The sequence below is a fragment of the Emydura macquarii genome, unplaced genomic scaffold, assembly GCF_026122565.2.
Source record: "Emydura macquarii macquarii isolate MOO-44397 ecotype Brisbane River unplaced genomic scaffold, CSIRO-AGI_Emac_v2 contig_2205, whole genome shotgun sequence".
Taxonomy (NCBI): domain Eukaryota; kingdom Metazoa; phylum Chordata; order Testudines; family Chelidae; genus Emydura; species Emydura macquarii.
In genome coordinates, this window is record NW_027132342.1 from 33,751,253 (window position 1) to 33,823,341 (window position 72,089).

General features: G+C 40.8%; 2 long non-coding RNA genes across 2 annotated transcripts in view; both read left to right on the forward strand.

Annotated features, from left to right (window-relative positions):
* The first annotated feature begins 23,085 nt into the window (after nt 1–23,085).
* On the forward strand, nt 23,086–29,740 carry LOC137160550 (uncharacterized). Its single transcript, XR_010921920.1, has 3 exons — nt 23,086–23,183; nt 24,670–24,821; nt 29,531–29,740. It is a non-coding gene; the product is annotated as an uncharacterized lncRNA (long non-coding RNA).
* Nucleotides 29,741–56,396: 26,656 nt separating this feature from the next.
* Nucleotides 56,397–72,089, forward strand: part of LOC137160551 (uncharacterized) — a 93,288-nt gene continuing 77,595 nt past the window's right edge. Inside the window, exon 1 of the long non-coding RNA XR_010921921.1 lies at nt 56,397–56,625. This is a non-coding gene — a long non-coding RNA (uncharacterized lncRNA). The remainder of the gene's footprint in view (nt 56,626–72,089) is intronic.

Sequence of the window (72,089 nt, forward strand, 5' to 3'; positions counted from 1 at the left end):
GTGTGCTGTAGATTCACACCCTGGCTTGCCACAGGAGCCTCTTTGCGTGGTACAAACCCTACTGTGGATGGAGTTATACCAGTAAGAATGGGCTTATATAACTTAGAGAGAGCGTGTGTAGTTTTTTGTTTCGTGTTTTTACAGGTATGCCTAGGGTGACCAGGCAGCAAGTGTGAAATATCAGGTCTAGGGGTGGGGGGTAATAGGCATCCGTATAAGACAAAGCCCTGACTATCGGGACTGTCCCTATAAAGTCGGGACATCTGGTCACTTTAGGTATGCCTCTCTGCTGATCCATAGGTTACATGAGGCCTTGAAGAGCCTTGGCTCTTAGCTCAAGTCATAGCAACTCATGCTTTCAGCTCAGGAGGTCTCTAATTCAATTCCAGTGCCAGTACCAAGATGACAGCCATCACACTTTATCCCACTGTAGTTTACCTAAGGTATACCAAGTCCCCAGGAAGGGGACTAAGGTATACTGGTATAAGGTGCCCTTATAGTAGTATAAATGGATCTGCATAGGGGGTTATACTATTTCATGCTGGTAAGAAATCCCATGCCTTAATTAAAGTAGTTATATTCGTACAAAAACGGTGTGTAGACCACTTTTGTCTCTTAAAACGAGTGGCTGATTCCTATTTAATAATTAGATTTGTCATCTCTGATATTTTTAAATGTGTTCTTAATGATTTCTTTGTGTGTATCTTTGTTGCATTATTATACAGCACAGATATTCTGATTACTTTGTTTCTGTTCAGGATGCGACTTCTTTAGCTCTTACTGAATGTTTCCTTAGCATAAATGTTATGCTGTGGCTATTGCTTCATGTCTTACTCCCTGTCCACACTACAGGCCAGATCATGCCATCCTGTTATGGACAGGAAGACAGCTGAAAATGTGTAAGAATGGTCCCGAATTTATTGATGCAAAGGAAAGTTGAGCCTCAGCATCATAGTTCCTTTTTTTTTTTTTTAACCTCAGGGGAGCTCTACACGTGATCCCTAGGTGTTTGTGGCCTGATGATAAAATGTGGTACATCTCAGTAAGGGTGTGGGAAGGACACAGAACCTGGGGAGAACTGCTTTCTGCAGAATCATCCCATATCCAAACCTGCCAGGGATTTTCCTGCATAAATTAATGGTAATTAAGAGTCAGACTTATTGTATGTCCCATGCTCTCCACTAGAGCTGAGTAAAAAATTTCAGACAAATAGTTTTTGCTGAAAAAATGCAGTTTCAGCGAACCCAGAACTATTTGTGAATTTGACCAAGCAGTTTTGGCCAAAAAATTTTCAGACTAGATTTACAACAGGACTTTGGCACCATTCACAAAGCATCTGGAGAAGGTGGTGGTGGTGGTGGTGCTCCCCCTATAACTTTTACCCAGTGGTAAGGCACTCACTTGGGACATGGGAGATCTGGGTTTAAATCCCTGAACCTTATTTACATGCAGCAGAACAGCTTTAGTAGGGGAGACTGAGACGTACCCATCCCAAAATAGCCAACAGTCCAGTAACTAGGGCACTCACCTAGAAGGAAGACGTGACTTCAGATCCCTGTTCCAGAGCTGGGATTTGAACTTGCATTTGTTACATCTCAGGCAAGTGCTTTAAGCACTGGGTTAAAGGCTATCAGGATGGAAGAAAAGGAAGGTCCTCCGCTAGCCGGTGTGTGTGACTCTATCCCTTTAAAAATGGCTGGAGACAAAACATTATGGGTTGAACTATATATTTGGTTCAGCACAACTGTTTGTTTGGGGAGGTTTTTTGATTCACTGAAAGTATTCAGATTTCAGTTTGAGCCTCTATCTAGAACAGTCAGTGAACAAAACAACAAATTATTAGCCCAGCTCTTCTTTCAACTCCCTTCTCCTATGATGTTTTTGAGTGAAATGTGCTCAGAGAACAACCATACAGTACTGCCAACCCCAAGTTTTCTAAAATAATGAGCTAGGTGCAAAATATATGTACATTTAAAAAAAAAAACATGAACAAAGCTTTTGGGCTTCATTTTATTTGTTTTCTGCTTTTTGAGTCTTTAGTCTGCAGATGCGTCACAATTTCAAACTCTTCTCCACAGCACTGACAGCTAGAAACTTTTTTTTTTTTTAAATAAAAGCTGCAATTCTCACCTTCACGAAACTCCAGGAACTCAGGCTTTGAGAAGAACACCAAATAAAGTGAGACAAATCATTAATGTCAAAACAGCCATGGCTCCCGAAACAGATGGGGCACAGAGAAGTGTCATGAGGCACAGAAAACCCTGGAATAACACAGAGGTACTAGTATTAATGCTGTGTGGCTATCCTGAGAGCTGCAGGACTTCCCTCTGGATCTTGGGATATATGTTGATTAGGAGGGCCAAACTACCAGCCTGGATTGTGGGCCCTGGGTAGCACTGAGATGAGACACAGGAAACTCCAAAGTCTGAAGGTAATGGTGTTTTCTACAATGCTGAACTCTTGTTGCCTTTACAAGTGATCATGTGATTTGGCTCCATTTTCCTGAGGCCACTTTTGACGTTACTGACTTCTAGTCCCAATGCAATTAAGTTCAATACTGGTGGGTTTCCTGACTTAATTGTTATCCTAGTGAAAGGATACTATGTGATTACAGTACTTGAATTGTGTTTTCCTCAAAATATAAACAAAATGCATTTGTTACATCCAACACCAGTCACAATGACTTATTAAGCCAGTCATCTAGCATCTCCAAGGGTATCCCTATTGGAAAGCTGAGTGGGTACATTTTTTTAAAAAAGAACTTAAAATATAATCTGATTTTTCCCCTACTAATGATTTTTTAAAATAGGGTAGATGGTAAAACAGACTTAAGTACTAGTGCCATGATTCTTCAAAGAAAAAGTATATGGCTCTTATCTAACATCCACTGATAACAATGGAAAGACTTTCACTGACTTCAGTGGGACTTGCATTGACTCCATGCTAGCAGGGCAGAACTCTAACAGCCATCAAACTCAAGTGTTACCACTAGAAAATAGGCCAGATCAAAAGCCAGTCAATGGGAAGGATCAGACTCTGAGTTTTAGTAACTAAGGTTAATCTTTTTAAAGGCTTCTTGAGTCACTTGGGAGCTGAAGTCCAAAATCTAGATTCTCAACCTCCTCGCCGCTGTCTAACCCTGTAGGTGCCTAAACTCCCTAAGCATCTAAATTTGCAGGGGTAAAATCCACAGTGCCTAAATTTCTAACACAGCAGTTTCCATTCTGACACCACTGAGCAGCTCAACACCTACCTCAGGCCTCAGCCCCAAGGGGATCCTCAAACTAGGCATTGCCCCAGCTGTCTTCCCTGTAGGGTCTAATCTGGTAAGTGTGCTCAGAGGCTGCCCACCAGAACACAACTGGTAGTGGTGGTGCTGCTGCTCCACCTTAACCTTTAGCCCACTGATTGGAGCACTTCCTCAGGATGTGGGACACTGAGTTGCATTTCCCATTCTGTCTAATATGGAGCAGGAATTTGAACCCATTTCTCCTATCTCTCAGATGCATGCCCAGCCACCAGGCTATGAAATAATCTGATGTGGGAGCTCCCTCAGTCTCTCCTGTTGAAACTGTTCCACTTTGTATAAATAATTAGTCTTTGGAAAATGGACTGGAATGTGGGTGTCCCACATCCCCAGGGAGTGCCCCAACCACTTGGTTATACAGTCACTCTCATTCTCTGGCTCAATTACTATTTATTTTATACAGAGTGGAAGAGCTTCAACAGGAGAGACTGAGAAATCCCCACCCCAGAATACCGTATATCCCTGTGGTTGGGCACTCCCATGAGGTTAGAGACCTAGGTTCAAATCCCTACTCCACATCAGGCAGAGAGAGAGAATGGAGGCTGGGTTTTCTACCACCTGGGTGAGTATTCTATCCACTGGACTAGACATTGTACAGGGGAGGGGATAGAAGCAGCAGCACCATCCATTTATAGGAGACAAGGCGTAGGTGCCTAACTCCAGCAGAGGTCTCATGGATGTGAATCTTGAGCAAAGGAAAGCACTTCTAGTCTACATAGGCTTTTATACTGCCCTCATCACTGTAGTATCTGAATGTCTTCCAGTAGTGCATTAAGCAACATGACTACACATCTGTCATGTGCTATTTGCTCTCCTCTTCTCCCCAGAGGGAGATGCATGTTCAGTGGAATGTCTTGCTGGGATAGTGTCCTTTTCTTTTAACATAAATATACCTGTTGCTCTGCATTTCTGTTAGAAAAGGCAAGGTCAAAGAAATGTGTCTCCTGCCTTGTGAAAGAGAGTCATGAACAACTGGTGCCATTTGTGACTGAAACAGTCAACACCTGATGCAGAGAAGGAATCTTCCCACCTCCCTCTGGCCTGGACATAGGCCTCTCATTCTCTTTGAGGGGTGGGGCTTACATCTAACCCCTTTCCTCAGCATTTCCTGTTAGGCTGTTCAGCTGCTTGCTGGCTTTTATGGATCCCGCTTTAGGCACTTAATTCCACCCATAATTGTACAGGGAACTTGGGCACCTAACTCAGTGCTGTGGATTCTAGTAGGTGGCAACAAGCTGTGGCGAGGTGGGCCTGTTTGGCCCCATGGTTCTGTGCTCCCTTCGGCTATGCCGGTGGTGTGACTGGGTGGGAGCAAGGGGGGAGCCCAGTCCCACCCTCTACCCCAAGCCCCGACCCAGGGACCCTGCAAGGAGTAGCCTCAAACAGCTTAGTCCAGGGGCTACTACCTTCCCTGCTTGTCTGCAGCCCCCCCTGCTTGTGGTCCTCCTTCAGGCTCTTTGGGGCCAGTGTCCCCTGGTCTTGCCTGGACAGGCTCCTTCTTAACTCCCGTGGCTGGGTGCTCTCGCAACACCCACACTAGCTCCAATCTGTGTAGCTGCTCTGCTTTGCTCTGCTCTGCTCCTCCACTGGCTCCATGCCTTGTAGCGGCTCTGCTCTGCTCCGCTCCTCCACTCAACTCCCTCTCAGCTGTCCCTGCCTGCCTGAAACAGAGGCTTTTACCTGCTGTGGCCAGCTCCCTAACTGGCTTCAGGTGCCCCAATTAACCTGGAGTAACCCTGGCTGTGTTACCCAGGGAACAGGGATTTGCTAAGCTTGGGGCTGATATATATGCCTTCCAGCACCCTCCGTTTGTCCCCCTGTATTCAGTTGAGTCCTGGATCCGGTGGCTCCTCCCCTTAGGCTGGGGGAGGGGCCTTTAGTGGTGGGCGGGCGACCCTGGACTCAAATAGTAGCACCCTCTTCTAGCTGTCAGGGCTGGCCCCATCAAAAAGCCTAAACGTTAGTCGCTACATTGCTGAGTCTAGTGTAATTACTGAGGCTGCTCAGTACTGGAGTACTCCACGCTGCTAGCCTGTCAGATGTGCCACAACTTAGAGGCAAGCACTGCAGGCGCTTCAGCAGCTAGATGTTGTAGTGCTAGCTCTACAGGAGAGGTCCCAATAACTGCTCAGACATGGCTAAGTTACAAGATATTTTAGGAGAGCTACCAGGAAAGGGAATGGTTGTAAATACCCTTGATACAGAGGCTTAAATGGACTCAGTTCTTGTTTGAGTCCCTGGGGCAGTCCAGTTGAGAATTAGGGCTCTTCAGGTCTAGTGCTTGAGGAATCCTCTTCACTCTAGTCTTTATTTCAGCAAACAGGTGCTCTGCAGGCTATGCTCAGTTACTGTCTCTCATTAGGGCCCATCTGCACTAGCTCCCAGCCAAGCTGCTGCTATTCCCTCATAAGCCCGACACAGACCTGCATCCAGGTGTAGTGTCCAGTAGTCACAGCCTTTTCCACATGCAGTTCTGTGTTCAGTTTCTGGGGATTATCATGGATACGTAAAAGATTAGGGCTGGAAGGGACCTCAGGAGGTCATCTAGTCCAACCCAACTAAATCATCCCAGCCAGGACTATGTCAAGCCACACCTTAAAAACCTCTAAGGATGAAGAGTCCACCACCTCCATAGGTGACCCATTCCGGTGCTTCATCACCCTCCTAGTAAAAAACTTTTTCCTAATATCTAACCTAGACCTCCCCCACTGCAACTTGAGACCATTGCTCCTAGTTCTGTCATCTGCCACCACTGAGAAGAGCCTAAATCCATTCTCCCTGAAACCCCCTTTCAGGTAGTTAAAGGCTGCTATCAAATCCCCCCTCATTCTTCTCTTCTTCAGACTAAACAAGCCTAGTTCCTTCAGCCTCTCCTCATAGGTCATGTGCTCCAGCCCCCTAATCATTTTTGTTACCCTCCGCTGCACTCGCTTCAATTTGTCCATATCCTTTCTGTGGTGGAGGGCCCAAAACTGGACACAATACTCAAAATGTGGCCTCACCAATGCCAAATAGAGGGGAATAATCACTTCCTTCCCTCTGCTGGCAATGCTCCTACTAATGCAGCCCAATATGCCGTTAGCCTTCTTGGTAATAAGGGCGCACTGTTGACTCATATCCAGCTTCTTGTCCACTGTAACCCCCAGGTCCTTTTCTGCAGAACTGCTGCCTAGCCAGTTGGTCCCCAGTCTGTAGCAGTGCATGGCATTCTTCCGTCCTAAGTGCAGGACTCTGCAATTGTCCTTGTTGAATCTCATCAGATTTTTTTTGGCCCAATCCTCCAATTTATCTAGGTTACTCTGTATCCCTATCCTCCAGTGTATCTACCACTCCCCCAACTCAGTGTCATCTGCAAACTTGCTGATGGTGCAATCTACCCCATCCTCCAGATTGTTAATGAAGATGTTGAACAAAACCGGCCACAGCACCGACCCCGGGGCACTCCACTTGTTACCGGCTGCCAACTAGACATCAAGCCGTTGATTACTACCTGTTGAGCCCGATGCTCTAGCCAGTTCTTTATCCATTTTATAGTCGATTCACCCAACCCATACTGCTTTAGCTTGCTGATAAGTATGCTGTAGGACAGCGGCTCTCAACCTTTTTTTCCCCAGTACCAGTCGGATCAGGTCAAGTACCACTAGTCCTGACCCGAGTGGTACTCGAGAAAAAAAGGGGGGAGCAGTACTCTCCACCAAATCTTGCCCACAGGATTTATACAGCAGGGACATGCGGAGCCGGCCGGGTTGCCTGTATGAACCGACACCCGCCGCCTAAACCCTGACGCGGCAAGGAATTTCGGCGGCAGCGGGGGGGGAATCCGCGGCAGTAGAAAACGCATATTCGGCAGCAGGGGGGAAATTCGGTGGCAGCAGGGGTGCAGACGCCGGTATGATACGCGTCTTCGGCGGGGGGTGGGGGGGTGGGTAGCGGCTAAAGTCAAGATATATCACATCCACTGCTTTCTCCACATCCACAGAGTCAGTTATCTCATCATAGAAGGCAATCAGGTTGGTTAGGCATGATTTGCCCTTGATGAATCCATGTTGACTATTCCTGATCACCTTCCTCTCTTCCAAGTTCCTCAAAATGGATTCCTTGAGGATGTGCTCCATGATTTTTCCAGGGACTAAGTTGAGGCTGACCGGTCTGTAATTCCCCGGTTCCTCCTTCTTCCCTTTTTTGAAGATAGGTACTATGTTGCCTCTTTACAATCATATGGGACCTCCCCCAATTGCCACAAGTTTTCAAAGATAATGACCAATGGCTCTGAAATCACATCAGCCAACTGCCTCAGCACACTCAGATGCATTGCATCCGGCCCCATGGACTTGTGTATGTCCAGGCTTTCTAAATAGTCCTGAACCTGTTCTTTCAGCACTGAGGGTTGCTCACTCCCCTCCTCCCCTCCCCATTCTGTGCTGCCCAGTGCAGTAATCTGGGAGCTGACCTTGTCTGTGAAGGCAGAGGCAAAAAAAACACTGAGTACTTCAGTTTTTTCCACATCATCTGTCACTATGTTGCCTCCCCTATTCTGTAAGGGGCCCACACTTTCTCTAACCTTCTCCTTGTTGCTAACATACCTGTTGAAACCCTTCTTGTTCCCCTTCACATCCCTTGCTAGCTGCAACTCCAATTCTGCTTTGGCCTTCCTGATTTCACTCCTGCAAGCTCGAGCAGTATTTTTATACTCCTCCCTAGTCATCTGTCCAAACTTCCACTTCTTGTAAGCTTCTTTTTTGTGTTTAAGCTCAATAAAGACTTCTTTAAGGCAAGCTGGTCGCCTGCCATATTTGCTATTCTTTGTGCACATCCGGATGGCTTGTTCCTGCACCCTCAATAAGGTTCTTTTAAAATACAGCCGGCTCTCTTGGACTCCTTTCCCCCTCATATTAGCTTCCCAGGGGATTCTGCCCATCAACTCCCTGAGGGAGACAAAGTCTGCTTTTCTGAAGTCCAGAGTCTGTATCCCTCTGTTCTCCTTTCTTCCTTTTGTCAGGATCCTGAACTCTACCATCTCATGGTCACTGCTGCCCAGGTTATCACCACTTCTACTTCCCCTACCAATTCTTCCCTGTTTATGAGCAGCAGGTCAAAAGGAGTATGGTCCCTAGTTGGTTCCTCCAGCACTTGCACCAGGAAACTGTCCACAACACTCTCCAAAAACTTCCTGGATTGTCTGTGCTCTTCTGTGTTGCTCTCCCAGCAGATGTCAGGGTGATTGAAGTCCCCCATGAGAACCAAGTCCTGTGATCTGGAAACTTTCACTAATTCTCTGAAGAAAGATTCCACTCTACACCCACTTTCTCTGCAGATCCTGGGACACAATGTGATTGTTGCTTCCCCAATTCCTAAAAGAGCCCAGCTACTTCTTGGTTAAGGACCTTTACTCTTACCTGGCCAGGGAAAATGGATGTATAGTGGGAAAGGGGCTGATAGGAGCTGTAGCCCCCTGCTTAGGAGATCCATCACACACAGTTGCTTTTGTGGATCCAGCTGTTAGTGTGATTTTTTAAAAGCACCCAGGCACCTAAATTACTTGGGGGTACTTTTAAAAATGTTACCCCAATGCTTTATTATTTGTGTCTCCAAATGCTCTGTTCAGCTCAAGGGAAGGGTGGTGGGTGGGTGTAAAACAAAGATTCATGAGACAGGGGGAGCCATTTGAGGGAGATTTAACCTGAAACAGAGGTAATATATTTCCCACAGGAAAAATATTCAGGAAGCATTAGTTAAGTCAGTCACTATGCCTTGCCTTCAATGCGTTTAGTGCAGTTAAAAGATGTAGACTTTGTAAGATTAGGGCTGTGATTTTTTTTTTAAAGCGTGACACATTTAGAAGTAGGCAATGATTTATCACTTTAGGAAAATAATCAATGCCTGTTTAGCATAATACCACCACAGCTAAATAGGTAATTCAACAAAAGTTGTTTTCTTAGCATTTAAAGAACAGAAAGTTTGATTAAAGCAAGAGATTTTGTATATAAGGGAGAAACGAATTTCAGCCTCATGAAACCTTATGAAGGTTTTAGGTTTTCAGTAAACTGGTGTTTCATGTTTTCTAAATTCCCAGGCTGACTAGTCATTGCTATGATAGTTCTGCCTGGTTACATCATTCAGATGGTCCATGGACATAACGTGTCACAGAGATAAAAACATCAGCCTTAAGAAAGAAAAAATAATAATAATCAGCAGCCTGATGAACCACACTCTGAAAGAGAAAATAAAAATGTTAGACTGGGTGAGGAATCTGGTTTGTCCCTACCTACGCAATCAAAATATTTATTCCATCACATATGGTACCTGATTTTCTCAAAGCATGTTCAGTGGGAACAACAATAGTCATATTTGACTACCCGTACTCCTTTTGACCTCAAGAGCAGCTGTTGGGTGCACAGCACTCTTGAAATATAGGCTGGTCCCTAAATAAAGGTTTGAAAGTCTGAGGTTTGACCACACACACAAAATCACTGCGTTGGTTTAACCAAAGATGTGTTTTTAAATCTATCAGTTTAGTTAGACCAATGCAAACCCCTGTGTGAACCTTCTTAAATCAATTTAAACCTGGCTTATATCAAGTTAGTTTAAATCAGTAAGGAATCAATTTAAACTAAATATACGTAATCCTGGTTTAAGTTGATTTATGAGGGTTCATATAAGAGTTAACTCAATGAAACTTTAAACTGATTTTAACTAAACAGTGCAGCTTGGTGTATAGACACAGCCTAACTTTAGGTTTCTACTTTTGGAAATCTTGGCCTTAGTGTGCTAATTTTGTGTACCTTTTCTCCTTCTTCCTTGCAGGATTAGGTCTTTAAACCAAGCCTTCAATAAACAGGAACTGGTCTACATTTGAAGGTGGTATCAGTAAGTGTAACTATTTTGGATAGTGGTGTGATATTTTTACCAATCTTGTTACACTGACACAGTCCTAATGTGTATGTAGTTATACCAGTATAAAGATTCCCATATAGAAATAAGCTACACTGCTATAAGAACTTTCATAACAATATGACTGGATCCACAATAGATGTGGTTGTACTGGTTTATCTATACTGGTACCATTTACACAGTACAACTTGTGTGTGTATAGACAAGACTTTCTCCAGAAAAGGTGAGAAGTTAAGGAAATAAGATGTGCAAGAGGTACAGTCTGCTACAAACAAAATTAATAGAAATGTGTTTGTTGTAAATCATCCCTTCCCAACTCTCATAGACTTTCTATATTGAGCTAGTTTAATGCACATTTATAAACACAGAACTCTGTTACTTTGTCTCTTATTCAATCTCATTTTCAGTTCTGGCCATAGAGAGTTGCTGTTGTAGGCAAACTGGAAAGAACTTGTTCTTCACATCGCTGCAGAACCTCATGGAATAAGTTGTCAATAACTATTTTCACACACACACACACACACACACACACACACACACACACACACACACACACACACACACACACACACACACACACACACACACACACACACACACACACACACACACACACACACACACACAGATTTTATCTTTATCTCCTACATTAGATGAACACAGGAAATATTTTTATTACTGTATAAATGTTGGCTGACCACTAGAGTTGGTTGAAAACTTTGTCAAAAATGTTTTGACAGAAAATGGTTGTTAGGTGGAGGTGGTCCCAGGTCCAAGCCATGTGACTCAGCACAAACACCAACCTTTCCTTGTGGATGGGGGGCTTAGAGTTAACTCCTGGAACAAGTAGCACATTTACCAAAAGAAAAGCACTTTTATCTAACCCAGGCAAAGCCAGGAACAGACCCCAAGTCAGGATCTCTAGCAGCAGTTCCACAGATTCTCTTGTCCCTCACATAGCATACAACAAAACAGCTGTTCCCTGCCCCCCATGCCTGGCTAGACACACATAGACTCTGTGTAGACTGTGTCTCTTGTCAATGCAATCCCCTCCCACCTCTCTTGGGGGTGTATGGCGGGGGGGAATTAACTCTGAAAATTGGGCGGGTTTGGACAAATGACCAGCCTGGGAAATTCAGAAAACAAAGAAAGAGAAAAGCCTTGAGCTAGGGCGGATAAGGAGGAGAAAACTCTCTCACTAGCTCCATAGGGGGTTTTGATTAAATGGAAATTTTTGCAAAAATTGTTTTGGGTTTTTGGAGGCTCTCTCCTCACAAACTTAAAAAAAAAAAAAAAAAAGTTTGAAAAAGTCATCAACTTTTTGCAGGGAAAAATATCATTTCCTGACTACCTCTAGTGACCAAAAGTCCAAATTTAAGATGACACTTGATGAAGGAACACTGACTTTCTTGGGCCATATTTACTTGGGCTTTTGCCAGCTCAGAACTTGGTAGGACAGAAAGTTTGTTTGGTGGGGGGGGAGAGAGGGGGGCCCGGTGGGCAGGGGCATACAGGGTGTGATGTTTTGGGGACCAACCAGACTGGTAAGGGCCCCCGCCTGCCGTGTAACTTTGGGGGTTTTTGAGCTGTGCAGCTTTGGTTCAGATCCCTGACACAAGTACCCAGCCCACAAGCAAAAGGGTCTCATCCTGGCTGTCACCAGCCTAGTTATTCCTTGCATGATGACACCAACAACTCTTCCAGTTCTGAGTCTCCCTGTAAGTCCTCCCCAAGTTCTTAATTACCAGACCCTCTGACTGTTCCCCTCTAATTTGTCACCCACAAAGACATGAAACCAGTTCTTCAGACACCAGCTTGCTTTGTCACACATGCTCCACACAATATGTGCACCAGAGACCTGCTTGGGATAAAAATAAACAAAAAGTTTATTTAATAGAAAAATCATCAATTCAAAGATGAAATAATAAGGGAAAGCAAACAAGTTACACAGAAAAGAAATGTAAAGATTCAACCACAGGTTTTACGCTTTCATATTAGATGAAGTCCTTTTTCTAATCCAAATTACTTATTGACTTAAAACAGTTTCTCAGCACACTGTACTAGGCATCCAGCATTCACAGACAGCCTCCCACCACAAGGCTGTCCTTCAAAGTTCTGGATAAAACCCCTCAGTTCCAAGCCTGCTTTTAAAAGGCTTTTTCCTTTGTTTTTTTCTCAGTCCATGGTGACTGATTAACCATATTCAGAGTTGGGAAATTCCCTTTTGACTTGAGAGTTGGAATGTTCTTTTCAATTTTGAGTTGTCTCAATGTCTTTCCATTAACTCTAATGGGCTATCATTGTCTTTTCCTGGGCTGGACAAGGGTGGTTACTTGCAATCTTTTTCATGTAAACAATTAGCTTGGGAGGTGCACCTCAGGACATGGTTGTGAGTTGCAGCACAGATCATGGGCACAGTTTTTTATATGTACAAACATATACATTCAGTTTGTATACATATCTCATCATGACCATCAATATCAGAACATTACAATCTTCCATAAAATACTTTAATTAATATATTTTATTGTACATTAACACTGTATGCGATCAGTTGATTTAACTACTTATTTTGCGGGTTTCAACTTTCTGGACTCCAGTTGTTAGAGAGGGACAGCATGGATAAGAGGGGCATAACTAAGACAGATAGGGCATTATAAGAAAAATGTGACTTTGTAAGAAAAAGCCTCTCTGGCTAGCCACACAACTGTGCCCCGTGCCAATTAGGGATGTAACAGTGTAACCGTTTAAATGGTAACCAGCTGTTTAAATGTTTTAAACAGCTGATTACCATTTAAACTGGGGGAAAGGGAGCAGCAGCTGGGCTCAGCTCCCTGCCAGTGAGAGCAGCTGGGTAGCTCTCACTGGCCGGGAGGCATGGAGCCCAATGTGCAGGGAGGGGGTAGTCCCAGCTGGGCTGGCTCAGGGGAGGAGAGGAGACACAGAGCCCAGTATGGGGGAGGGAGGGTAGCCGCAGGTACAGCTGGGCTGGCTCCCCACCGGTGAGAGCAGCTGGGCAGCTCTTGCTGGCAGGGAAACGTGGAGCCTAGTGCCCGGGGTAGTCACAGCTGGGCTTGGCTTCCTGGTGGGGGTGGAAGGCATGGAGCCCAGCGTGGGGACTGGTGAGCCCAGCTGTGACTACCCCACTCCTCTGGGCACCACACTTCCCTGCCAGCAAGAGCGGCCCAGCTGCAGCTAACCCTCCTCCCCCAGTGTTTAACCATTTAATCATTTTATTTTTAGAACGTTTAAACGGCTTTTTAATTGAACTAATTTTTACATCCCTAGTGCCAATGCAATCCCCTCCCCTTGTCACACTGTTAGGCACTGAATAACAATTAAAGGTGGATAGCATATTACATTCCTTAAGTGTGAATCCCTCATCAGATGTTGAAGGGCAGTGCACTTTGTAACTCCTTGCACCAGCAGTACTGAATGTGGTCTCTAGATTTGTGATTAAAATCTCAGTCTAAACCTTGCATTAGAATAGTGTTTCTTTGCACATCAATATATAATCTATGAATTTCAGTAGTAAATGTACTCTGCTATATCATAGAATCATAGAAATATCAGGCTGGAATGGACCTTGAGAGATCATCAAGTCCAACCCCTTGTGCTGCAGAAGGGCCAAGTATATCTAGACCATCCCTGATAGGTTGGACAAACACCTATCTTTAAAAACCTCCAATGATGGGGATTCCACAACCTCTCTGGAAGCCAATTCCAGAACTTAATTACCCTTACAGACATCTCACCTAAATCTCCTTTGTCGCAGATTAAGCCCATTACTTCTTGTCCTGCTTTCCATGAACATGGAGAACAATTCATCACTGTTCTCTGCAACAGGCCTTAACATATTTGAAGACTTATCAGGTCTCCCCTCTGCCTTCTTTTCTCAACACTAAACATGAACTATGGTACATAGAGCACATGATATACCATATGTGTTCCAATGCATGAATTATAGCCATCATGACCCCAAATAGTTAAATTTTACCTAGTTAAATATGTATTTCACTTTGTTTCTGATGCTCTCTAGAAATTTGTAAAGCAAATCTGATTGTTTTAAATACATTTGTATTTTTGACACATTACCACAGGGAATTCACTGGCTCATGGTGTGATGCAATATAACAAAAGGTGACATAACATAATCCTTGGTGACAAAACCAAGATTACATGCACTAAAAGAGGATATTTAATTAATTATCTCAAATGATATATGTTATTTACCAAAGTCTCTCCTAAATCACTTTAAATATGTATTTAGGTTTAACTGATTTTTTTAAACAGTTGCTTTTGCACTTCTGCAATGGTTCTCTTCTCTCAATATATACTTCCCTTACTACTACAAAGAAAACCTTGTTTACATAGTTACAGTATATGCACTGTATATTTTGCACACTAGCAAAGTACATGTAATATAAGAACTGTGTGTATGTGCACACAAAAATATATGAAAGAATACTGAACTACAAATCTTTACAAATCCAGTTAAATATATATATATATATACACACACACACATACGTATATCTGAGATTGTCCCGGCAATAGAGACTGAAACAGCTCTGTCAAATATTTCATTAGTAACTATAACATTGTTAGGCTAATATAAAGGAAGAATGGCTGGCACCAGTTAATTATAATAAAGTATTATCTGTTCATGACTTCCAGATAACTACTGTACCCTTCCAGATAATACTCCTCTGACATGTTATTAAGGTCCTGAATATTTCACCAATCTTAATTAAAGCTAAATCCTTTACCTGTAAATTACACAGAATATTGAACTTGTATGTAAATCACTTTGGCTTTTGAAAGTTCATCAATATTCATTTTAACTTGGTTGGAATGGTTCCTTCAGTTGTTCCTGAAGGCAAGTAAGGCAATTTAGTTATGCATGTGAATCAGACTGTATTAAAATGAAATAATCTCAGAGGCGGCTATTTATGGCTTTTATCACAGTTTATGGGCTTCTTTTTAATCAAGGAGAATAAAAATAAATGGCTATTACTGCTGCCATTATTGTTGTAACATCAGAAGTATTTGAAAGGACTAGCTGAATTTTTATTTCCTTGCTGTGTTACAGCAAAAGACTTACTAGGCCATCTAGGCAGATATAATCAAAAACAAGTCAGAGAATCAATCAGCTGTGATCTATTGAGTGTTAGAAAAGTTCACAAAATAAATGAAGGCAGTTCCAGAAAGACAAATATAACATTCCTCCTAGCTTCCCTGCCCTTTCCATATATACACATATATTTGGCAGTGTCTTTATTACTGGTCTACTTTGATTTGTCGTCTAACGTAGATGAAGGTATGGGGCAAATCCCACAAATCCAGTGCTGCAGCTGGGCTGCTGTAGTAGTTTAAGCATAGACGTACCTTATTTTTAGAAATTACCCAATTAGTCTCTCATAACTCATTCTTTCTACTAATTATATCACATATTAAATATCAGTTATTTACAGATTCTTAGTCCATATAGATATTGGGAATCTATATTGTGTATATTACATATATATATATATATATATATAATCAAATCTCCTCCCCCTTCTAAATTTAGTGAATTTGGTATATTTTAGGTTTTTCTTTTAGAGAGTCACAGAGCTAAATTTTAGCAGATGCTACATAAACTTTTACCGTCTCCTCAAAAAACTTGAGACAGTTTTATATAATCCCTTCTATTTGAGGCTTTATCTACATCCGAATGTTTTTGGTATAATTTAAGGTATGAAGATAAACTCATATTCAATAGCAAAAAAACTACACTGATGCAGAGATAAGGTTGCTTGAAGGTATGTCATCCCCTTGCAGAATGATGAGTTGGGCAAAAACCAGAACTTCTGAAAACAAGGAAATATACAGTTAAAGCTGCTCATGCAACCTTTACTCTGCTGTCTTTCAGCAATGCCCCAATACGCTGCCTTAACACACATAGCTTGACTCTACATTACACAGTTTTGTCAACAAAAGTCAGCTTTCATTAACAAAACAGTGAAGGTGTACACACTGCAATGCTCCTTCCGCCGACAAAAAAACTCCAGCTTTGCCAACAAAATAAAAACACCTTGATGAGAGGTGTAGAGCTTTTTGCAGCAAAGTTATATCAACAAAGTACCAGTGTAGACACTGAGCTTGGTTATGTTGGAAAAGGGCTATGAATGGGACACGTACCAGTGCCATGCCAAGACAAAGGAGCTGAGATAGGGAGGCAGAGGGCAAGGAGTCAAACCATCATTCTGGAGCTGCACCAATGAACTGCTGCTTCTATAAGAAGCTGGATGCCATCTTCACTGTCAACCCCACCTCCACTGCCAAGAGCCCTGTGGATACTTCAGTGGGGCTGGAAACAGCAGACAGCAGATTTAATTCCGAGGTCGAAGTCATGGATGAAGAGGTCGAGTTGGAGGATGAGATGGACCAGGTGACAGGGTCATCTGTTACCATGGTAAGCCAGGATCTCTTCTTGGCCCCAGAGGATTCGAGGCAGTCCCAGCATTCTGTCTCTGACATGCATGATGCAGGAGAAGGGAGCTCTGGTAAGTGATCTTTTTGAGTTGATGCTGCTCAGTTACATGAGGTAGAGCTGGTCTTTGTTATATTCTAGAAGTGGGTGAAGGGATAGAAATGAACAAGACTAGCTGTGTTTGAGTGTGCTTCACATTCCCCTGTGCAGCTAAGCAGTGTGGCAGAACACTGTGTTAAATGCACACTGCGATTCCATGGAAATCCTCCAGAGAGATTTCTAGGAAACTTTCCTGGAGGTACTTGGCAATCCTCTGCTGAAGGTTCCTTGGCAGGGCTGCTTTATTCCTTCCTCCCTTGTAGGAAGCTTTGCCGTACCAATCGGCAATCACTTGTGCAGAGACCAAAGTGGCACACAGGCAAGCAGCATAGGGACCCAGTTTGAAGCCACATGCATGCATGACATGCACCCTTGCTTACTCGCAGGAGTGAAATATCAGTACAATGACCCCGACACTGGAAAATGGTGGCAGAATTTATAATTTTGTCCTTAGTCACCTACAGTGATCCCTTAAAAAACCACCTAGACCCTTTGCCCCATCTTGAGCACTACCTCTTCCCCGCAGGCTGAACTCACCATGTTTAGGGCATTCGCTGAGCTGTGTGCTTGCCAAGTGAGAAACTGATTCATATTTAAAAATAGGTGTATTTTAATTTAATGATTCGTTGCTGTGAGTGCACTAACAATCATGCTTCTGTTTATTGTTTCTTGTGCTTCTGCAGATATTGCCTTTAGGGGAACCCCCTACACACAGGTGGAGCACCTCCACCAGATAAGGAAGTGACTGAGGAGGAACAAGGAAGGACATGTTTCGAGAGGTGATCCAATCCTCAGAGGCCAAAAAACAAGAACTCAGAGAGACTTTAAATGAAAATTACAAAATAGGCAGGAGAGATAGGAGAGCCAGGAGCAAATTTTAATGGGCCAAGAGCAGATGATAAAAGTGATGGAGGACCAAATGGAGATGTTGAAGTCTCTAATCAGGCTGCAGGCAGAATTCATGTGTGCTCATCCATCCTGCAGCCAATACAGAACTGCTTATCATGCCTTCCCTGAACTCCTCCCACACATTCCTTGCAACCTACCGGCTTGTCTCAGTAGCCCGTTCATTCCACCCCTTTGGACAGCTTCCAAAATGATAGCTGGATTTACACACAGCTATGACAGCCTACAGTGCCCTTCACTGTTATCTCCCTTCCCACTAAACGTTTTCTGGGTGTTGTTAAGTAGTATTTAATAAAAACATTCTCTGAGATAACAAATATTAATTTGTCTGCTACACACTGTGGTTGTTGCTGCAATTAACACACAGTGGCAATTGGATCATTTGCAACCTACAAATCGCGATTAGGAATCATCAACATTTTCATGCAAAGCTGCAGGTTAACAAAGCATGGCAGACTGCTGTATAGAAAAACACATTACTAGTGCTCATTGTCAAAATGGCGCTTCAAGGCATCCCTAATTCAAATAGCTTCCTGCTCTGCCCCTCTAAAAGCCCTGGTATCTGACTGCTCAAAATCAGCTGCTAGATGACCCGCCTCCATACTCCACCCCGGGGGAATCTTTTCAACCTTAGCTACACAAATATTATGCAGTACATAGCAGGCTGTTATGGCTATGGGAATATTTTCCTCATTTAGGTCTAACCTGCCACAAAGGCAGTGCCAGCATGCTTTTAATCTGCCTTATGCACATTCTATGGTCATTCTGCACCTGCTCAGCCTATTATTGAAGTGCTCCTTGCTGCTGTGCAGGTTTCTTGAATAAGGTTTCATGAGCCATGGGAATAAGAGGTATGCTGGCTCTCCCAGGATCACTATGGGCATTTCAACATCCCCCATTGGAATCTTCTGGAAAGAAAGTCCCTGCTTGCAGCTTTCTGTACAGGCCAGTGGTCCTGATGATGCATGCGTCGTGCATCTTCCTTGACCCCTCTGTGTTGATATCAGTGAAATGCCCAGAGTGATCCACAAGAACCTGCAATATCAAAGAGAAGTACCCCTTTATATTGCTGTACTCTGTCACAAGATGCTCTGGGGCTAAAATTGGGATCTGCATGTCATCTATTGTCCTGCTGAGGTTAAGGAATCCCATTGCCACAAAGCCATCCACTATTTCACGCGTATTTCCAAGAGTCACAGGTCTTTGTAGAAGAATGTGATTAATGGCCCTGCACACTTGCATTAGCGCAACCCCTATGGTGGACTTCCTGACTCCAAACTGATTCGTGACACACTGGTAGGAGTCTGGAGTTGCCAACTTCCGTACAGCAATCATCACACGCTTCTTCAACGAGACGGCAGCTTTCATTTTGGTGTTCTTCCACTGCAGTGCTGGGGCAAACTCTGCACACAGTTCCTGGAAGGTGGCTTTCTGCATTCAAAAATTCTGTAGCCACTGCTCGTCATCCGAGACTTGTATAACGATGTAATCCCACCACTCAGTGCTGCTTTCTCAAGCACAAAAGTGACAGTCCACCGTGTGCAGCTGTTCTGTGAATGCCAAAAATAATCTGGTGTTGTTTCTTTCCATGGCACACAGCAGGGCAGGCACCTCTGATTCCTGTTCAGATTGGGAGCTCATGATGTACTGCATGACCATCCGCAATATGTTCATAACAGTGACCACAAAAGTGGAGAGCAGTGCAGGATCCATCCTCAGACAGAGATGGCAGACACACAGTAAATCAGGGGCCAATGAAAAATGCTATGAAACATAGTCGGAACCCTATGGAATGATGGGACAGAAAAAACTGCATCCTGGGATGTTGAGCCCACATCTCTGATGCATTGCAATCCACTCCACCTTCCCACAACTCCCAGCTGCAGAAGGTGGCGAATTGCACAGTGGGATAGCTACCCACAGTGCACTGCTCTGACTGTCAGTGCTAGAGCACCAGCTGTGGACCTGCTTCACCGACAGGAGTGTTGTGTGAAAATGCACAAGTCATGTAATTATAGCGCTTTTTGATTGTTGGTGTAACTGGGGTTGACAAAACTTTGTAATTAGACAAGGCCCAGAAAGAATACTACATGTATATAATTTAAGAATCAATTCGCAGCCTTTTACAGCTCCCTTATACTTATTCACAGGATACCTTAAATTACATTTTCATGTAATTATCATTAAAGCATTAAAATCCTTTTATATTCCACCTCTTTGTTGACAATATCCTTTGCAAGAAAATCCCGATGCCCTGCTATTGACATAACCTACACAATTCCGCACAGAAAGATGGTACACATTGCACCTTTTCCTTCACACATATTTGGGTGTAAAACAGATCTATCACAAACCTCAAAGTAAGCCACAAATCTCGCAAACACACCTCCGTGAAGCAGAGCTAACTACTGCCTCCACTATTCAGAGAGATAAAGTGAGTGAGGTAATAACTTTTACTGGACCAACTTCTGCTGGTGAAAGAGACAAGCTTTTGAGTGCCACAAAAGAGTTTTTCACATCTGGAAAAGGTAACCAGAGTATCACAGCTAAATAGAAGTTAGGACAGATTGTTAAACTGGATTTAAGGGATTAAGACATGTTGCAAGAAACCACCTAAAATGAAGTGGGCAATTAATACCTCTGCAGTCATAAGACAAAGGAGCAAGGGTCTGTTACCAATTGTTGTAATGTCTCTGTTTAGACCATGATTTTCATTCATAACAGCTGCACCTGACACCAAGCACACTCACTTTACCTAGAGTGCATATAGATAATAAATGCTTAGACTGCTCTCATATTCCAGCTTGCTACTGACAATACTTTGTGTTATAAACCCCCTGTGCCTTGCTAATTATTTAACATACACAATTCTGCATAGAAATGATGCATACTGGACCCTCAAGGTACACATGCGGGTCTTCCCTCTGCTTACACACACTGGAGGATGCAAACATAGATCTTTTCCATAGCATAATCACAGCTCTGTCACACACGCCTCAAAGTAATCCACACAATTCCTCAAGCATACAAGAAAGCCCAACTACTACCCCTCTATCATTTTTCTGTAGGTGCACATATCACAGACTTCACCTGAAGTGTATCCAGATAATTCCCATTGGTTACTGCCAGCTCCAGGGGAACAGAAGGAAGGTGGTGTGGGCAACCTTCACCTCTTCCCTTTTTATCCTTAATAGTGCTCAGGCTTGTTTACACTTGAAGTGCTACAGTGGCACAGTGCTTCAGTGTAGACACTACTTACACCAACAGGAGGGGTTCTCCCATCAACAGAGTTAATCCACTTCCCTGAGAGATGGTAGCTAAATCAACAGAAGAAGAATTCTGTCGACCTAGAGCTGTCTACACTGGGAGTTAGGTCAGTTTAACTATGCTGCTCAGGGGTGTGTATTTTTCACATGCCTGAGTGATGTAGTTAAGATGACTTAATTTTCTAGTATACACCAGACCTGAGGTGACAGTCAGGGATGAGAGTGAATGGGCTGCAAAATAACAAGAAGAGCCTATACATTTTAGCAACTGTGGGGTTAATTCCCCCCTTCTACAATCCAACTCATGCAGTGCCTGGACTGAAGGACAACTATGTTACTGTGGAATGTGTGCCTGGTCATGCTTCAGAATGGTTGGAGGGGAATTTGTGTAGGGCTGGTGAGAGAAATCACAGACAGGATTTCTGTTCCAAAATACTGTAAGTTTTATATTTGAGCAAAGGTTCTCTGACCCCTGTCTAATAGATGTACTTAATCTCCATCAAGTAGTGAGGTGTCAGAGCTGATAATGTTTCGATGACATATGGTACACATTTTCTGGTCAGCTGTGAACCCTCCAATTTCCCAATTAATGGTCTTCTAACACTTATTAATAGTTTTCATATTGTCACTGTAGCAATTATTCAGATGCTCAGCAATTCAGAGAAAAACTATCACAGCTCCTGGGCACAAATCTGTGATGCAGCTCAAATCTGCTGTCGTGCATTTTATGAGATGTACAGCAGGAATAAGGCCCAGTTCATTTCTGCCCGAGTGAATCACCACAACATCTGGAAGATCACAAACTTGTAAGTTACTAGTTAGTCACTGCAGAATGGGCAGAACACGATACCAATACAGACCATCTCACTCCCCCCAAATCAGCAATCCCCATGTCCTGGTATACTGTTTGCTGTCTTGTAAACTCATGATCCAAAAATCACCCAGAATCCATATGTTGGCAACCCTGGCAGTGGCTTTTTTTCTTCCCAACAGTGGTCAAGGTACCTGCACTGTCAGTTCTAAACCTCCATGCTGCATGTCTTTGGCAATACCACAAGATCAGGAAATAGACTTTCTCCTGCCTCATCCCACCTCATCCCTGGAGCTAATATAATACAGTTTTTATCAAACAACTAATCCCCTCCACCCTGCAGTCCTCTGGCATCGGATCTTCCCCAGCTGATATAACAAAAAATGTGGTTAGATTGGTTGCTGACTATTCTTATAGCAAACAACACGAGTTATTAAATCTTTATTGTGCATATGTACAAAGGTTCAGACTAGAAACATCTAGTGGGGTACTTACTAAGGACACTGGTGTCAGCACATTCCCTTGAACTACCAAGGCAAGCATAAAATGGTCGTATAGAAACTCTCTCATGCTTTTTTCCTTTATTAGGGCATGTACACTGCAGTCCTTCCAGATTGCACATACACGTAAGTGAAGAAGTGAATGTGTTTTTCAATACTGTTTTCTATTTGGGCCCCCAAAGATTCAGGGGGTGCCATGCACTACCTTGGGTAAAACTCAACAGATGGAGACCATTTTGACCTGCATCACATCGGAAATTTGATCTCTAGCTCTGTGCAAAACAAAAACCTAGAAACTTTTTTTTTTTTTTAAATGGCTATTTTTTCCAGGGGTTATATCTCCACAACCCTAGTTCAATGGCCTCAGATCTGGGTCACTAACTCTAACCTGCACCCTCTTGAGGCAAATGAAATGTCAAAATAATCTGATCAAGCGGATGAATTTAAGAGGACTTAAAAAGGTCAACCTTGAAACAGAAATTGTGATGCAACCTTAACTATAGTGGTATTGCTGCAGCATTATATTATACTGGTATACCCCTTCCCACATATACAAAATTGGCTTTTTATCACTTGGGAAGCTTTTTAAGACAAATTGAAAAAAGCCACTCTTATGCTGGAATAAAAAAAAAGTCCACCTGGGGATCATATATGTCTAACTGTGCTACAGACTTGCTGGCCATTTAAGGAGAGTTGGGCTGAGCCTCACCTGTGTTGGATCTGGATCAGCTACAGCTGGTTCATTGTCCCTCACCCTGACTTTGATGGGCTAGGGATCAGATATCTTGGTTCAACTATTATACTTGGGTGAGATGATGCTGGTGATTTCCCACAAAGCAGAGAGAGCTCACTTGGGGGGTGGGGAGAAGTTGTTTGCTGTGGCTGGTCCTGAAACAAAAGAGTGGTGGGAGAGAAGGAAGCTCCTGTGGTAAGTCCTAGAGAGACTCAACCCCCCAAGCAGATGGCTAGGAGGTAGACTGAGAATGAGGATCCAGTCAGTGGCAAATTCAGACTGGGTGGGAGGGTAGCTCAGAAGGGACAGAAGAGCTTTTTGTTTTAGGTCTCCTTTGAGACTAGTGTTTAAGTTTGTTGTCAATGGCCTGCCTGTGGGCGCTGAAAGAGATGGTTGAGTGTCAAAAGCTTCCCTGAAGGGAAGATTTGATCTCAGACCAAAAGCCCCACACAAGGTCAATTAAAGAGAGACCTGGAAAGCCCAGGTACAAGGGGATTAAAGATCCATGGAGAAAGTGAGAAGGGATGAGTGATGCCATGGTTGAGTACTAGGGGGTGCTATGGAGGTGGACCCTACCACAAATTGCTAAAACTTTCCTGTGTAGACACAATCATTGTCTTGGTCCTCTCAAGCAAATACTGTGAAATTTTGTTGTATGTGGGAAGTTGATGTTTTTTAAATTTATTTTGCTCGTTGCCTTGGACAGATTTTAATCAGTCTCTAGAGGGAAAAATCAGGTACAAAAAACAAGTGTGAGAGCTAGCTCTAATAAAACACTCTACTGAAATGTGTTTGTGTTTTCTAGGGCTATTTCATTTATACAATACTGAAATGCCAGTAATAATATACCCTTCCGAGCAACAGTTATATTAAATTTATCCTGTGCTCTCTAAGTCAAGGAGGCTGCCCTTTGTAATGTTAGAAAAACTGAAATAGTAATGCTTTTCTAAAAAGACAGGATCTGCTTTCAGGAGGTAATGCTTCTAGAAATGTCATTCATACAGCTGTTTGAAAAATCAAATTTTGCTGTTGTTTCCATTTCAGAGGGTTTGTGAAACTTATTTTTTGTAATGTTTTAATTAAAATAGCAATTAATGTTTTGGATATCAAAAAATGAGAAATTTCCAATAGCTTTAATTTAAAAAAAATTACACAAAATATGAAATGTTGAAAAGGTCAACAGCCTCATTTTTTAAAAAGGCCATTTGTCAGTGAAAATACTTTCCATTAAAAACCTCTCAGTTATCCCTACACTTAGCCTGGTTTTTGGGCTGGTACTTGTGCATTGAGAAGTATCCATTAGAGGCATTAGTTACTGCACACAGGGGTGCAGGGAACTGTATGGAATCACCGCACCCTACAAGAAACACTAGAGGGATTATACCAAGAGCAGTCTCTCTCCCAGCACTATTTCTTGTGCATGAGCAATCTGCTCCACCTATTAAATATCTCTTGCCAAATATACTCACTGTCACAGGCTAAAATATGCTGGCTTCCGTTCTTTGGTGGCTGGCTATGATGGAGCGGACTGGCCCAGCAGGGGTTAACTCCACTCTCTGAGCTGAGGCGGCTATGCTCCCTCGGCCTCGTTGGGCATGCTTTGGCTGGAACCCAGATATAAAAAGGTAGTAGCTCAGCTCAGTCAGGCCAGCCTGCTGAGGAGGAATGACATACTTCGTAGGCTGCCATCCAGGAGCTGCTGGAGCCCAGACCTTGAATGCCAGTTGCGCCAAGACCCAGGTCGGTATCTATCTGCCTGTGAAAGCCCAGGAAGAGACAGATATTAGGAGCTACACCAACCAATGAACCAGGAGACCCGTGAACCGCAGCAAGGTGAGACGGGGTAGGAAGTATCCCAGGAGGACTAGACAGTTATCCAGTTGCAGAACTGGGAGCTTGGTCAGTGTGTTTCCACCAGATCCCCACTGACCCAGTGATGAATACACTCACCACTAACAGGGCCTTGGGCTGGGATGCATTGGAATAGGGAGGGCCCAGGTCTCCCTACCCCAACCATCACTCCCTTGGGTGGTGGCCCATTGTCCCCCAGCCATTAGGCCTGAAAGCCCTGAGATTGAGGGCAACCACACTGACTCTGGCCCCTAGGCCACATAGCCCTGCTGCAAGAGTTTGGGCTCTTAGACTGTTTGTTGCTCTGTCCTGTCTGAGGGTCGATCAGTGGTACTCAAACTTATTCTATTGGTGACCCCTTTCATATAGCGAGCCTCTGAGTGCAACCCCCCTTGTAAAAAAAGTGGTTTTAATGTCTTTTTAACACTATGTTAAATGTTAAATTTAAATGCTATTGCTTAAAATGAATTTATCTTTTCTCACTGCTTTTGGCCAGGCCAGGGCTCACCGCTCCGCTGGTGACAGGGCTTGGGGCTCACAATCCCATGCATGGCGGGGCTCAGGGCTCACAGCTCACAAACCCCACATAACCAGTTGTGACCCCCTGAGGGGTCGTGACCCCCAGTTTGAGAACAAATACTCCAGACTGTTTGTAGCTTGGCCCCACCTGAGGACCAGAGTCCCCAGCCTGTTAGGTGCTCAGCCCTGCCAAGGACCTGGGCCCCTAGACTGTTGGTGGCTTGGTCCTACCGGAAGGCCCAGGACCACTATCCTGACTCTAACTATTAGGCCCCACCACCTGGGAACTAAGGACCTCTAAGCTGACACAATCGTGGGTCTGTAGCTTTCCCCCACCCCATCTCCACGAGGGGGACAGGGCACACCAGCCCTGCAACACTGCCATACATTAGTTCATAATACAACCTAGACCATTGTGCTGCTTTTTGTTCAAGGGTTTATTTTTCCCATCAATGCATCCAATGCAGTTACATAATGAGAGAGAACAGATGCAGGAAATTCCAGCCTGGGCTTGCCACACAACTAAAACCAACCATCAATACATGATTTCTTACTTTTTAGCACATACATAGATGAAGCACTGCCCAGTGGATTAGAACATTTAAAACACTAATATGTAGATTTTCTAAAACAATATAGAGTATGATTTAAAAAAAAAAAAAAAAAAAGAGACCCCAAAAGGGAAAAACCTCTGCAATTCAATGGATTGTCTACTCAGTGAAATACAATTTACAAAACCCTTCGCAGAATATTCATGCTTGGTCAAGCCAAAACTGATTATGGCTAATCCTCCAGTAGAATGAGAAATGGAGAAATTGATGCCAATGTAGTGACGATGCTCAACAAATAGAAAGTTCAAACAACTGTAGCTGTACTGGGATTTGTATTGATTCAGCATTATCTGGAATTCATTTTTTTTTTTTTTTTAAATTCAACAGGAGTACAAACCTCCTAGCTTGTTTACTGCATGCATTTTCAGCTGACTGTGGGGTCCAGCAAGTGAGAAGCAGAGAATGATTGAATCTAAAAAACTATAGCATAGTGCAAAACACTGTGAAACATGCCGTTCATTTGTTTAATATATAGAGAGCGTAACTGGTTCAAATAAAATAAGAACCAACTCTGTCTAAAATTCCATCGAAACCCAACAGAACCTTTTGAGTTTTAAATTCAGATTTTTTTTTTTGGTACTTTTTCATTTTCGCATGCCTCTGCATTTTGTGGTTGTTCCTGGGACAACCAATGCCAGAAAACACTATACTTAAGCAACCGATTACTTTTAAAAAAATTATGTCTATCTACAGGTGGCCCTCAGCGCCACAGTGTCTGAGCACCTCACCATTAATGGATTTTATCCTCATGACATTCCTGTGGAGGTGGGGAATCCCTGATTTTAAGAATTGGATTCAGAGGCACAGGCTGGATCCAAAGATTACACAGAAAACTTGTGGCTGAGGCAGGACTTAAGCCCAAGTATCACAGTCCAATACCAGTCATTAGACTATATTCCTGCCCTTCATTTTCAGCCCTCCAATATCCTCCAATTAGCCACAGAATAGGTAAAACAGAGGCAGAAACAATGCCTGTTCCCCAGGCAACTATCCCACTATAGTTTCAAGGACAGTCTTGACCTAGAGAGAGATCTTGTCTAGGGCTGAAAAGATATTTATTCATCCTTCAGACTTCTCTTTTTGGCTGGGACTGCTGAAAATACCAATGGCATGACAGTGGACACCTGTCCAAGAGGAACTGGTTAGAGACTGTTTCAATATACAGTACTAGCACTAACCTGTTCACCAAAAATAGTTAACTATTACTCATTGGCAATCCAGAAACCAGATTATAAAACAGATGCCAAAAATATCTGCAGGGAATCCAGTACACTTCTTGCACCCTATTCTGGACTTGACAAATACACATTACCTGCAGAAGGGCTTGACCCTGTATTCTGAAAACTCCCACTGAGTTATATCTTCTTCAGTCAAGACTTAGTTGATCCCACTCAGTCGCCTTGCCTCAAATAAACCCAAGGAACTGTTGTTGACAATGTTGGAAGGTCTGGTATATTAGTAATGTCTGTGCCCCCAGGCTGATCCAGTATTGTGATATCCATTATTGGAAGTTAAAGCATGTGAATCTCTGCCATGCTATGAAAAGAAGAAATTAAAAATACAGGCAAAGGATTGAAAAGACATTTTTCAAAATAACATTTCTTGACACTGTTTTTAGTATAATTTTCCTTTGACTATGTCACTTTTACTGTATAGCAAGTAGTGCCTCTTTTACTCTTTACACAACATAATAGGAAGAAAGGCACACTAATGTCCAAATACCATGTTTACTAACCATATACAACATACAAGGCCTGCCTACGTGTACATAATGCTGCTCTGGCAGAGTTTTGGTGGCTTCACTTGCTTCTGACATACATAAGAAAGGGAATGCCAGTAGAGGGCTTATAGAGTATTTAAAGGGATACTACCTACTTCCTATACACTACAACAAGACACTAAAACAATTAGTGTTTGCAGGTCCCTTGTTTTCTTGTGTGCAGAGTGATCTGACTCCTGTGGACGTCCCTTAGTATGCCTGGTGTTCTGGATAGGGTAAAAAAAGATCCCAAAGTTCTGGTTTTGATTAATTGGATCCCTGAAAAGGACACAGTGATTTCTCATTAATATATTTTCTCAGCTGACTCCAAGGTTGCTTCCTGCTTACATGTGCTTTATTTGCATGATTAGCTACAAGTAAAGCAAACCTTCAATTAATTGCACAGTAAGGTTTAGAGGAACTCAAAACACCAGTGCTTCACACTAAAAGATCATGACAACAAATGCACTATAACACACTTCTTTGTTCAGACATTGTGTCATTTGAAAGTATGACTAACAGGAGGAAAGGTACATTCCTACTTCAAAGGCGTTTTCCTTTAGCGTATCCATCTAGGAGTAATCCAGTTACAAAATGAAATGGAATAGAGGAAATCTTTGCTAAGACAAAGCCAACAGTAACGTGAAATATTTATAAGCCCCCAGAGATCTTCCCCCACTTAAAAAAAAAAAAAAGACAATGTGGGTTGAAAGATTTATAAATCAGATGAAAGATGCTGTTATTTTTAATAGAAAAAGCTGAATCTCTATCTTAAAGTAATAACAGCTCACCTTGAAACAGTCTCATCAGAAAAATTGTAACTGAACCAATTTACTCCAAAAAAATTATTTACAAAAAAAGCTGATTCAACTGAAGGTAGGTAAGAAGGATGCAGATGCAGCACAAGTAGTCAGAAAAGTGAAAGTCTGCTCTCGTCTTTGTGCTGCTTCTTGTTTGGCAGGGTTCCTGAAACTGGCAAAATATACACTGTGATACATTCATGAGTTCACACAGTCTGACGTGGAACTTACACTAAATTTAGCATCTTCCAGAAAACAACTGAAAGAACAACACTGGCAAAAACTCAAACAGATTTCTTTTAAACCTCTCATCAGCAATTTTGTGAAAGGAATTAATCATCATAATTTTGGGTTAGCAGTTTTTGATGTGGTCTTTCCGGGAGTCTCTACTGCTCCCTGACTGGCTTTCTTTGGTTAGCTCCTGATGATGGCAGTTCTTGGCTCCGATCACTAATTAGACCTAGTGGTCTACTCTGGTTCCTTTGGGCCTTGTTTCTGAAGGCAGCCTGATGCAGGGGTTTTGCCTCTTCACTATCTCAGGCCTTTTTGCTTCTACTCCTCCTCTGAGCTCCCTCCTTTAAAAACAGGCCTTTTTTCCCTTATTGGTTGCAGCTGAGGGGCCTGCTCCCATGACTGGCAGTTGTGCAGCTGAGTGGTCAGGCTGCTTGCCTGTAGGCAGGAGAGGCTCTCCTCTCCCTTTGGCCTCTGAGTATGGGATTTGTAGACCCCATTACATGCTGTCACAAGGATTTGGGGGGTAGATATGAGGGAGCAGGTTTGGCTGCTGAATTAAACCTATGTACTTGATATGACAGAATTTGACTGTCAAAATAGAAGAGAAAGATGAAAAATTCTAGAAGGAAAATAGATTGTAGATAAATGAAAAGCACTGGGCTAAATCTTGTTTATAACCATTACGTTATTTGCCTTTCATTTTTAAAACAATGGTGAGATGTGTAGTGTTAGAGATCTTTTTGGTTAAAATGCTTTCTTCCCTTTCAGAGCTATCGTAGTTCAAAACTTTCTGTGATACGGAATTCTGTCAAAAATGGGTGGAACATGAACTAAAGGTTCAAAGGAAGACGAAGGATGTTATCATACAGAAAATCAAAGATGGCTTTGACATTGTGGCTGTTTCAAGGTAGTAATTGTTTTTACTGTTTTCCACGGATATTGTTTTCTTTTTAAAGGTTTCTGTATGATTAAATGTGAAAATCTTCAATAGGAATAGTTCATTAATCACTAAAATCATTAATGTTGGATCCAAAATTATAGCTACCTTTCGCATGAATAATACATTAGCTATTTGATTCACACACAGGTGGAAATAATCTCACACACTCAGATTAAATGGTTTGTTAAAGGTACATTTAAGTTATTTATGTATCTGCATGTCTACAGATGCATGCATGTCTAGGGCATGTCTAGACTAAAAAAATATGTTGCCCTAAGTTACAGCAACGTACAGTCACCACAGTAATTAAATCACTTTTCTATATCCACACTACCCTCCTTTTGTTGGCGGTACCCGTCCTTGTCAGGAGTGTTAGCACCGATTTAACTGTTAGTGTGGGGCATTGTTAAAAGGCTTCTGAAAGGCAGCAACAGTCGATGTAAGCAATGCTGTGTCTACACTGACACTGTGTCAACCTAACTACATCGACATTGATTCTACACCTCTCATGGAGGTGGAGTTATTAAGTCCGTGTAGTGGGCGAGTTACATTGGCGGGAGCAACATTTTAGTGTAGGAGCTGACAGAGTTAGGTCAACATAAGCTGCCTTACATCAGCCTAACTCTGTAGTAAAGACCAGGCCTGAGTACAGATAGACAAGTACTGAAAACAACCACAAGACTAGGGACTTGAGCTTTAGGAGCCCTCATTTTCTTGGGGCTCTTTGTGGAGACACATACAGGCAGACCCTTAGTTCATTGCAGGGTCAGGATTTTGGTACCCATGTTCATCTCTCTACAGTACATCTCTCATTCTACTCTACTTTTTCTTACCTGTTTGCATACCAAACCATTTACAGCCAAAGGGTATTTACTGCCTTCCATTTTATTAGGAAAACATCTTCAGCTTGTCAGCATTATTTGATACAGTGATATTCATGGAAACATCATTTTTTAGGTGCAGGTAGGGGATATTTTTGTGAATGATGACATTTAAGATAATGCCACACACTGATTTGAAGATGGGTCAATTGGGTATTTACCTGTGATATTGTGACATTCCAAGAAACACCCTTTTCAATTGCTGTTAATTCTAGCAGTGAAATAATAAAATGAAACCATCCTCTACCCTGGTTCTAGGTACACAAATGAGTAAGTAGGGTATCTAGGGAATTTCCATAAACATCAGATCATCTCATTGGGTGTTTTTGTTTCTAACAATTCTAATTTACATATGAGTAAAATAAAATACTCACTCTACGTCTATGGCATGTTTTTTTTAAAATGGCGGTTGTTGGAAGCTCATTGGAAAGTAGAGCTGGGCAAATTTTTTTTTGGAAAATAGGAAATTTATTGAAAAATGCATTTTTTTTATGGCACCACAACTGTTTGCAAATTCACATTGAACTTGGTGAATAACCTGGGACAAAAAATAGAATTTTTTTGTGGGGTGGAAATGTTGAAATGGTTTATTTCAATTTTTTAAAAATGAACCATTTGAACACTTAATTTTGAATCTGCAGTTGAATCTGCAAATGAAATGTTGATTTGAGTTGGCATTTGAAACATATCATTCAATCTGAATGAATTTCCTACCACCCCAGATTTTCATTTCGATAAGGCAAAATTGAAAAAAATCAGTTGGTGTTAAATAAATCATTCTGGGGTGGGGGGATTCTTTGATTCAGTGTCCAAACCAAAAAATCAATTATTTGCTAAGGTCTATTAGAAAGTTGGAGGAAGACCCAGAGAGATGGATGTGTGCAGAGAGTGCTGATGACAATTGTTCCTAAATGCATGAAAGAAAAATGAAACTAATCACATAGCTCTTCCATTTATTACATGAATATCATCAACACGTGTGAACTGTTAGTTTTGTAGATATCCATTTATATATACATTCATTAGTGATTTGTTTTCATACTGATAAGATATATCCTTGGATCACTGATTTTTGATTTATATCCAATTTAATTATAACCTCCTAATATTTAGCAAAATAGGTTTCAATGGACTAAGAAATTGCATTCAAACATAATATATAAATCACTGTATCACATCTAGGCCAACTCTGTTTATCAGACTGTCAACAAATGTTCCAGTGAATATGGTGTTCTTAGCTTTTAACTTGACATTAGCATAATGTAGATCATTAATGGAATATAATTAGGTCTTTGTTACTATACAATTGTTATGTAAATATACAATTATTACAATTATTAAAACACAGTAAAGACTTTTTCAGTCAGTAAGTTATCCTCACTGAGTGAAACAAATTGCAAGGGTGCCCAGTGGAAGATCATTATGCTTATTTGTGGAGCTAAATGAAGAGATGGGGGATCATAAACTTCAGTGTCTGGGTCTAGTCTAAAGATTTCTACTACAAAAGAAGTGGACAATATTGTTAAAGTTTTTTTTCCAAAACTTGATAGTTTGAGTGTTTTTTTCCGAAATCAGGGGCAGTTGGGTTTTGAATGTGTAGTCTACTTTAATTGTCAAGTTTCTCATGCTCATTTGGCATTTTTATCAAGTTAACCTGTGAAGAGTAATTACTTAGCCCATAGTCCAACACATGGTTAATTTTAAAAACACGAGTAGACCCATTGACTTCAGTGGGACTGTTCACATACTTCTAGTTAAGCGTGTGCTTAAGTGCATTGCTGAATTGGGGTCTTAGGACCTGTTAAGTGCCATTTGCACTGCAGAAAATGTCCACAGAAATGTATAGTCACTGGAGGTACCTTATTGTCCATCCAACAAATCGAGGATACCAAAATAGTTAAGTTTAGAAATACAGTACTTAGATAATGTAATGTATGATATTTGTGCCCTGTGAAATAGTAAGTTCTTTTCCACCACTTTATGCTGGTTTAAATTGATAGAGTTCATGTTTCTGGTAATTAAACTTAGTAGATAGAATGTTCTATCAACTGCTCATATATATATCCTATACTGTATTTCAGATATTTTTAAGGCAACTGCCATCATGCTGTTTGAGAGAGACAAGATGTGTGAGGTTTTTTATTGGACCTACTTCTGTTAGTGCAAGGCGACAATCTTTTGAGCTTCTCAGAGCTCTTCTTTGGGTCTGGGAAAAATAACCAGTGTGTTCAAACTAAATACAAAGTGGGACAGATTGTTAAGCATAAGGGGGTTCATACATGTTGTAGGTGTGCTACAAATTGTTGTAATAAGCCATAAAACTAGTGTCTCTGTTAAGTCCATGGTTTTCAGTGTCCAGCAGATTATGAATTTAAGTTCCCAGAATCATCTGTTGAAAGTGTTGTGCAGATGTTGTAGTCTGGGATGTAGGAGGTCAGACCTAGTGGTCAAAGCCGTGGTGGTCAGACCTAGTAGTCAGAGCAGGAGTCAAGAACCAGAGCTCAGCAATGGAGACAGTCAGGAATCAAGCCACAGGTCAAAGCCAGAGTCAGTAGGCAGTGAGGCATAGAAACAGGGATCTGGATCAAGACAGGATCCAATGTAGCAACCACCCAGGGATTCACGTAGCTGCTCAGACAACTTCCTGTGATGCCTTCTGTCTTAAATAGTGAGTCTGAGCCAATCAGAGCTCCACCAATTGGAAGGTTCATGGGCAATGCCTATGGTGAGCTAGGGTCAATCAGCCCATACTCCCTGGTAATACAAGTGAGCTGCTGGGTGATGGCAGCAGTCTGAGGAATGCTTGGGAAGCTGCATACCTGAGTTTGAGACCTATGATCCCTCTCAGGAAGTTGTTGGGCTGGAATACTGAACTGTAACTCAGTGCAACTGAGCTGGACTTGTTCTGTTTGCTTTTGGTAACGTAAGATTTTCCATACTAGTTCAAACCAGAACATCAGGTGGCCATTCCCAGATTCAAGAACCACATGATGGAGAATTATGGAGTAAAGAAGTTTCTTCCAAACTCACCAATTAGTGATTGGCTTATGGCCTGGAGCATGAGGGATTTATATGTCCCCTAAATATTCTTTCTAATCTAATTTAACTGTGGATGTTCTAATTAGCCATATGAATATGTACACCTTTCTTGAAATTTACTAAGCACCTGCCCTTAATGGTATCTTGTGGCAATAAATTTTACAGCTTGAGTTCTGTAAAAGAATATTACCTTTGTCAATTTCAAATTTGTTTGCCTTTCAATTTCATGAAATGTGCCCTTATTCTTTTTATAATGGGAAAAGGTAAATAAAAGCACCCAGTTTATCTTTTCTATACCATTTATTATTTGATGTGCCTTTATCATTTTACTCTTAATTGGTTCTTTTTTAATAAAATAGTATCAATCTTTTCTATCTTTCTCTATACAGAGTCTTTGTAAGCCTTTAATCATTTTCTTTAGTCATCTCTGGACCACCTTCTACTTCTGCTATATAATGTTTTAGGTGGAGTGACTAGAACTGAACCCACTATTCCAGGTGAGGGCCTACCATTGATTTATAGAAAGGCATTCAACTATTTTCACTATTATTTTCCATCCCATTTTTTATACATCCTAACTGCTGGGGGGACAGAAGGGGAAAGGTTGCCTTCAATTGTGCATTGAATGGAGGCTGTCGTGTTTTCCACAATGACACCCACTTATTTTTCCTGAATGCTTACAGTTAATTTAGAACACAGCAATATGTAATAGTAGTACAAATCATTATTTCCAATGTGTATTACTTTGCACTTTTCAACAGAGAATTTCATCTGAGTTCATGCTGCTCATTTACTTAGATTTCTGTTAGGTCCCTCTCTGTTTTCTCAGTCGTCTCTAGTTTAGATTAACCTTATTAATATTATCACACTTTATACTATGGTTACATTTATAAATAGTTAATAAAATTAATAAATTATATATAATGTTTTAGGTGTGTTACAGACATGAATAGTATATCAGTCACAGGAATTATAAGTCATGGTTAAAAAACAACCTATAGATTTGTTGAATTTTCTAACCATCTATAACAACTTGATCAATGACGTATTAGAACCTATTAATTTATTAAGCCATTATACATTATTTATAAATGCTCTCTTAACTATAAAGTGACTAATATTTTTGTGTCACCTACAAATTTTGCCACCACAGTTTTTCCTCTTTCCCAGATCCTGCACTCCTGCCTCAGTTCCTCTGGCAGTACCACTTCAATATGCATCTGTGCCAAGAGAGATTTAGGTTAGATATTAGGAAAAGCTTTAACCATAATAGTTAAGCTTTGGAATAGGCTTCCAAGGGATGTTGTGGAGTTGCCATCATTGGAAGTTTTTTAAAAACCTGTTGAACAAACTCCTAACAAGGATGGTCTAGGTTTACTTGGTCCTGCCACTGCACAGGGAGCTGGACTTGATGACCTTTCAAGGTCCCTTTCAGCCCACATGTCTATGATTTCCACTTACCAAGATTTTTCTTTAGGTTACGGCACACTTTTTTTAGAGGCCGTGTTATATATATGACGGTTATATACACACACTCTTATACATTTTGGAATGTCTCTGAAATGTGCCCCAGTATCCATTTTAAAAGACACACTTTGATCTGTGTTACTGCATTACCATTCTCCAAATGGGTAAACACTCTTGGTTTTAACTGTATGACATAAAATCCCAAGAATCAGTTTTCCACTGTATTCATCCCATTTGATCAGGCAGTTTTTTGGCTCATGTTCTCAACCATGCCCAGGGGATAGGAATGTGAGTTTGTTGTAACACATTTTTGGTTGCTACAGGATTTTGGTTATCTTTTGCTTTTCATATTGTCTTTTTGAAAAGATGTCACAAGGGCCAACTGCTCATTCTGTAGTGGATTTTTTTAGAGCCTGAATTTGTATATTTTCAGTTTCACTGGCTCAACAAATATCTATGGCTCATTAAAGTTAAATTAGCTTCCTGAAGCAATCTGTACTTTGCTCAATTGCTTTGTATTTCACATACTCTATTGTACAAGCCTGTCTTTTAATAGTCACAGTTCCCCAAATTCACTTGTTTTAGCTTTAAGGTCTTAGCTGATATACACATGCATCAGTTGATTCATATTGCCTTTAATTATGAACAGGAACAAAAAAAGTCTCCTGTAAGCAGCACTTTTCTGTGATTACAGGTCAGATTCAGTAATGCTTTGGCTGCACATTAATAAGAGTGAGGTCCTGCCTGGGGTCCAGGATGTTGTGTCTAAGTCTGCTGCTGCTGCTTAACTTACTATTTATGGATAATCATTATCACTCTGTCTCTATATGCCAGTCATAAGAAACAGTAATGTTTTGAGCATACTGTGGGATTATGGTTGGGAACAGACAGACCTATCTACTGTTGAAGATGTTCTCTGTGAGCAATTGCACATCCTCATTTTAGCTCTGTTTATTCTATTAGAGACTAGAGAGAGTCATTGATTCTCCCTCCAGGCCTAGTTAATCCATCCCTAGTCCTTTGCAGATCTCTGCAATAAAAGCAGGCAGTTGTGGCCCTTTTGTAGAGTAGCAGATTAACCCTTTGATCAATTCCCCATCCAAGAGCTGAAGAAGCTGTTTCTGAAAACCATAGTGACAATTTGTCTTATCCCCTGCCAAAATGATGGTGATACATAGAAACAAAGCATTCACTTTCTGAGGCAAAACAGAGCCACGACACACTCCAGGAGATGATCAGAAAGAACTAGAGCCTGAATTTACCATTTACTTATCATACTTTGCTCTATGGAACTTGACTTCTGGAGTATTTTGTGAAGACTCCATCAGGAGATATTTAAATATTTACTCAGCTCCAATAAATTAATATCTTCCTCAAAGATATACAATAGTAACTGAATACATTAGGTTTTGTAGTTTAATGGTTCAGGAAGGGCTCTGTAGGTCAATACCCCTGGAGTGAGATATTCACTCCCACTTTGGCACCTGTTTGCCAGGTGAAAGAGCCAGAATGGCATGAAGGGTCCCTAAAAACCCTTCATCTAACTGGAGGAGCATTCTGCTGGCTCAGGCACTGGGGAAAGCAGCCATGAGGCTGCCTCCCGAGGACCTCCTTCACAAACCCAGCACTTCATATAGAAGCTTAATTATTACTAATCTTTGCTTGTCTGTGGGAATCAATTTTCACCTTATCAAAGTTTCTGGATCTTATCAAACACCACTTTTTTAAAAAAATAAGAAGGGCAGTATTTAAAGATTTGTATATCGGGGGATTGAAGCTTTTTTTTTTTTTTTTTTTGAAGACTCTTTTTGAAGACTTTTTTGAAGTGAATTTTAGCTGTAGGTATTTTCATAACTGGTAATACATTGTAAATAACTTTTTGCTTTCTGCAAGATACCTATCCTTGGAGTATTGCTGATAAGCTTTTAGTGTTGCTTATAAAGCTTTAGGCCATTTGTTTTCCAGCTCAAAGATTTCCTAGAAAAAAAAAGCCTCCATATTAATTTAAATGATTTATATATGTATGTCAGAGATGTTCTGTCCATGTAGTGTTGTACCTTAAAATAGCAACTACTGGAGGAAAAATTCTGCAGGATTCCTCAGTCACTAGAAGCCTGTAATACCTCAGGCATAGATATGACAGATGTTAGGAAAAGAATGCACTTATTTGTTCTTCGTTTTTAGATGATTAAGCAGAATTTATTTGAGTTATTTTAGATTTTGATACTTTAAATTAATCATCAAGAGTTAGAATGACCTAATTTTAAGTTTTGCAGCAAATAGGTTCAAAGTGAAAATCAGCATGCTTTCAAAATAGTGATAACTGAAATATTGGTTTTTATGTGCTTGCTTTCATGAATTTAATACTCAATAAAATACTAGACGTAGTGCCGGTATTTTGAGATACTGGGTGAAATTCTGACCCCCTTGAAATCTATGGGAATTTTATCATTAACTTCAATGGGGCCGGGACTTCACCCACTCCATTTCATCTGCACTCCTTAATTTGTGCTTTTCACAAGACAATCTTTTATTGGTGCCAACAACAATCACTGACACAATAATAATCCAAAACACAAATCCCTTACAACAAGCTGAAGAGCACTGCAAACCATATTGAAATGGTGCTAAATGGTGTGCCTGCTTCAGAATGCAAGTCTTCCACAGGTCACTGACAGCAGTTCTTAGATGTTCTTTAGGACTGACATATATAAATCCCTCTTACAATCAACACAACACACACATTCATCTTTATTAACCTTCCTCCCCCACATTAACACTATACTGTAACTGTGAGTATAGCTATAACTTTGTCTGACAGACTCACTCCGGTGATTACACTGCACTGCCTCTTCTGCATGCTCTCTCTCTCTTCTCAGCTGTCCCCTCAACCTGTCTCCTTAGCTATCAGCTGTCATCTGACACACTGACCTTTATACCATTTTTCAATTCTATTTTTAGACACATGACATCATCCTGCTTGTTTCTTAGTTTGCTAACTGCCAGTTCTATTTTTAAATTTGCAACCATTATTTATCTCAGTGTTATGGTCTGCTGAGTCATTGTTGTTTACTACCTCCCCCCCCTCCCACCAGTTTGGTTTTCCTGCCAATTCTATATTTAGCATGATATGACATGCAGCTGCCCTCTAATGGTGGAGTGAGTCTTGCTTATTCAAAATGGAGGCCAGGGTTACAAAATGGAGTCTGGGGACTTCAAAATGGGGTTTCCCTGTGTGGAAGAACCCAAACTCAGGGGTCTTTACTTACAAGTTCTCTTGCTCAGCGGATAGTCCTGAATAAGCCAAACAACAGATTTAGCAAAGTCAAAGTTTATTCTTTACGTAAAGAAGGTAGTCCCCTCAAATGTAAAGAACGACCTTTGCTTATAAAAAACTGACCGTATTTATAGGGTGGTATAAACAAGTTTTTAGACGTCACAGTTTCCATGGTCATACATACTAAAAATATTATCTAGGAATTTTCTAACTGAATACTTGCAACTTTCCTTATCTAAGTTACAAGGTCTTTCTCTGCATTCCATCTCTACTAGCGTCTAGACCTCTTAACTATTTCATTACTTCAAAACATTCTAATATTAAATAACTACCAAAAGAACATTTTCTATCTCAGGCTTTTTACAGCCATTTCTAAAATCAGTTCTCAGCAAAAACAGAGACCCCATCTTGTTTTCCCTTCACACCTGGTAACAGTGATGACTGACGTGTTTGGTCTGCTTGTGGTAGTTTAGTTGACTGTTTGTTCTCTGTGTACAGGCTACACAGCTAAGCCCCTGAATAAGCAGGGTGCCTTGCTAAGGGCCATGAGACTCTAACTATTGGAGCTTTGATCATCCCAGCTGTTTGCAGTCAGAGTGGTTAATCATTTCCTGGCATTATGGGGCAGAGCAAAGCTAAGCTAAGCAGCGAAGCCTTGGTATAAAAAGCTGGGTGAACTTGAGAGCTGCTAACAGAGGCAGCTAACAGGAGAGTTTTGGAGGAAGTTTAGAGATGGAGTGAGTGGCTTTCCTTTCAGGTTCAGCACTACATGTGATATCATGGTGGCCAGCAATGGAACAATGGTGGTGACCTACAATGGATGTGTCATGGTATTTCCTGTGCATGAAGTGTAAGTTGGTGGCTATGCTGGAGGAAAAGATTCTTGAATTGCAAGTGCAAATTGAGATGGCTAGACAGCCAGATTCAGGAAACACCTGTACCCCAGATTTAAGGAAGACTGGAGCAGGCCACCAAGGAACTCAAGAGAGAGGAAGTCAGAGAAGACTCACCAGAGGCAAGAGATCAGGATGGTCTTCTACGTAGTTGGAGACAAATGAGGATGTGCAGGCTGTGGCTACCAGAGAGAAGAGAAGCAGGCGGAATTCCACACAGATAAAAGTTTCAAGTCGATGCCATGTCTTCAGCGTGGAAACCATGTAAGATCCAGCAGGTCTAAAGGAATGGAGAGATGTACAGGACACACTCTATAGATGGCTGCTTGGCCCAACCTGTTAGAAACTCAAGCTTGCCCTCAAGAGTTCTCCAGCCATCTGAGGAAGATAGGAATGATCCTATCTTGTTAGAGGTTCAATACTCAGCAGAATGGAAAGGACACACTGCAAGAAAGAGGTGAACAGGATGGTGTGCTGCCTTCCTGGAGCTAAGACACTAGATATCACTCTAAAATTGGATAGGCTTCTGACACTGATGGGCAAGGATCCATTGGTGATAGTTCGCATCAGCACAAAGACACTGCCTCATGGGATATCTCACAGAAAACAGATTACTTCAGAGAACTTGAAAGCAGGCTGACAAATGTCCAAGCAATCTTCTCTGAGATCTTTCCTATCCCATGAACAAAGGAAGGCAGAAGATTAAGGAAATGAACAACTAGCTAGGGAAGTGGTGTAGAGTGAAGTGTTTTGGTTCTGTGGAACATTGGTCCACCTTTTATGCGGAAAAGGGGCTGTATAGTTTGAATTGCCTCCACTTCAGTAGAATGGGAACCAGTCTCCTTGGGGACAGGCTGGCTAGAGTAGTCAGGAGGATGTTTAAACTAATAGCAAAAGGGGATGGCAAAAAAAGAGGGAAGATATGAGCAGTCAGCACAATGTCAAGATGTTAAGAAAAAAATTAATTAAGGACCCAAAGGACAGAGAGAAAAAATTACTGAATTGCATATACACTAATGCAAGGAGCCAGATAACAAACAAGGGGAATTGAAATTCTCATTTATGAGCATAAATTTAATCTGGTTGGTATTACTGGTGGGATGATTCACACTATTTGTCAAAGCTGGGTTGTGGGATGCCAGACCTAGTGGTCAGAACCACAGTCTATAGTCAGGAGTCAAGAGTCAGCATACAGGGAGATCTGATACAGGAGACAAACTAGAGATCAGAACCAGAAGTCAGTAACCAGAATCAGGCTGGGTCAGGATACCAGGAGGTTAGAGACAGGAAATAAACCAGAGGTCAGAACCACAAGTCAGAGGATTACCTTGAAGTCAAGCCAATGGAGCAGGATGTATGCAGTCCAGAGCAGTGTGGATTCCAGTTGTTCAGGAAGCTTCCTGTTCCTATGCTTAAGTCGAGCCAGCGGACCAGTTGGCTGCTCTGCGGCTCCACCAATGGCATGTCAAGGGCAGAGCCTCAAACTGCGGCTGCGCTTCATGGGTCCTGTATTAGCAATTGTCATCAGACTGCTAAATTGAGGGTTGAAGCATGGTTGCACCTGTAAACCCTATGGACCTGGGTTTGAGGCCTGTGGGTCATGATGACATTACTGGAATATTAAAATCACTGGTTACTATATACTGAGGAAGGATCAAGTGGACAAAAGGGGAGGAGGAGTGGTACTCTGTCAAAAATAGCATTACCTGTTTCCAAGTCACTGATAATTTTGGAAGAAAATTATACTGAATTCTTATGGAGCAACATCCTAACAGATAAATCAACAAAATGGAGTACCAAATGGTGTCTGCTACAGACCATCAAATTACACTAGGGAACAGGATGACCAACTCCTTAGGTACCTATCTATAATGTGTAGGGAGAAAAAGCTGTGTGATCATGGGGGACATAAACTAAGTGACATATGCTAGAAGTCTCATGCTGCCAGTACTAAAACATACTTGGAATTTCTAACTCAGAAAGTGTTGTAGCCAACATGGGCAAATTCTTTATTAGACCTTGTCTTAACCAATGAAAAGAAATGGATCACAGAACTGAAAACTAGTGGTAGCTTAGGTACCAGTGATCATGGCTTGATCGCATTTATTATGTCCAGACCAGTAATATAAGAATATAGTGCTTTAGTGGGGCTAGTTTCACAGAGTTGAAAACAATTATGAGCCAAATCAACTGGGAGGAAGAATTTAATCCGAAAAATGTGAATGATAATTGGGAATCATTTAAGAACACCATACTAGATGCTCAAAAAGCCACAATCGCACAATTGAAGAAGAACGCTGATACAGGTTTTAAAAAAACTCCACTGATTTAGAGAGGAAGTGAAGGTATAAAAAACAAAATATAACAAATGGAAAAAAGGGGAAGTTAATAGTAATGACTAAAAATCAGAAGTTAGTCATTGTAGCAAATTGATAAGGGAAGCAAAGGGACACAAGGCGAAATCTATGGTCAACAGAGGTAAGGACAATAAGAAGCAGATTTTAAATATATTAGGAACTGTAACAGGGTGGCTTGCCAAAAGGGCTGGAGAGCCTGATTATGGAATGCGTCCCATCTGACAGAAATTAGGTGTCAGGATTAAGTAGTGATAAAGTCCATCTTGAGAAAGAGCTGGAAGGACGTTCCTATACAGGCAGGAAGCTTGGAGCTCAGAGGGGCAGCCCAGGAAACTGCCACTATATCTGTAGAGACTGTAAAGAACAAGAAGGCTCCTACAGGGCCCTGAAATGGAAGGAGAAAAGCTGTAATTCTAACTAACTAAAAGCAAGAAAGAAACTGGAAAAGCTCTCCAGGCAGGGAGACCTCAGAGATACCCTGCTCAAAACAGGGAATAGGTTGAAGAATAGTCCCGGCAAAAGCAGAAAGTTTTGTTGGTGTTATTTAAAGATATTTTGGGACTTTTAGTTTTATTTAGAACAACTGTGACACCAAAGGGGTAGACTAATGACTGTGACCTGGCTGGAGGGCTGAGTCACTGCTCTGAGTTACCAGCTAGAAAAACCATCACAGCAAAAGAGCAACTGTCAACAGGATGCACTAGCCCAGCAAGGGCATGGCCATGAGGGGTCACATAGTGGTAAATGGATACAGTAACAAGGGGAAAAAAGAATCCTGACAGTGGTTCTGGTCCTTTATTTGATGGAAATGATATGTTGATAAATTTGTATAGTCAATTGCTTGACCACACCTTGGTTTGTTATGAAATATATACTCCAGAGACCAAATAACCAATGGCAGTAAGGTTTATTAATATGGTACAAGAAAAAGGTTCGATACGATACCAGCCTCTGAAGAACAATTCCGTGCAGTGATGTTACATTCACCTTACGCAGAAGTTGCTCCCCAAGTTACACATTTCAGCTGATATTAATTATATGGTTGTGCAAGTTATGCATCTTTACACATCACTAAAATCCAACCCATCAGCTTGATCCAGTTCCTTAACTTGTTGTTCTGTTCCCTCCTTATCTTTGTATTGGATATTGGCATTCCAGGTACTGTTCCGTGAAGGTACTTCCTTAGCTTGTACTAAGACATAGAACAAATGTATCTTGATCTTGACAAGTTTCCTATCTGCGTATGCCAAATGCTTGCTTCAGAAAAATGCAAGAATTTGTGGAATACTTAACATAAGTGAACAGGATTATGGAATAGGGCAGTTTAGACTATATCACTGTTACAATATTTGTACTTAATGTTGTTCGGGCTTAATGCATATATATATATATATATATATATATGGTGTGGATAATACATATTATTAATATGATATATATATATATATGTTGGTTAGCATGTATTAGTTATCTGGTAGAATTATCAATAATGATATAGAAAAGGCAGTAGTGTTCAATAAATATTTCTGTTCTTTATTTGAAGGAAAAAACAGATAATTGTTATCAACATATGATGAAACTGTCTTTCCATTCCACTACTATCTCTGGAGGAGATATTTTAAAACTAGCAGTTCTGGATAACTTGCATCCAAGAGTTTTAAAAGAGCTGGCTGAGGAGCTCATTGGACTGTTAATGTTGCTGTCCAATAAGTCTTGGAGCAGTGGGAAAGTTCCAGAAGAGTGGAAAAAAGCTAGTATTGGGACTATTTTTTAAAAGAATAAATGGGATGACTCAAAAGAATAGGCTTGTGAGCTTAACATTGATCCCAGGCAAGATAATAGAGTAGCTGACATGGCACTCACTTAATAAAGAATTAAAGGAAAGTAATGCATATCAGCATTGATGTATGGATAATAGATCCTGGCAAACTAACTTGATTTTTAAATGAGATTACAAGTTTGGTTGATAAAGTGAATAGTGTTGACATAGTATACTTAGATTTTGGGAAGGAATTTGACTTGGTACAGCAAGATATTTTGATTAAAAATACAGAGATATAAAATTAACATGGCACACAGTAAATGGATTAAAAACTAGCTAACTAATAGATCTCAAATGTAACTTTAATCAGGGAATCATCATCAAGCAGGTAGGTTTCCAGTGGTGACCAGCAGGGATCAGTTCTTGTCTCTATTCTATGTAACATTTTTTTTATCAATGACCTGGAAGAAAATATAAGATCATAATTGAAAAATTTTGTAGATTACACAAAAATTGGGGGTGTTGTAAATAATGAAGAAGACAGGGTCACTGATTCAGAGCAATGGTTGCTTGGTAAACTGGGTACAAGCAAACAATAAGAGTTTTAATATGGCTAAATGTAAATGTATACATCTAGGTGTAGGATGGGGATGTCTATCCTAGGAAGCAGTGACTCTGAAAAAGATTTGGGTGTCATGGTAGATAATCAACTTAACATGAGTTCCCAATGTGGTGCTGTGTCCAAAAGAGCCAATGTTATTCTGGCATGCATAAAGAGGAACGTCTGGAGTAGAAATAGAGAGGGAAATGTGGTCTAGCTGAAGTTACTATAAGGTGGATGAACAATAAGGACCATACTCAGTTGTCAGTGATTCATTGTCTGGGTGGGAGGGTGTATCTAGTGGGGTTCTAGAGGAGACAGGCACTAGTCAGTGTTTTCATTAATGACTTGGATAAGGGAGTGCAGATGATAATTTGCAGATGACACCAAGATGGGAGAGGTTTGCAATCACTTTGGAGGACAGGATTGGAATTAAAAACAACGTTGACAAATTGGAGAATTGGTCTGAAACAAGATGAAATTCAATAAAGATAAGTGCAAAGTACTACACTTAGGAAAGAAATTAAATACACAACTATAAAATGAGAAATAACTGGCTAGGTGGTCAAAAGGATCTGGGGTTATGGCTGATCACAAGTTGAATATGAGTCAGCAATGTGATGCAGCTGTGCTAATATCATTCTGGGGTGCATTAGCAGGAATGTGATATGTAGGACACAGGAGGTAGTTGTCACACTCCATTCAGCATTGGTCAGGCTTGGAGTACTGTGTCCAGTTCTGGGTGTTACACTGTAGGAAAACATGAAGAAATTGAAGAGAGTTCAGAGGAGAGCAACACAAATTATAAAAGTTCTACAAAACCTGATTCATGAGGAAAAACTAAAAAAATTGGCATGTTTAGTCTTGAGAAAAGAAGATAGAGGGGGAACCTGATAAGAGTCTTCAAATATGTTAAAGGGTGTTCTAAAGAGGATGGTGATCAATTGTTTTCCATGTCCACTGAAAGTAAGACAAGAGTAATGCGCTTAATCTGCAGCAAGGGAGATTTAGGTTAGATATTAGGAAAAACTTCCAACTATAAAGGCAGTTAAACTCTGGAATAGGCTTCCAAGAGAGGTTGTGGAATCCCCCCATTATTGGAGGTTTTTAAGAACAGGTTGGACAAACACCTATCAGGGATCATCAGGATTTACTCGGTCCTGCCACAGTGCAGAGAGCTGGACTTGATAATCTCTAGAGGTCCCATCTAGCCCTATGCTTCTATGATTCTATAAATACCTATATTGGGAACACGATCCAATGGCTAGAATTTGAAGATAGACAAATTCAGATTGGAAGTAAGGTGTAATTTTTTAACAGTGAGAGTGATTAAACACTGGAACAATTTATCAAGGGTTGTGGTGGATTCTTCACCACTGATAATTTTTAAATTAAGATCGGATGTTTTTCTCAAATATATGGTGTAGGAATTATTTTGGGAGAAGTTCTGCGGCCTGTGTTGTACAGGAGGTCCAATCATTAGATGATCATGGCTGTGCCTTCTGGCTTTGGAATCTATGAATTTATGTGAATGACGTTGAAGTTGATTTCCATTTTATATGCACGATCCGTATCTGAGATTATTTAAATATGCATTTTAGTTACACTTCAACTTAATTTAATGGCTTTATCATTTGGTAGCATTTCTCTCTCATGTGCGTGTTCTGTCAATGCTGGTTGGTTGGGAAATTGCAAGTTTTCTGGAACAATTTGTTCTGAAGTTTTGACAATCAGACTCCAGGGCATTAAATTGGCCACACAGAAGATGAGAAACATACAGTGAAAAGTTTGGTATTAAAGACTTTCTCTGTATCATTTAGAAACTCAGCCAGTTCTAGTCTCCAACTTTGGCTCCCAGTCTGTCTCTAGGCCCAGCTAGTTCCAATTTTCCCCCATGCTCCAAGTCCAGTTTCTCTAGTCCTTCACTGCCAGCCTCCAGTCCCACTATTCTACCCCTTCAACTCTCTCCACAACTCCAGTCTATCTCCAACTCCACAACTCCAGTCCATCTCCTGTCCCCTCTTCCTTCCAGTTAGGCTCCTTCCTTTTCCTCTGCCTGGCTACCATAAAGGTGGGGAGAGTGTCACTGAGAGCACAGGAGAGACAGGTTCCCTGGCCTGAGGCAGTCAGTAGCTGCAATTGCAGGGAAAGTCCTACTGAGGCTTTGTAGCTTTGGGCTGGAACATGTTAAGTTTCCCTGTGGGGATGGTGTATAGTGCATATGTACTGTGGTCACTTCTTGGAGCATGCTCAGTGCATACAGAATCATCAGGGAACTTAGTAGCTAAACTCTAAAAAGTCTCTTCCGATGGCATGCAAAGTGAGATTTTTTTCAAAGGCTTATTACTTGGCCAAATTTTCATGGACACATCAAAAGGCACATCCCTGATACAAAGGCCCCACTGTCAAATTTCAAGTCCCTCCTCCAAAAAATGGGGATACTAGAATGTCTCAATGAAACTGTTCTAAGACATTGTTTTTAACATGGCAAAACCCATATTTTTTCCCAACCTCATTCTTGGAAATGGATGAAGCATCTGACTGAAACTTTCCAAAATAGTTTTGGAAAGTTGGGCAAACACCTGGAATGGAAAATTTCAGCCCAGATAAAGTTTGGCGAAGTAACAAACAATGGAAAACAGCATCTTATGATGCAAAGCATCAGGCAATTTTAACAGGCGGTGCTGCCAGCTTAGACTATAGTATCACGGAGACAATTCTGCTCCCAGTGAAGCTAATAGAAGCTTCACATTTCCTTTAGTAGGAGCAGAAACTGACTACATGTGAGCTGCAACACTGGCTGGCATTGCACTAATTGGCACTAAAACTCAATCATAGTCTATCACTTTGGAGACACTTTGAACCTCTGGATCCTATTTTTTTTGAAGGTTGGACTCAGCTTAACTAATTAACAAAAATTACATTGTGAGAACACCAATGTATTTTCACAGAACTTGATTTTGTCTTTGTTTTTAATATTCTGTATGTGTGTATGTGTTGTAATTAAATATATTAATTAAATCTGTTCTGAATAAGCATTTCTAAAAAATATAGACACTTTTCCTGTCATTAATGGACTCTTAAAGCACACACATTTTACTGCACACATTTTACTGCACAGCCAACACTTTCTTTCCCCAAATATGTCTTAATAAAAGGCTGCACTTAAATGTGCCTATATATTTATTTCTCAAAGTCGTTTCATAATTCTCTCCCCAGATTCATGAATTACAAATTATACATGCTGAAGTACCTGTAGGGCTAACCTAAGATCAGGCAATCTATGAATTAATGCCTCAAACAGTTGCAAATTAGTCATTTCAGCTTCTCAAGTGTGAGAAGCTTTTCTAAAAGTAGGTTTCTGTGTATGCTGAAATATATAGACAATGGTTAATTTTTAAATACATCTTTTGAAGATATATTGATCTTAAAACAAAGCAGAACAGTAGAACAATATTACCTTTAATCTGTGTTTTAGATAATGCTCTTTTTTCTCCATGATTTATCATCACATAAACACTTTATTTACATACGCTCTTAAAAATGTGTTATACAATTCTTGTATTTTATCATAATGACAAAGCTCCACTGATTTTTAAACTTTTAAAAAGCCTCTGTGTATCCATCATTATCTTTAGCTTTTTTTCTTCAACTGTTACATATTACACTGCAGGTTTTTCTTTTGTCTTGGAAAGCAGTGACTTTGTAAAGGAATTAGGAGTCATTGTAGACACGCAACTGAACATGAGCTCCCAGGGTGATGATGTGGCAAAAAAGACTAACTCATTGTTCCCTTGTTTGTACATTCAAGGAGTAGGGAGGTAATTCTACCTCTATATAGGGGATATTGATGCTGGAATACTGTGTCCACATTAAAAAAAAAATGTTAGAAAACTGAAGGATATTCAGAAAAGAGTTACAACAACGATTCAAGGGCTGGAGAAAATGGCTTACAGCGAGAGACTTAGACCTGGTCTACCCTACAAACTTAGGTCGACAGAAGCCACCCTACACTGACCTAATAATGTATGTGTCCACACTACCAGGTCTCTTCTGTTGACCTAACTTGCCTGTTACGTTGACTTAATTACTCCGTCTCCATAAGAGGCGTAGCACTTAACTGGATGTTGATGGGTTGACAAAGAAGCATTGTATATTGGTCTCCAGGAGGTGTTCCACGATGCTCTGCTGAGACTGCTCTGAAGATAGTGTTCAACTCTGCTGCACTGCAGCCAGGTATCCAGGAAACAGACCCTCCTCTGTTCAAGCCCCAGGAAATTTTGAATTCTCATTTCCTGTTTGATCAGCGTGAAGAGCTCACAGCACAGCTGATCATGGCGACTGACTGCCCCAAACGTGCTGCAGCCTAGAGTATGCAGGAGGTGTTGGATCATATTGGTCTGTGGGGAGAAGAATCTGTGCAGACACAGCTCTGATCCAGTTGAAGAAACACAGATATCTACGAAAAGGTCACACGGGACATGATGGGGAAGGGATACACCAGGGACATGCAGCAGTGCCATATCACTATCAAAGAACTTCAGTAGGCATACCAGAAGATAAGGGAGGTGAACAGTCATTCTAGTTCTGTACCACAAACATGCTAGTTTTATGATGAGTTGCATGCAATTCCTCAGTGGCGACCCCACCACTACCCACAAATGCAGCATGGATACCTCCCCAGAGTCTGAGTCCCAGACCACCTCAGGCAACAATGATGAGGACAGTCTGGATGAGGAAGAGGAGGAGAATGGGAGACAGGTGAGTAGGGGATCCATTCTCCCCAAGAGCCAGGAGCTGTTTTTAACCTGGAGCAGTCCACCCAGTCTCAGGACAGCATGGTGGCTGACCATGATGCTGGGGAAGGCACCTCTAGTGAGTATGCAATTCCAATCAAACTGTAGGGTTTACATCCTCTCATGTTTAATGTTGGGAAAAAAATGTTAGGTGCAGTGGATATCTGCTTTCCAGTAGCTACGCAGAGGGTGGCCCCTGGAAAAGACTATTTATGTGCACAGGGATGGCTTGAGAATCCTTCATGGAGATCTCCAGGAAACATTCATGGAGGTACTTTAGAATTCTTTGTAGAAGGTTTCTGGGGAGGGCTGCCTTATTTCCTCCATCATGGTAGGACACTTTCCCACGCCACTCCAGTGTTAACTCTGCTGGCATCATTGCAGTACATAGCATAGAGGCATAAGGACCAGATAGGTACCCTGATGCTTGCAGCATCTGTTCCTTTGGTGCTTGTGTTACCCTCAGGAGAGTAATATCACATAGGGTCACCTAGGGAAGATGGTGGAAGTTTTTATTACTTTTGGTCAGAGTACACACACAGAAAATCAAGAGTGTGATTCCCCCACCCATGGCGATTTCCAAGTCCCTCCACCATGATTTCCCTAACATGCAGGTGGTTTGATTTGAAGGAATCAGAGTTAACCTCAGAATCTGAAAGTCCAGGGTGACCACTATCAGCAGTGTTAAGGGAGGGTGAGCTTCATGTGCTTTCTCGTGGCTTCAGCCCGCCTTCCTCCCCCTGGAGCTGCCTCGAACAGAGATCGCAATTTTGGAGGCTTAATGATTATCCCTGGTCTCAGACACATCTGGGGTTGGGGGGCTTTATCCACCTGTCAACCTGTGCTCCCCACTTGGGTATACCACAAGTTGCAGCACAAGTTCAGGCTGTAGTGCTGGGTCATACTCACCATGGCTGGAACAGCAAACTGGTTCATTGAATAGCTAGGGATTCTGATTATGTTCTGGCTTGCACTTGAGTGTATTAAGGGGAGTGATTTTTAAATAGCAACCTTGCACAAGACCCAGGGTATGCACTGACAATGATGGGCTTGCGATTTGTAGTCATTACAGTGGAAAGTGTGGCCTTCAGCAGCACATCCTCCACATCTATGAAGAGGCTGTCTCAGATTAGAAGGTAGAAGAAGAGAACTTGTGACAACATGTTCAAAGAGATAATGAACACCTCTTGGATAGCTGACCCAGAGCTCAGAGTCTGGAGTATTTCATTGTCCAAAAAACTGGACATGGAGAGCAGTAACATGAGAATGCCACATAGGATGAGCTACTGCAGACATATTGAGGCTAGATTCCCTCTGCAGCTTCTGCAGAATTGCATGCAAGCATCACTCTGTTCCCAATCCCCCTCTTCCAAATGTTCCAGAAGCTGGTGGGAGGAGAGGAAGGTGCAGTATCCTTTTCACTCCACACCAGGGGAGGGTTCTAAGAACAAAAGGCAACCTTTCAAAGATCTTTGAATGGCACGACTTGTGTGCTTGCAAAGACGAGCTTCATTTGTTTCTTCCCTCCAATTTTATTCAACCGTTTGCCCAAGGTTAAATTATTTTCTTGCTTTTTAACTGTTTTTATGTTTGTGAAATAAAAGTGAAGGTCTCAAGAATGAAGTACTCTTTATTTATTCAAAGCATGGTTGTTGGGGGTGGGGGAAGGAGAGGTACAGTGAAACTGATGCAACAGAGGGGATGGTATGGGAAAGCACAACACAGATAAGCGCCACACATTATTGTGGTGCATTACTGTAATGGGTTATCAAAGCCTCATAGAGATGCAGAGCTCCTCACTGGGCTCTTCTTATTGCCCTGGTATCTGGCTGCTTAAAATTTGCTGTCAGCTTAACTTCTCTCTCTTTGCCTCACATGTTATAGAGCAGGCACAAATAGCAATGGCAATGGGGATATTGCTTTCACTGAGGTTTAATTTAGTGAGCAAACTGCACCAGCGACCCTTTAAACATCCACAGGCACATTCCACCACCATTTTGCACTTGATCAGCCTATTGTTGAACTGTTCCTTACTGCAGTTCAGGTGACCAGTGTATGGATTCATGAGCCATGGGAGCAAGGGGTATGCTGGGTCTGCCAGGATCACTTGTGGCATTTCAACATCATCAATGGTTATTTTGCAATCTGGAAAAAAAGTCCGTTATTGCAGATTTCTGAACAGACCTGTGTTCCTAAAGAGGCGTGCATCATGCACCTTTCCTGACCATCCCACAATGATGTTGGTATAATGACCTCTGTGATCCACCACTGCTTGCAACACCATAGAAAAGTATCCCTTTCGGTTTACGTACACTTTGGCAAGGTGACCTTTTGTACACTTTAGCAAGATAGTGATATGCATGCCATCAATCATCCCACTACAGTTAGGGAACCTCACTGTGGCAAAACCATCCACTATGTACTGCATGTTGCCCAGAGTCACTACCCTTCTTGGTAGAAGTCGATTAATGGCCTTGCACACTTGGATCACAAGAGCTCCCAGGGTGGATTTACCAACTCCAAATTGATTCCCCACTGACTGGTAGCAGTCTGACATTGCAAGCTTCTACAGAGTGATGGCCACTTTCTTCTCCATTGTCAGAGCATCCCTCATTTTAGTGTTGCAGTGCTTCAGAGCTGGGGAAAGCTCTGCACAAAGTTCCTGGAAAGTGGCCTTCCACATCTGAAAGTTCTGCAGCCACTGCTCATCATCCCATAGCTGCATAATGATATGATCCCACTAATCAGTGCTTGTTTCCTGGGTCCAGAAATGGTGTTCCACCATATTCATATGCTGTGTGACTGCCAGCAGTAACCAGGAATTGTTTCATTCTATGGCCTGCAGCAGAGTGGCTTGACTGACATCGCAATGTTCTTTGTGTCGGGTTCTGTCTCGGCTCTGGAAATACTGCAGGATAAGTCATGAGATGCAACAAGAGTGCAGAGTGGGGTCCATGCTTCTCGGGCTATGGTGTACATGCACCTGAGCGAGGCTTTCAAAAAAAAGTAATGAAAAGATATTGGTTTGTTTGCCATTGACATCAGGGGAGGGAGGGAGGAAACTGCATCATGGAAGTTCAAAACCATATTCCTATTCCCCCCTGCAACAATGTTATATAGGATCAGATTAGTGATTCAGCTAGTCCAGTATCCTGCCTCTGTCAGTGGTCAGGAACTTCTGCTTCAGAAAAAGTTGTGTTCACTGAAGTAGGTGAATGACAAAAAACATCTTCAAGTCCATTACTGTCTAAGGTACATTTTTCTCTTACCTTCCATAAATGAGAGATTTGTTCATGCCCTGAATTATGAGGAATCTTCAGGCTCATGGCAACTAAGACAGGGAAAAAGACTTGGAAGAGAGGAATGAAAGAGAATGATTAAGGGAGTGGGATGGTAAATGGCAATAGTGTAGAGTTAGAGAATAGTGAAATAGGTTGAAAGGAAAAGAGAATGGGTCCAGGTGGTGGCTGAGCCAATGGAAACCAAATAATTGAAATAGGTGGAAGGGACAGAACATTTTGGGGCCACAGGGTTATACCTCGGGCTGGGGCGGTTCAAACCATAGTAAAAGGGCTATGTGGGGGAAAAGAGAGAGTCAGAAGACAAGAGATAAAGGAGAATGAGGAAATAAATGCACAGAAAGGGAAGAGAGAAGGAAAAGAAACAGGAATGAAAAGTGGGAGATAGAAGCCAAGAGAATATTAAAAAAAAAAAAAAAAAAAAGAAAGAAAAATGGGAAGGAAAAGAAAAGAGAATACACACAAAATCATTTGCTGCTAAAGTTAGTAAATTTTCAATATTTATTTTTATTAACAATCTATTTTAGAGTTTGTAGGACCTTGAAAACAAGTTTGAATTTTGGCATTCGGCACAAAATTTGGAATTTTGAATTCGGTACAATGAAAAGCCAGTGAAGTGGGATGCCGTGGTCAAACCAATGGGTGGGGGATAATTTTGGCAGCAATATTTTGATTGGACTGAGTGAGTCAAGGGTAGTATAAGAAAGAACCAAGAAGGATATCTGACGTAGTAAAAGTCCAAATAATCAAGGAGTGGATTCAGTCATTAGAATTGAGAAAGAGGCCTGAATTTTAGTGATGTAAAGTAGCAGTAAGGGTCTGTCATTGTCTGGATGTAGCGGGGAGAAGAAGCAAGAGCAGTCAGAGATGACCCCTTTTCAGGTATGTGTAACAGAGAGAATGGAGGTGTTGTCCACATATGAAGATAGCAGAAAAGTATAGGGAGAAATGATCAGAAGTTCAATTTAGACCATATTGAGTTTGAGATTTATAGATATCTATCCCATAGTGCCAAGGATAGTCGAGCGATAGTGGCTGCTACCCGCTCCTCAAACTATATATGCTGAGAAGAGGGGAATGCTGTTAAAGGCAGTAGCATGAAAGTATCCAGGATTGAACACTTGGCATGCTTAAATTGCTTTTATAGCTCTCTGTAGCTGATCAGAGTTTTCACCAGGGCATATGTTCCAGTGCTAGAAAATCTATGAAATCATCACTCTATATAAAACAGAATGCAATACTGGTTCTAGTCAGAAGCAAAATGGACTTGGGGGCTTTATTTAATATTCTGTGTGCATATTCTTAAAACATCAATGCACATATTAGATACTGCATTGCATTTCTGTGCGTAACCTCATGTTTTTAGTTTTTTTTCTGAAGTGCAAATACATGAGACACCACTGAAAAAACCTTTGGTTGCCATTGTACTGGTTCCTTAGCTTCTTTGATTGCTCATCATAGCAATTGTTTCTCTATATGCTTATGCATTCACTTTGTGGTGAAAGTTGCTGAGTGAGGCCCATCTTCCCTCAAGGGGAGAACCACTTCTCTTTTCACCTCCACCCCCACAGAAAATGTGTGTAAACAGGCTTTGTATCCAAACTATCTAACAAACTCCTACACTTATGACAAGCTGTATAGATTGAGTACAGTTCAAAAGTCTTGCACACATGGTCTCATTTTATGTCTGTATACACTTAGAACTTGATAGGCAGTATAAAACCATTAACTATGGAAGACACATGCAGTGTTCTACCATTTTAGTTAACAACAGAAACTTGTTTCACTTCAAAGCTAGTTTACAACAACCTCAGCTGGAACTGGTTACAAAGCAAGGACACACCTTGTAACTGCGACAATCTTTAACGCATATACACAAGCATGCACACTTCCTTACTAATTAAGTACTCAGTTTCAGAAAGTGGTAGGTTGACAGATTTGGGTCATTGCCCAAGAGGAAGTCTGTATGTTACTTTTCACCAAATCTTTGCTCAGCTGCCAGCTTTCTGCTCGATTATCATTGACAGCAGGAGTTGACCCTGCAAAGTCATTTTGATTGGACTTTTGGAATCTTCAATAGTAGTATGGATCACCATCTGATTGGCCCACATGAGCACCTCCAAGAAGAGGAACCATGCTGGATCACCCAGCAGATATAAGCTAAAAGTGCCTATCTCCTTCAGCCTGTTGTTTCCTTAAAGCCAAAGACACATGGAAGAGAGAAAACTAGGCTAGCCACCTGGGCAGCCTTCTGGTGACATCAAGTATATATCTTGGATAGGCATCTTTAACTGTCTTTCTTTTTTCTCAGAAACTTGGGTTGCCCACTAGCACACCTGGAAAATACTATAGTTTAATTAGTTAATTTAACAGTTACATTTCTGATTATTCCACTCTACAGTAAAGTGTCCTTACAAACACATGGTCTAGCTTCAGTTCCTTTTATTTACTGCATCTTTCAGAACAGGTGTATTTCACTAACTTGATAGCATAAGCATGTTTGATTGCAAACATTAGACTTACTACTTCACTTTATCACTTAAACTAAAAGAAATCAATATGAACACAACCCATTTCTTTTCTAAGAGGATAGCCCATGAGGTAAACCATCTCATTAAAGTTTGCAATATTTTTCCTAAAGCTGGATCACTTGTAGTTGTCTTGCCCTTTATACATATTTTAATCAGAATATTAGATTCCATGAAGTTCCCTGTTTACTGGTACATCAGATAATATCAGTGGTTGAAATTAATTTAATATTTAATCAATTCACTCTTTCACAGAAAGGGAATAAGGGGAAATCTCTTTAGCTGCACCAGCAGCCATTAGACCTTGGACTTTTATTCTCTTAGCCCTCTGTGATAGGTTTTCTACAAAGCCTTGATGCTTGAGAAATTACTAAATAGTAATAACTTATAATTTTGGGACCTTAGTTACTACATGTCTTTTTAAAGAAAGTTACTATATTGCTCTATATTGTCTTTTCAAACAAATTTTGAGTCCTTTACTTCTGAACAGTTACTCTCAGGAGCAGTTCCATTAACGTTAATGGAATTACTTGAATGTGTCTAGTCAGTGTCTATAATAAGTTCACAATCTGCAACTCCAACTACTTGCTATTCAGGCAATGGAGCCATCCCAATGCACTGGACTAGACCAAATGGAGTATTAAAGTTTGGGACACTTTCTTGATGGGGGGGGAAAATAACATACTTCAGGAGAAACTCATCATAAATATACACACATATGCCTATTATTTATCTTGTATGCTGAAAATTTCAATAGGGCTTGAACTCTCAACCCTCGTTAATTTTACATACTACCTAATCATTTTTGTAAGAACTTAATACAGAGCATTAGTTCAAAAAAATTCATACTCTTAGGCTGCTCCCTATTTTTCATAATGTATCTTGAATATATCCAGTTATATTTTGTTAATCCTTGCATCTTCAATAAAACAGATTATTTAAAAATAAATCAGTAAAAACTCCATACATTCATCTACTGTGAATTCCTGTGAAACTGTATTTCTATTTTAATTAAGAATGAATTAATCATACATATTAGAGATGGAAAAAATCTACTGGGTGATATCATCTCTGATCCTACATGGCTGCAGTCAGTGGGAATTTTGTCATTGAATTTAATCAAACCCTTTCTAACAATAGTGAGCACATATTCACATAGTGCTCCCATTGACTTATTGGAACTACTGGGGTGAGTGAGGGCTCACCAATGTGAGAAAGGATTGCACAATCTAGTCCAATATGAACAAGATGAAGGCTCCCATCAAATTCCCTGCTGATACTAGTTTGTTTTCTATTGTACATTTAATTCATGCTGAAGATTTATTTTGAAAATTACATTTAAAAAAAAAAAAGGCACCACACGAAAATTAGAATGGAATATTGCTAATACACCTTAGGGCAAAATTCACCTCTGTGCAAAGGGCTAGCATGAAGTCATAATGGGACTTACATGGTGCATAGGCTTTGTACCACTCCTCTGCAAGGAGTTGAAATTTGCCATCTAGTGAGTATCTGATGCATTTTAAATGACTGAATTTTGTGACTTTGCAAGCAATCAGACTATGAAGCATGTTGGAAGCTGGCAGGTAAGCCATCTGATCAGTTGGGCACTAGTCAGTTCCCCTGAAGAAGGTTGACTGGGGATATGCCCCTAATTAGCTGATCAGACTGGGAGGGCTCATGAATCAATTAGCCATCAGCTGAAGGGTATAAAAGAAGACACAGGAAAGCCATAAGGGGGAGTAGCTACACAAGCTGAGTTTAGTATGTACTGAGCTCTTAATGAGGGGAGACTTTTGTTTTTCCCCTGGTCCTGTGGGAAAAAGCTAATAGGGAAGAAACACTTTAAATACTTTGTTATATAAGACTATATTAGTGCTAGGACGATAAATAACTCAAATGAAGTTACCATTTACTGGACAGAGTCTGAATGGAAAAGCAGAGCATGTGGATGGAATGCACCCTGTTACACAAAGAAAGCTAAAGGCAAAATAGTACCATCTGTACTGCATTAATTACTCTGGTAAGTAAAGTTTAGTGTCCCTTGTAATACTTTGCACCATATTAGTAAATATGTGAAATATCAATTTTAAATTAGTGAAGACTTGGTAATATGAGTCTTGTAGCCTTTTGACTTGGTTTGGGTACAAAATGCAGGGGGTCATTATCCACAGGTTCTCTGGTTGTGGTTATGTGACATTTATTATAAAAAATTACATTGGTGAGTCACAAGAAGAAATATGAAGACTCCATTCAATACCTAAATACATACAAGTATAATAGCCATTGGATGGGGAAAAAAGTATAGCAAAAAGACCCCCCCTGTATTGTGTATACTCAAAACTTGATGGAGAGCTTGAGACTAGGGAAATACATGAGGTGATGGGAATAGTAAGTGGTGAAGCATCAGAAGTGGGTATGATGTTCAATGTTTCCACCATCTTTATTTGGTCCCAGACCCTTGCCCATGTTTGTCATTATGAGGGTTCTGACTTATCTTAAGATATTTGCATCAGTACATTTCCCAGAGGTTTGCTATGTAAGTTGTGGTTTTGCTCCATGGTTACGTACACCAAAAGCTCCCTAAAACCATACTTTTTTTAATCTTGTTTTGTGGCATATGGGTTTATCACAGACATATATGGTAAAGTCTTATTATATTAGGTCAAGCATTTAGGTTAAGTATTCAGCCTTATGCTACCTGATTAGGCCTTATACATTTTGCAAAGCCTATTTCAACTAATTTTACATTTGTTTCCCCTGTTTGCATTATACCCTTAATTATATCTATTCTCAGCATCTTGAAGCATGTTAGCTTTTCCCAACATATTGATTAGTTTGGTTTTAGACACAAATTTCCTGAGATCAGGTTGGGAAACAAGAGTCAAGAAGCCCTTAGCTCAGCATTCTAACTTGCTAAGAACTGGGGATAGGGCAGCCTTTCTGAATGCACATTATTGATCATTTGCTTTAGAAAAGGGTCTGTTATTGAGGTTCAGGTATTATGGGTCCTGCTAAATAATAAACACTTCTTATAAGTGCATTTGAACCTTCAGTTCCAAGAGAGAACAAATAGCACCTTAGAGGATCAGAAAATTTGATTCAGGACTGACTATGCATACCCTTACTTATGCAAGGAGTCAATAGAATACAATGGAACTGCATTATTTGTTTAAGGGTTTGGATCAACCCTTAAATTCTAGTTTATTTAAAAAAATAAACAAAAATGTTTACCCAGGATGAACAATTTTGTGATCATCTTCACCCTGATGGAAAATCAAATAGGCAAACAATACCCCATTTTTGATAAATTTTGGAATTGGATACATACATCTGTAACAGGGTCCTCAACCTTCTTTTGAATTATACCACACCTTAGAATTTCTTTAAGTGGAGTTCCTTCCCCCCAAAAAATCTGAGCAAGTGGCATTGCAACCTGATACTTGGCCTGGCATACTTTTACTATGATTACATAGTAATTGGCAGGCTCGCTGCGCTGCCCCACACCCTGAAAGTTTGGTATGACACCCCCCCCCCGGTTGAGAACTTTGGATTTATGAAGTCCACTGTTTATGGCTCAGTTTCACTGAGCCTTCACCTGACCCCTAAAGCCATAGGCAAAATTTTGTGTATCTTCACATCCCAGCTGCTTTTATGTGAAACCTCATATTTTATTGTGTGAATTGCACATGTGTGAAAACTGGATAGTCATGGGATTAGCTTACTTTATTGGTGTGTACAATTTTAGAGCCAAAAATTGCATCTTTGAAAATTAGGCCCTATCTTTGTGCACTTCTGCTGCTTTTAATCTATGTATGGGAGGCACTGTGGTTTAGAAGATAGGGCATTGGGCTGCGAGTAGGATTTCTGGGTTCTTTTCTGGCTCAACACTGGCCAGTTGTGACTTTGGGCAAGTTGCTGTATCTGTTTCCTTTTGTGTAAAATGAGGGTGGCAATACTTCCCTTTGTAAACTGTTTTGAAATCTATGTATGAAAAACAAAGTAATTCTTCTGAAAGGATACTTGGGATAAATCAGAAGGTGAAGTGTAGTAAAATTATAAAACTGTATGATTCTGGATTATGTAGCAATTATATTTCAGTAACATTGTATGTATTGTTGTATGTATGTATGTATTCCATATTCCGATACTGCAAGGTGGTAAATGCATCCTGAGAAGAGGCTCTCTGGATTGCAGGATTGGGCACTAATGTTACATACGCAATATTGTCAAAAGGACACTTGTGAAATATGCTAACAATCTGATCAGGATAGTCTCAATTTATGTCAAATTAAGACACCATACATTAAATAGACATTGCTAATTTACCATGTAAAATATTCCAGAACTCTCAACTGTGTAATCTTGACAATTATATCCTGAAAGATTCAGTTGCATTCAGATCATATTTTAATATGACATACTTAGAACCATAGCTTTAAAAGATCTTTAAAAGAGAGGTTTTCAGCCTAGCTGTAAGTAAAAAATTTCAATACCTAAAATTTGTTTAAAGGTCAATCTCCAAGTTGTGAAAAATCACTCCCAAGAAGGCTTGGTGTCTATTAAACAATTTAATACATGATCCAGTCCTAGCTATTCAGAGGTACAAGAGGGAATGGGCTGGGGTTTGCAAATCTCTAGCAGTTCTCAGGTAAATAACCAGGGTGTCTGGTTTGAAATTTTTTGTCAAAGAGACCATCAGAATTCAACAATCCATTGAGTGGCAGAATATTTAGACTATTGTGAGATTAAAGTGTGACTATTAGCAGGGCTACATGATGTTTCAGCCAATCATTCACTGCAGCGTTTCTAACTATTTGTTGTGTTATAATAACTTGTGGCCAACCCACAAGGACTGAATTATAATTTATTAATTTAAACCAAACTAAAACCTGAATTGTAAAGAACATTCTTTCAGATACATGTCTTTCGGATACACAAATATAGAGCTAAACCAAGGAGAGATGGCAAAGGACAGACTGCATTGTAAATCTTCTTGTACGTCTGAACAGCTTTTCTTCTCTGCTTGGTTTCTTTTCTTCTAAATCCAAAGTGTCTAGATTCTTAGATGTAAGAGGGCAACTGATGAAGTGGTCTGCATGAATCGTAGACTATCGGTGAGAACTTTTACTGTGAAACTATTTTACATGAATGAAAATCCTTCCCATGTAATAATAAAATACTAAAATCTTTTGTCTCTGCCTCATCAACTCACATTTTCAAATGAGAATTGAAAATTATTCCTTTCCTTTTGCTGCCACTCCCCATCTACTCAACCTTTTCTTTCTCTATGATGATATTGTAAATTTATAGCCATTTAATTTGAGAAACCATTTGGTGTATGTTTTGCAGGAAAAGTGTGACATAAAATCAAGTTCTATTAAATATAAGCCACAAGGCAAAATAAATTAGGAACTTCTAAACATGCTATATTAGGTTCATTAATGTTTGGATGGGTGCAAATATCTCAGAGTGCAGAGTCATTTAATAGTCCTTTAGGATTGACTCTTGTACCAGAAATTCAGAGAACTTTAAGATTGCCAGTGTCAATTATTCAGAGCTGCTTTTGAAACACTGCAAAGCCATTTTCCTTCTCTTGTTTGTAGTCTTTCCTCTCCTTCCTTGTCCCCTGTAACAAAGGAAGAGCAGAGGATTCCTAATAGAAAATGATTGCCAGGAGCGAGTTACAATGTTAAGTGTTGGGGAAGAAAGTAGGGGACTTGGACTATTGCAGTGTGTGATTGAACAGTAGTAGCACTGTCAAATGATTTCAGCAGGTAACTCCCAATTACATTCAGTGCATTCACTGATTTACAAAGTCCAGAGTGAAATGGTACTGGGGAAACCAATGACATGCTTAGGGCTAAAATAAGGAGAGGGAAATGAAACACTGGATGTTTCTTTTAAAGCGAAGTTTATGATGTAAAATCTACCACTGGTCAATCATATCCAATCTTTAAAAAGTTTGTTTAGCAGAGAATGGCTCAGCTGCTCTTGGAAATTGAGGCCTTGCTGAATGTGAGACATTAGAAGGGCTGTACTGTAATGTATCTTTGCTGCTGGAGGCCAGCACCAAGCTGTCTGTCAGGTGAGGTATTTTATCTTACAGGATACATTTTTATTCCAAAGTGGGGAGGAATAATGCTGAGTGGGTATATCTGATCTTTCTCTATGGCCCCTATCCATTGCTTATTAAAGAAATTTTCTTTCATAGAATCATAGAAGATGAGGGTTGGAAGGGACCTCAGGAGGTCATCTAGTCCAACCCCTTGCTCAAAGTAGGACCAACCCAACTAAATCATCCCAGCCAGGGCTTTGTCAAAATGCACCTTCTCCTCTAAGGATGGAGATTCCACCACCTCCCTAGGTAACCCATTCCAGTGCTTCATCACCCTCCTAGTAAAAAACTTTTTCCTAATATCCAACCTAGACCTCCCCCACTGCAACTTGAGACCATTGCTCCTTGTTCTGTCATCTACTGCCATTGAGAACATCCTAGCTCTTTCCTCCCTGGAACCCCTTTTCAGGCTGCTATCAAATCCCCCCTCATTCTTCTCTTCTGCAGACTAAACAAGCCTAGTTCCCTCCGCATCTTCTCATAAGTCTTGTGCTCCAGCCCCCAAATCATTTTTTCTGGAAAGAGTCCAGAGGAGGGCAATTTGTCCACATACTTTCTGTAGTGGGGCCCCAAATGTGGACACAATACTGCAAATGTGGCCTCACCAATGCTGAATAGAGGGGAATAATCACTTCCCCCGCTCTGCTGGCAATACTCGTATTAAAACAGTCCAATATGCTGATAGCCTTCTTGGCAATAAGGGCACACTTACTCATATCCAGCTTCTTGTCCAGTGTAACCCCCAGGTCCTTTTCTGAAGAACTACTGCCTAGTCATTTGGTCCCCAGTCTGTGCATGGGATTCTTCTGTCTTAAGTACAGAACTCTGCACTTATTCTTGTTGAATCTCATCAGATTTTTTTTTTTTTTTTTGGCCCAGTCCTCCAATTTATCTAGGTCACTCGGTATGCTATCCCTACCCTCCAGGGTATCTACCACGCCCCCCCCATCTTAGTGTCGTCTCTGTTGGCCAGTGATAAGGGCTGCAAGAACAGGATGACTCAGAGGCACAGTGTGTAGCAACAGCAACTTTATTCGAAGCAGGGTGTCCACTCATTCCAACTTCCAGTGCTGGGGAGTGAGACCTGAGTCTAGGCAAAGTATGTGCATATATACCCATTTACATGCATCTGGGCCCTCCCTGAGGAAGATAGTGTGTCCCTATATTTTTACCTTAAGGTCTTGTCCTGTGCATACACTTAGACCACCCCTAATTTTTATCTTTTTATGCTGACATTCTGGGCTTCAGTTCCTTTCCACTGTATGTTTGTGGTTAGGGCATTTCCCTTGGCCTCTAGCAAGACCATTGGCTGTGGCTAGATATCCACTACCCCTGAAAACTTCTGAAGGTGAAATCCACCCCATCCTCCAGATCATTAATGAAAATGTTGAACAAAACCGGTCCTAGCATTGACCCCTGGGGCACTCCGCTTGCTGCCAGCTGTCAGCTAGACATCAAGCCATTGATCACTACCCGTTAAGTCCTAAGATCTAGCCAGTTTCTATCCACCTTATAGTCCATTCATCCTCCCCATACAACTTTAACTTGCTGATAAGAATGCTGTAGGATACTGTATCAAAAGCTTTGCTAAAATCAAGGTATATCACATTCACTGCTTTCCCCACATCCACAGAGCCAGTCATCTCATCATAGAAGACAATCAGGTTGGTTTAGCATGATTTGCCCTTGATGAATCCATGCTGACTATTCCTGATCACCTTCCTCTCTTCCAAGTGCCTCAAAATGGATTCCTTGACACCCTGCTCCCTGGTTTCTCTGAGGACTGAGGAAAGGCTGACCAGTCTGTAATTACAAAGTTCCTCCTCCTTCACTTTTTTGAAAATGGACACTATATTTGCCTTTTTCTTTAATCCCACTCCCATTGGAAAGCCAATGGGAATTGCATTAGGCCGTATATTAGCATGTTTATGGTACCACAAGATCTCTGTTTTTGTATTAGGGCTAATATCACCTATAGACCGCAACCCCTTAAAGGCTGTATGATCACATGCATTTTGAAGGTTCCATAAATTCTTTACACCAGAAGCAGCTATCATATCTCTGTTTAGATGGAGAAACCGAGGCATTGATTTATAAGTTGTGTAAATTTGTGTAACCATATTTAACCACTTGAAATAGTACATTTTGAGCAGGGCTGAAGGTAAGGGGATACATTCTGCATGACAGGATGAATCAAACTTGTGGGCTAAAAATAGTAGTGTGGACATGGCTGCACAAGCTAGCCAACTGAGTTTGAACCCACCGTGTCAGGCAGGCTTGTACTCAGCTGGCTAGCCATGCCGCCACCTGAGCTGCAGCATCCACACTGCTATTTTTAGTAAAGTTAGCATGTGCCATCTGTCTGGACTGGGAAGTGCATTCTCAGCTGCATTGTAGACATGCCCTCTAACTCAGTCTCTGTACAGTATTGCACTTCTCTCTGCCTGTCATCTCTCTGGTTGGCAATCCACCATCTCCAAGTCACTGTCCTTCAAAGCAACTTCTTTTTTTCTTCCAATCTCTCTTCTGTACCTCCCCTTCTCTCTCTCTACCCATTGATTCCTCAAATGTTTTATGTTAGTCAGGCCTATAATTTCAGTGCACTCTCTGACTTTTCCTTCCATTTTCAATGTCTTGCCACTTCCTCTTTACTAGCTCAAAACTGTATGAGCCCTTGTCTGCTCCCTGGTCCTTTTCTGCCTGGATCCTCCCTCTGGTCTCCCTCGCTTGCTCTTCTCCCTACTCCACTCTGTCCAAAGTGCAACTACTTTTCCCCTTTCTGACCACATCTCTATCCCAAATTCCTCCACTGAATTCCTGTCTCATAGTACATCAAATTTGAGGCTGTCATCACAAGATATTATGCAATCCCAACATTGCTTGCACATCTGCTCTTTTTCCTCCTACTCCAATTGACTTTCGCCTATTCTGTTCTTTATTTTGCTGCTCCTTACACCCGGACCACTGATCATCTCAGCCTTACCCCCTCCCCCAATTCACCAATATCACATTTCCTTCTCCTAACTTCTTCAATTAGGCACTTGCAGTAATTCCTCCTCTCTATCTTATCAGTCTGCACATTCTTCTGCTCCTGAACTGTTATCCCATGTCTCACTTTATTTAGATTAGAAAGTCTTTTGGAGCACAGATCATGCTTTTCTATTTTTATGTAAAGCACATGTAAATTAACAGTACAACATAAATGATTTTCAATAATTATACAAAAGGTGGTATTTTTCAACATAGAAGAGTGATCTATATAAAGGAACCGTTGCAAATGGTGGAAGCAGATTTATGAAAGACTGCCACTTCTTGCAGTCATCTTTCCTCTGATCCTCACTCCGCCTCTGAAAGGCTGCTCAGCATGTGAACTATTATAGCATAAAGCTGTATGGCTGCAGGAAAACACCATCATATATTTTAAATCTCAGCGGTTTGCAATATGTATATATTTTTTTTCTCCAGGTGACTTCAAACATAATATGAAATCACTTACTGGCATGTGTTTGCAGTGATTTTTAGGATCTTTGTCAGACTCTAATGAGTTCTTCTTAGGTCACCACTTGCTTTCATACAATGGGACATATGCCAGGTTTAGACATTTAATTTAAAACTTAACTAATATACATATTTTTCTTGAATTTCAATAAACTTTTTTCTGTGACACTAACTGATGACATTGGATTTTTCTTGTGAAGGAATAAATGGTTATACAAATAATTGGACAATAGGGGAATAGTGACTCCAGTAGAAAAAATATACTGCTCAACATTTATCAGGACCCTTAAATCCATTTCATCGCTCTTCAGTTTATTTTAAATAAAACTGATGAGATGTCTATTGAAATAATATTCCCTATAGCCGTTACTGTTCCATGAGATGCTGCTGCTTTGGAACTTGTAAACGTCCTGGGAAAGTATGGAAACCAATCAATTTGACTGGTAGGATTAGAAGTGCATCTTTAGGGTGGGAATACTATCATTAAAAGCCATCTTTTGGTTAATTCAGGTATGTCTACAACTTCTTTTAAGAAGATTCTTGTCCGTCTTTGGCCAGTAGAACTGTGGTTCCTTGGGAGACTTCAGGGTGGGTGGAGGAAAGAGTTTTAAAAGAATGAGGAAATAAAAAGACAAGGGCTAGTTGGTGAAGAGGAGGCTGCACGAGAGGAGGGGTGGAAAAAGAGTACCTGAACACTTTGCTCACCCTCTCCCAAAAAGAAACTAGAGCAGTCCTGGGGAGAAACACCTCTATCAATACCATTCAGTGACTGCTTCTCATGTAGTCAGAATTCAAGCCATACTATTTCCTTCTGCCTCTACCTGCATTTCTCACCACTCCCCTTTATGTAGATAGCAGGGCAGGAGAGAGGGCAGAGGGGAAGCACTGCTGGAGAGTTAAAAAGGCCAAGTCCGGCAGGGACCCCTAAATGTGCAAAACTAACAAATGTTTCCAAAAAGCACCAAGAATGGCTATTTACTTACCTAGCCCTCACTTTTCTGAACCGGGAGAGTGAATAAAAAGAGTGCAGTCAACCCTTAGAACTAGAAGGAAATAAGGATATTATAAGAAACCCTGGCTTTTTAAAGTTTGAGTCTCTGTTGCTCTGAATATGCAGCTTTCTGCTGTGTTTCCTAATATCACTGTCATGCAACTTCCCCTCCCCCCAAATCTTGACAGCACATACTGTTAAATACATCTGGAACATAAGAAGCAACCGCCCATGTGAGGGGCCCTAATGATATTTGGCCAACTCCAGAGATGACTCTAAAGACATCTGACCAGATGTAACTCACCACCTTCTGGGATTAGTATAAATTGTACTTTAATTTATAAGGGTGTGCTTTAGTTATCTATCTTTGTAAAGATTTCCAAATATTAATTAAACCATTAGTACTTGACAGAGCACACTGGCCCATCTTTCTTTCCTTGAAAGAAACTTGTAGGAGCCTTTTTTTCTTAAGACCTATATTAAGACTTGCAGAGTAGATAAACCTCTTCATAGTTTTTTTGGTTTTTTTTTTTTCCCCCAAAGATGCATGATGTCATTCTTTGCATGTCTTGTGCAGAGGGAATGGTTATCTGTGGTGTACAGTCCTGATGAGTTTACCAGTGTATTTCAAAGCTAACACAAATAATTCCATTTCCAACAAATGTGAATTCCAGGGCTTTTATGACTACCTCTAAGGCTATCTAATGTTATTCACTGCAGTGCATAGATGTTGTGTTATTCAACATATGATGAACTTAGTCTCCTTTATATTCATCGCCACTTACAAATTTGTAGCTTACACTCCCTTATACATAACCTGTGAAGTTGGCTCATTGAATCCAGTTGACTCTATGGGAGCTTAAGTAACTTAGCTGCTGATGTCTGAAAGACACAGGTGTATTAGGATAAGTAATTACAAGGAGGTTGAAAGACAATGCAAGTTATTGTGGTAGTGGGGCTGGAAACCACTGCTCACTCCCATTGCTGGTGGCTATTTGGTCTGGAATGTTTAAGATATCAAAATTCATGTTCCAAACTTAAAAACTTGCTGGAGGATAAGATAGGACAAGCAGTAAAATAGCTTGACAATAGCTTTTATGAATGAATCAAAGATAGTCAAATGACGACCAAAAAAACCCTGTTGGCTCACTTTATGTAAGCAGAGAAAATTTGATTAAATAAACTTGCTGGAGGTAGGCAAGTCTTGGTACTACCTAGTTTTAACGATTTTAATGTAGATAAACGTGGTTTAATCTATTCCCACCTTGCTAGATATTTTAGTCAACAGCAGTCCCTTTAGTGCTGTAAGGTAACAAACGTTCTTCAGAATTTGTGCAGGGATAACCCAAAAGACATCAGATATTGGCAAGCTGGAGAAGCAAGTAAGATAACAAAAGCTAATGCAGGCTTGTTACGTGATAGTTTATCAGCCCAGGCAAATGAGACACAGCCTAAATAAGAATTTCCAAAAGCTACAAAATATATTTTTGCATATTCTTTCTTTAATTGATATATGCTGATTGAAGAACTTGATTTAAATGTCAACTCACTCCATCCAGTATCAAAACGTGACACCAGACACTTTGAAGAATGTAGGGCTGAGTGAGGCTCAAATCTTTGTTATAGCTAATAGTGCCTCAAGAAACTGCCTTGTTACCATGGCAACTTATCACACCCAGAAGTCTCTTTAGAAGGGTGTTGCTGTGGTAACCACAGCTTGTTGATCCTGGGCTGGATTATAGTCGTGAAACCCAGGCTACAGGAAGTCTGCAGGGGGCAGAGATGGGGCCTGCATCTCACCCTGGGGAAGGACTCATGCATGTGTACAAGGAACCACCCTCGTGCCCTGGGCCTGCCTTGTGCTCTGCACTGGCCTGGGTAGTGGCAGTGGTGAGGGCTCCACCTCCCAGGTCTGCCTACAGCTTCATCATTCTATGAATGATTTTAAAAGTTATTAAATTATACATTGGGTGGGGGTGGAAATAACTTTTGTGTGAGCTGAGCTGTCAAAGTCAAACTGTCACTGGTTTATAGAGCGTATTGGACTGAGAATGAATGGGACCTACCTATTTGTTGAACACTCAGCTTTGGGTCAGATCTCAGCTGATATAAATTGACATAGCTCCACTGAAATCAAAGGAGTTATTCACTTCACACCCAGCCACAAAGACCCATTATAACTTAAAAAAAATCATTACATTCAAAAGCTGCTGACAACGTACATCACAAAAAAAGCTAAAAGCAGCGACAAGCTCCAGAGATGATCCCTTGCTTAAAATGGGAAGGGACACAAAAAGCTTTCACCACTTCACCCAATGTTAATATCAGATAAAATGGAGACTGGTCTAATTTTCACAATGAGCACCCAGAGAGATGATGGCCAGTGGACGGAATTCTTCAGGTCCATATTGCAAACGAATGTTCACTGGAGTTAGGTTTGAGTTGGGGGCACTTCCATGTGCTTACAATACGATGAGTTTTTTTTTAGGAAGGGTTTTTCTCATAAATTCTCTGAAATTTATCTGAAGTTGGCAAACTGTTTTTCTGTCATGTGAAGGAGATGGTACGTAGTTAGTAAAAGCAATTTTCACCTGTGGAAAATTAGTCTTCTATATATAAACAAACTATTGGAACATCTGATAGTTGGGTTTTATTCTTTAAATCTTGTCACTCCCTTAGCAATTTCTGGCATTTTAGGATTATTTTTATTGCTAGAATTAAAATTGTCGGGCTGAAAGCTAATTTCTCCAAGAAGCTAAAATAAACCATAAAATGCCATTCTAATTTGAATGAGTTGACATAATCCTTTATTATGATGAATTCCACCGTGCAGCTGAAGACCTCTTATTTATGTCAGCACTGGTGGCTGGTGCCACTAGCCTTTTGACTGGTCAGTGGAGGAATATACAGTTATCAGCATTGTTAGGTTTCAGTTAATCAGATCTCAATCTTTCACACCTTTGCCAGTAATATTTTTAATGGGTTACTGTAATTATATAAAGAGTGCTTGTGAATGTTGAGACCCTTTGTCCCATTCTACTCTGGGTATGACCAATGGAGCACAATTCCTTTAATTCTACAGTGCAACTATTGTTGGATCACTGATCTTGAGACCACAAATCTCTGAGTACCATATTTCTTTCTTTGCTTGGTTTGGAATCTGAAGTTGCAACTTAACCTATGTTTTGTTTTGTTTTTAATATAAACTAGTTCAGTGGTGTGCTTTAAGTATTTGTCAACCCTTGTTAAATTGAGCTGCAGTGAATTGACTAGTTAAAAGGAACTATGAATAATATCTTCTGTGAATATCCACAGTTATGCACTGTAGAGAAACTTCTGAGGGGCTCAGGGGCTGGAGTTCACTAATTACCAGCAAGGCAAGGTTAGACTTGTAGAGTCTAGGAGTTTGCTGGTAAGGAAGACAGACTGGAGTGGCAGAGAGCTGACATAGTCTAATCACCAGCAAAGGTCACTCATAATGAGTCAGAGAAGTAACAGTAGCTCACAGCTCTGGGTATCCCCAGCAGCATGTGACACCAGCCAAGGTGAATATTCTCTTCAAATACACCTATAGAAAAAGCAACAGCAGAAATCTGTATAAAACACAAGCCAAAGCAGTGCACAAAGACTAGAAAATAATATAGATATCACCGAAGGAGCTGTAGGAGCTGCTGAAAGAGGTGATAGAATTTTAAGTAGACAAATTTTTATTTTTACTAACTAGCAAGCTTGCACCAGCTGGTGGCCCTGTTATGGATAAACAAGGAAAGGCCTTAGTAACAGAACAAAAAAGTGATTGACAGATCACTTTCTTGGACTGATTTAGCAGCACTTAAGAAACTATTGACTAATCTAGCCAGTCAGAACTAATGTGACATCTCTTATCACAAACAAAAGTGAGAGACAATAAAGTTAACTCAGGAAAGCTGCAGTGGTGAGCCAGTGGGAAAATGTGCAAAGTTTTGTGGTGAGACCATCGATATAATCACCAAAGTATGGGTGCAGGAAGAGCCTCTAGAACAATGAAAAAATGGCATAGGTCATGATAGCAGAGAGGTGACCTAAGCAACTGCAATAAACTGGAGAGCTGTTAAACTCCTTTCAGTGTTCCTTCAGAAGACTGCCTGCCTTAAGTGGAATAAAGGAAGCATTTGAGATAAAGCAAAGTGAAGAGCAGTCGGAGTTTTAACCTGGAAATCTTGTCTACTAGATTTTCAACCTAAGAAAATCATCAAGCAAAGACCACATCAAATGGCAAAATTCACTCTTCAGAAATGTGGTAGTGGCTTTTGTTTTTTAAAGAAAAAAACATTTGCCACTCTCCATGGTTTATTCTTGACCATCTTGAAATATTACAATATGCCAACAAAAATAATCAAGGGCTTTATGTCCAGGTGCAGCTTGCACAGATAACATACATGTCTATTTGGGCAAATGGTTTAACAAACATTGGTGTCCAAGAAGGATGCATTCTCTCACCTTTCCTGTGGCATTCTCATTGATTTTTGTTATGAGTGTAGATGGATATAACAGACCTGATTTAAGATTTAACAGTATACTAAATTTAGATTTTTGCTCATGACATAGGTCTAAGTGATAGTTCAACATGCAAAGACCAAAAGATTGTCTAGCATTTCAAAAAAGGAGTTAGTTTTAAAAAAATGTAGTGAGAACCAATGCAACTCCTAACTTGAACATTGTTAGAAGCAGAGGAACAAAAGAGGTGAATCAATTCACATATTTTAGCAGTAACATGCAAGCTAATGGGGTTATCTAGAGAGAATGATTTCAGGAAGTAGCGGAGTAGCAGCTGCATCCACCAGCTCAAACAAGATGTGGTAACTGAAAATCTACAACTGAAAAACTAAACAAATTTTTCAACTCAGATGTTTCCACCTTAACATAGTGATGTGAATGCTGGAAATCACCAAATGTATAGACCCCAAAATGTCTTCAAAAGCAAATGCCTCAGGAAAATACTAAGTATTAATTGGAATGAATTTATAACAAATGCCAAGATTCATCAAAATTCCACAACCGGTTGTCTCCAAAGTTATGCAGAAGAGAAAATGGACGCAGCTGGGATATAAGAATGAAGCCAGGATGTCTGCCTGCCTTGGCAGGCGTGCCATTGGGCAGCTGAAGGAACACTGTAAAAAGGACAAACAAAAAGAATCCTTCAGTGGAACAGTACTTGGAGAAAAAAACTTATGGGTCTTAACAACACAACATGCAAAGAGTGGCCCAAGACAGTTAGGGATGGTAGGGCATGAATAAGGCTTCCAAGGATGATTGGCCTAGAAAGGATTCAAATTCCATACAAAATGCAACTGAGAAGACCATTAACTTACCCTGTCGATCTGTCCACTTCTCTCTTCTATGAATTCTACTACTGGCTCTTTCTTCCCCACTGCATAAAGTTCAAACTTTGTCACCAGTTTGAAGGCCTTAAATTAATCTCCCCACTCCCTACTTATGCAGCCTTTTATAGCATTGCTCTATTGAGCAATCAGTTCTGTCACAATCATCACCATGCTTTATTCCATATGAACCCTGCAACTGCTTGCACTCCCCCCAATTCCCCTTCTAACAGTCTCTCCCAGCTCCTTCAACTCCTGTCCTTCCTTACTGCCTCTTGGCTTCAGAATATTTACATCTGTTCATTAAGGGCCCCTATTCAGCAAAGCCTTTCAGGATATTCTTAGTTTTAAGCACACACTTAAGTTCTGTTGAAGTCAATGCACGTATTGCAAAGAGATCTTAAAATTAAGCATGTGTTTAAGGGCTTTACTGAATCATGGTCATACACCCTTCCTTAAAACACATTTATAGAATGCAGGCCTTCATCTGTGATTTTCCCCAGGATATCCGTATGGCTTCAGAATTTGTGCCAGAGTATCATGTATCTGAACTACATAGCATGAGTCTGATGTGAGTCCTGATGCTGCAATCATGAACACGTGAACTTACTCATGTTACCTATCTACATTAGTAACTTTACTATTTGGAGGGTTGGATCCCTAGATTGTAAAATCAGTGGGGCAGGAATCCTCCCTCTTGGTGGTGGTGGTTTTTTTGTTTTTTTTTTTAAACTAGCGCCATTCACTGAACTTTCAGTAAGTGTAGAATCTCTTGTATTGACAAAAACATAAAATTAGGACAGTTTCCTGGATGCTGCAGTCATGGCAAAGGAGTATGCAGTGGCCCAGCTTGATTAACTCAGTTTTCTCTCAAAGTTTGAGAAGGATGGTTTTTGAGGTTTTGATATGGCCTGTGGAATTGATCACCTTATTTATGATTTTGTGAGGGACCCATAGGAAGCAGACATCTCTATAGATTTTGGTAACTACAGAAGCTATATTTCCCTCCTGTTAGTAAAGAACAATATTTCTCCCTGCCAATATTTAATAATAATAATATGATCTCCATTTGATGTCAATTAGCACAATTTAAATTTGGCTCCACATTTGGCCTAGCTGACTTGTGTTCCACAAGGACACCAGTAGTGATAAGTAGCATGTTAGGGTTATTACTTTCCCAATAATATCTATGCTACTGATTGTGAACCTCTGGCTCATCTAGTTTCATCCCACAGCTCTGCTGTTGGTCACAATCTTAAAATAGTGAGGTTTGCAAAACTGAGTCTGGGCTGGTTTTGTGTGTGTAAATCCTGCCTGGTTTCATGTCAGTTTTTTGTTGAATTTCCCTTTGAATTTTTAAGTCCCTGAGAAACAAAGTTGGAAAACAAGTTCACGTTAAACATGGCCCTCTGCTTTTTGTACAACTCCACACTTCCTCAGGTCTTAACCTAATGAGTATAGGCAATAACTTTAGGTTCTGTGGTGAAGATACTCCATGTTCATTAAATGGATCTCATACA